The 67,548-nt window shown below is 43.5% G+C and overlaps 2 protein-coding genes across 3 annotated transcripts; one reads left to right on the top strand and one right to left on the bottom strand.

Annotated features, from left to right (window-relative positions):
- The first annotated feature begins 10,901 nt into the window (after window positions 1-10,901).
- On the top strand, window positions 10,902-13,882 carry METTL21A (methyltransferase 21A, HSPA lysine). Of its 2 annotated transcripts, none has more exons than XM_071562203.1 (3): window positions 10,902-11,201; window positions 12,288-12,399; window positions 13,383-13,882. In XM_071562203.1, exons 1-3 carry the CDS (start codon window positions 11,055-11,057, stop codon window positions 13,778-13,780), a joined length of 657 nt encoding a protein of 218 aa, XP_071418304.1. In that variant the 5' UTR covers window positions 10,902-11,054; the 3' UTR covers window positions 13,781-13,882. The 2 variants fall into 2 exon arrangements, with proteins under 2 accessions (XP_071418304.1, XP_071418305.1); XM_071562204.1 differs by having other exon boundaries at window positions 13,319-13,536.
- Window positions 13,883-18,057: 4,175 nt separating this feature from the next.
- Window positions 18,058-57,752, bottom strand: CREB1 (cAMP responsive element binding protein 1). Its single transcript, XM_071562825.1, has 8 exons — window positions 57,552-57,752; window positions 38,966-39,087; window positions 35,470-35,616; window positions 33,471-33,571; window positions 30,439-30,581; window positions 28,906-29,088; window positions 27,373-27,527; window positions 18,058-24,456 (listed from the first exon to the last, which is right to left on the bottom strand). Exons 2-8 carry the CDS (start codon window positions 39,077-39,079, stop codon window positions 24,316-24,318), a joined length of 984 nt encoding a protein of 327 aa, XP_071418926.1. The 5' UTR covers window positions 39,080-39,087; window positions 57,552-57,752; the 3' UTR covers window positions 18,058-24,315.
- Window positions 57,753-67,548: the final 9,796 nt, after the last annotated feature.

Genomic DNA, 67,548 nt, shown 5'->3' with positions numbered 1-67,548 from the left:
GCACGTGCGGTGGGAGCGGCGGGGACAGGGCCGGGACAGGGACAGAGACAGGGACAGGGACAGGGACAGGGACAGGGACAGGGACAGGGACAGGGACAGGGACAGGGACAGGGACGGGAGGGCACGGCAGCGACTGTGCCGTAGAGCGACACGAGTGATCAGGCGCCGGCCCGGCGGTGCCCCCCGTGCCCGCGGGCAGCAGTGCGGGCGGCCCCCGCGGGTCTGAGCAGTGCCCTGCGGGCTCCCTCCTCCCACGGTAAAGGGGAGAAGCGGCTCTGCCCGTTGGGCGGCGCAGCACAGGCGGTGCCGGTCCCGCTGCTCGCTCAGGGCTCACCGGAGCAGCCTGGGTAGGGTTCGCTCCACGTGGCTCCTGAGATTGCCAGCGACTGCACTGAGTCCTCAGAAGCCGCATTTGTGCTTGGTGAGTCTCAGCTACCTGAGAGCTTCTCAAAGGACTGGAATGTTCAAATACACTCCAGGGAAGATGGATTAGATGGATTAGAGGGCGAGATACCCACAGCAGTCAGAGGCCCTGATAAACACAAAACACGCGTCGTTCTACAATGGATCACCTCACTATCGCTACAAAATTTAACTCTGGCCCCTGATAAGAAGAGCGGCTCTGCAGCAGACTTAAGAACACACAAAAGTATTACAAAACGCTGCTATCACGCAGACAGTTTTTCCAAAGACAGGCAGCTTCAGAGTTTTACTCCATTTTGTAGGACAAATCCTAATGTTGGCTCTCCTGTGGGATCACAGATGCAGCGTTTTCAGGAAAACCATACTTAGTTTCTTTGAAGAGAGGAAGTCATAGATGCTGCATTTCCAGAACTTGTACCACTTAATCCCAGCCACAATAAAGGGACGAACCAAATGATTTATTGTCATATGAGGATTAGTCCCTCAGACTGATGAATTACACGTTTTCAGTTGCCATCAGGTTCTCTAAACTGTGTTAGCTAAGCCTCTCTACACGCTACTGACAGTTTGCAAAGCCTCGTTACTCCAAAGAAATCTGACCTCACTGTGGATTATGCAAGGGCCTCGGGGAAGATTTCATTTCAGCACTTTTTGAACCACTTCAGCCCATCCCTCTGCAGCCTTTGCACTCTGCTTGGAAAACCATAGGATGGTGGAGCCTGCTCCCAGTTCTAGGAGTGACCAGGGGCTAAGCATTGGGTGGAACAGGAGACTGACCAGAGACAGGGAGGGAAAAGGGACTTCACACAAAATAGCCATTCAGAAGTAGGTGTTTTCTTCCCTCTGGCATTGCACCCACTGATTTTTGGTGAGGATGGTGGGGAAAGAGAAGAAGCTAGAGGGGTTGGTGTGGTTTACTGAAGTAATTAATTCTCAAGCAAGCATAAGAGCTGGCTTGCATCTGCATATTTAATATGAAAACTGGTGTAATTTACTCTTGCACCAGAAAAGCAATACCTTCATTTGTTTGCACCTGGATGACCATTTTAAAAAGCAGCAATGGCTGAGAAAGCTGCACTCCTGCTGCACTGCTGGGCCCCTTCCTGCGGCTCCACTACCAACAGAGGCAAGCTCTCCATCCAGAGCAGTGATAGGAGTCACAGGCAAACCTGCACGTCTCAGCCAGACAGCTGCCATGCCAAGTGTCCATGTCTAAAACCAAGTCTGTCCTGTTCCTTGCAGCCATACCAGCCCGTGCAGGGGCACTCCCCAAAGTCAGTGGAGGGAGGTTCATAGAATCATAGAATCAGTTGGGTTGGAAGAGACTTCTGAGATCATAAAGTCCAAACCTTAATCCAACCCCACTTTGATTACCAGATCATGGCACTCAGTGCCACATCCAGTCTCACCTTAAAAACCTCCAGGGTCGGAGAATCCACCACCTCCCTGGGCAGGACATTCCAATGCCTCACCACTCTCTCTGTAAAGAACTTCTTCCTGATATTCAGCCTAAACCTCCCCTAGCAGAGCTTAAGCCTGTGCCCTCTTGTCCTACTGTTGGTTGCCTGAGAGAAGAGTCCAATCCCCACCTGGCTACAACATCCTCTCAGGTAGTTGTAGAGAGTGATAAGGGCCCAGTGGGATTCCAGCAGCAAGCTGCGACCTTTGCTAGCCCTTGTCTTTGGAGCAGCCTCAAGGGAGTCTTTTGCCAAAGCTGTGGTTTTGGGCAGTGGAAAATCCTTGTTCAAGGGTGAAGGAGTGAGCAAGAGTGGCTCACCAGGCAGCTGAGCACCACGGCCCAGCCGTCAAGGGCTTCAGCCAAAACCCCATGTACTTACGCCAATAGATGAAAAGTGATGGGAACTTGGAGTGACTGGAGTTTGTGACTTGTCTCACTGCTATTTGGGTGTGAAGGTTGTGATTCCTTTGCCTCCCAGAGGCTGAAGTTTCCCATGGGTCTCATACTTGTTCTTGGTGTGTAATGCTGCAAAGGGGAGGAGATGAAGGCTGCTCTTCCCTCACGCTAGCACTGTTGTAGAGTATCAGGGTTTACACAAACATGCAGAGGGAGGAAAGAAACCAAGTCTCTTTCTTTCCCTGTGTAGCCTTATTCCTGTAGCAAGAGGAAGCTGACGGTAGTCCCCAGAAATCACAGAAACAGCAAACTATCCCACCTCCATGTCATTCCAGGAGAAGTTAAGTTTCCACTTCCACATAGTTAATACATCAGTAAAGAGTAATTTTTCCATATCTGTGCATGTTTTTCTTTAGCTGCAGTAATGAGGAATATCAATTTCCCCCTTCATTTTTGGCAAAGTAACTCTTAAAAATCTTAATACAGATCTGATTTATCAGGCTAATATGGCAAAATGTGTTGCTGTGTGGTTTTTCTGCAGAACCAGGCGATCCTGTTAATAGGTGTAGCCTAAGCAACACCCTGCAGAGATGAAACACATTACCTTTTATTTATGCAGCTTAGCATTCTACTGACTTACTGCTACAGCAATATACTGAATACTGGTCCTGGTTCTCTTCCTATTTTCTGTCTCATCTTTCTACTGTTTTGCTTGGTTTACCCCAGTGAATCATCAGACAGTTTCCATTATTAAAAAAATCAATTTACTTTGATGTACAATGGGCAGCACGTACCTGGTTCCACAGTTTACAGAAGCAGGCATTTTGGATGGTGGATCTTGGCAACAATGAATGCATGAGCTGAAAATAGCTTACTACAGACTGTTGGGATCCAAGCCCTTTTCCTCCTGCTCCAGGAAGAGAGGTGTGTACCATGGGGACCCTCAGGCACTGCCCCTTCTCTCCGAGCAGGACACCCAGTGGGCAGCAACCCCCACCTCGCTCATAAGTGCTATAATTTTCACAAAAGAGAAAGTAACTTTGCAAAATGTGGGAAGCAAATTCTAATTCCCCTCTGGGGAAGTTGCTGTAATCTCCAGGAGAAATCCACACAGCCTTTAAGGAAGGCCAGGCAGGATCCTGAAACAAACCCTAAGTCAGACCGAGATGACAGCTGAAGAAGTAGCAACCTGTATTTGTGATATGCAGAGATGAAAAAGATTCTTTCATCCTCTTAGTCTAATGAGGTCAGAGGAGCAACACCAGCGAGGAACGTGCCCTGCCAACTACCAAATGCAGCTTGTGAGCTATAAACTTAACTATAATTATTTGCAGGATGCATAACAAATGAAGACTGCCAGGCTTGACAGGACTAATACTAGTGTTACCAGCTGTGTTTTGGCTTGTGAGCTTAAAGGGAAGGTAATTCTGTCTCTTCCCTTGGCCCATTTGCCTGTTACATGTGAGCTGCTGTCTGCATGCATTCAAAGGAACTCCACTTCTCAGACAAGTCTTCACATTCCCTGTGATGGTTACTTGTAGGCAGATTTGTGCATGTTTTTATTTAACTCTCTCTCTGAAAGCTCAGCACTGGCATTTACAACCACACAACCCCGTAGCCCTTTGCCTCGTGATGCAAAACCAGGCCTCCCTCCATCTGCAAGTAGCAGTATCCTTGAGAGGACACAACTGAAACCATAGTTACCAGCTTCTATCTGAATAACAACTCCTGAAGAATTCCCAGCTCCAAGGGTATGTTCTTGTCCACACCAACTGCAACAAGATGAGAGTCTCCGAAAACACTCGAAATTCAATTGTAGGATTTTCTGTAAATCATCCAGCTTCACAGTCACCATCATTCCCAGAAACAGAGAATGGCTCCTTGCACATGCTTGGCTGTGCTTCACAGGGCCAAGAATCTTAAATCCAGTAAACTCTGCTATTATCTTCACCCTGACTTAGTAGTGGACATGCCTTTCCAAGGTCATGCGCCTCCTTGCCTGTCTGCAGGGCGACAACACCATCTCTGGGATGTGTTTTTTTCAGTTTCTCCCTTCTTAGAAAGTGTCCCAGCTGTGGGAGAAGGAGTGCTTTCTGATGTTACTTGGATAACTTGGAGAAGAGCCAGGTCTTTGTCTTTTCCTGGAAATGTAGCTGCAGGAAGAATGATTCACCAGGTTGAACCTGTATAACCAACTGAAAACAAAAGGTCAGACTTCTGTATCTCACTGTTGCAAATAATGGGGGGAAAAATAGGCATCCTGTTTTGAAAACACTACCAGTTGACAGGACAAAAATGTTGCATGTGTGATCATCTGAAGCTGACAAGTAACATAAGACCACAGCCATTTAAGGGAAAAAGCCTGGAGTGAAACAGTAGTTAGGGAAATAGAATATTCCAATGTTTGGGGAAAAAACAGTAACTACTGAGGTTGTTCAGAACGCACAAGGTGGATTTTTAGTAGCTCTAAATTTTCACACTTTTAAATCTCCTGTAGTACCTTGACTAGCCATGAATACATGCAAACCAGGGCTGGGAGCCTGTGTTTCACAGCATAAGGACAGACTGCAGTGCTGCTGACATTGATTAAAGCCGTCCTTTTGCCTCTGCCGCAATCTAAGATGTCACTGCAGGCAATGCAGAGGCTGCTTGGCTGGCATGAGTGCATCTGGATCACTGCAGGGATACCGACAGCACAAGCACGTGGGAGTTAACATTTCTTTACCTTAGCTTCTCTTTTCTGCTCCTACCTTTATTTTGTCTTAAGGTGAAATAAAACTAGCTTCACAGTTTTAAAAACTAAAGTAAAGTTCATGGAGACCTAGTACCTGGGAACAAAATTCGAGATGTGCTGGGACCAGGAAGGATGGAGGCCTGCAAAGCTGTACTTTGTGTGCTGTTAGCAGAGGGCTGGCAAAACCATTCTGATGTATCAAGCATTAGAAATACCTGTTACTGCAGGTCATGGATGCAAATTTCCTACAAGGAGAAGGAAAATGCTTTTCAGTATTTTAACACAAACATTAACATGATGGTGATTTTATTCATAAAAGTCTTAACTGTGCATGTGTAAACCCTGCAGCAAGTTTGTTCAGGGTAAACTTCCGCAGGTTTAATTCAAACCCTGGGCCATCAAAGTCCAGAAGGCAGTGCTGAGGGGCCCTTTCTGTTAGCTTTAAGGTACTTGGAATTGCTTAGACTCAACTCCTCCATCTTCTCCATTGTCTGAAGGATTTTCTTTCTAAGAACTTGAGAAGAAAAACACTGAAAATACCATCACAAAGAATACTAACCCTCCATTTTTCATAAACTTGGATTCTTCCTTCTTTTAAAAGGCTAACCTCTGCACTGAGGCAGATGTCTTTGCATCTATATGAATGCTATAACTGCTGACTGTCCATATAATTTTTTAAATGAGTTGCTGTTAACTAGTTCTAAATCAATACATTGCATTACTTGCACTATAATTTCCTCTCCAATTTCCTAACACTGCTATACAACACATCATAAATTTGGCCACCTAATGTTAAGCTCCTAGACCCATACTCAGACCCCACGAAAGGGAGGGTTTTGCAGCATTTTCCCCCACCCCAGTATCCCACATGCCACACATGTGTTACCCTGACCTACAACCATCAGCCAGGTGCAATGGGTACAGAAGCTGCTAGAGAAGGAGGGCAATCACAGCCTTGTCTGGCTGCTTCCCCACCACAGCCCTGCGCTCACAGGAGCACTGCTGGAGCAGCCCTTCCCGGTGTGCACCCACCTCTGCCAGAGCAGCCCTTCCCGGTGTGCACCCATTTCTGCCAGAGCAGCCCTTCCCGGTGTGCACCCACCTCTGCCAGTGCAGCCCTTCCCGGTGTGCACCCACCTCTGCCAGTGCAGCCCTTCCCGGTGTGCACCCACCTCTGCCAGTGCAGCCCTTCCCGGTGTGCACCCACCTCTGCCAGAGCAGCCCTTCCCGGTGTGCACCCACCTCTGCCAGTGCAGCCCTTCCCGGTGTGCACCCACCTCTGCCAGTGCAGCCCTTCCCGGTGTGCACCCACCTCTGCCAGAGCAGCCCTTCCCGGTGTGCACCCACCTCTGCCAGAGCAGCCCTTCCCGGTGTGCACCCACCTCTGCCAGAGCAGCCCTTCCCGGTGTGCACCCACCTCTGCCAGAGCAGCCCTTCCCGGTGTGCACCCATTTCTGCCAGAGCAGCCCTTCCCGGTGTGCACCCACCTCTGCCAGTGCAGCCCTTCCCGGTGTGCACCCACCTCTGCCAGTGCAGCCCTTCCCGGTGTGCACCCACCTCTGCCAGTGCAGCCCTTCCCGGTGTGCACCCATTTCTGCCAGAGCTGCTCTTCCTGGTGTGCACCCACATCTGCTCACGTGTCAGTCTCACTCTGGACTCTCCTGCCAGAAAATCCAACACGCACATCTCGTGGACTGAAAGTCCAGCAGTTGGAGATGTGGGTAAGGCTGTAGGTCTGCAAACACCTGAAAGGGCAGTGGTAAGTGGAGGAGGTTTCTAGCAAATGAAGTGCAGCTGGCAATGCAGTGATTGTTTACAAAGAAGAACTTACTCATTTTGCTTTTTGTTCCTTAATTAAAACTACAGAATAATGTCAGTTTTCAGACCTAAAAGGCCTCTGAAAGCTCAGTCACATAATTCCACTGAAAGCTAAGTGACCTTTCTGTAAGAAGATATTTTAATAAGCATGGTGATTATATTTGACACTTTATCAAGATGCAGAGTTAAAGGAGTGAATGTTACTGATGGGAACAATTCCCTCTTCAGAGGTTCCAGAAACTTCCTGTGCTTCAGCTCAAGTACTTATGAAATCATACATCTTCATATTTTTTATCATTACTTCCATTGTTTAATGTAACTCTGTGTAAAGGAAATTACATGCTAGACCAGATCATACATTTATTTCAATATTTAACACTTTGCAAAGGTCTTGCTGAAGCAGCTAGTTGTAAGTTCTACTGGTAACCCATCAGTTTCTGCAGAAACTTAAATTTTTATTTTTAATTCATCCCATTGGTTTCAAAGATGATCCAAATCAGTTCAAGATGAGGCTGTCTTGACTCTGCAACTGCAAGCTGTCATTTTCCGAATTAATCTCTGCTTATTCCCTTTGTATTTAACAGCAAGTTATTTACCACCCCATCTATCTCATGGGTGTGGAGAATCTGAAAGCTACTAATGAGGATGAAAATGTAAAAACTTTAATCATCTCAGTGCTAGTCATATGGCCACTTAACAGTGATACTTAGGGACAAAGACCACTTTCTTTTCTGGGTTTTCCTCCAAGCTTTGTGTAAGCTCTTTGTTCATTCAAAGCTTTTAGCAAAACAGGTATTTGTCCAAACTTCACTTCAAAGACAACTTTCGTATTTCAGTGGAATGACAACCAGAAGCAGCTGCTATTTATTCAGGGAGGAAAGGATTAAATGTGTATGACCAGAAGTTTCCACACAAATGTAGAACAGAACCATTTGGAGTAAGGAGTTACTGTTAGGGGGTTATCAACAACACAGGTTTCTAGATAGAGTTTTAAAAAAACCCCAGATTGTTTCTATTTATACCTGCCTTTGCCTTGGTAACCAGAGATTGCGTGAGGGATGCAGTAGTTTCCCATCATGGATGTCTCCAATATCCATGCGCAGCCATGTGCCACATCCAGTGTCTGCAGAACTATCACAAGAACTGTCACATTCATTTCTAAGAGAGGGTTTTATATATTAATCAGGAAAGAGATTTCAGAAAGGGAGTTATATTAGTAAAGATTCAAAATAATTTGTGCTCATTTCTATCTTATCTACTTGATTCTTTGATCTTCTACGTATTACAAGGACTATTGTTCTTAAACACTTTTTCTTAATTACCCTGAGTAGCTTACCCAAATCCAAGGTGGCAGGATTTACTTATAATTGGCTACATTATGCCTGCTCTATCAAGTAGTTGAATGAAATAAGAATGGACTTGAATCAGTGTTTCTTTATACTTTAACTCATTCTTTCTTACCTGGAAATCATCTGTTTCCTACTTTGCAAGATTATCTGCAGCTTAGGTGTCTTTATAGCCCTGTGCAGTAAAGCAGAACTAGGCAACGTTCTCACAGCTTTACTGTTGTGCTGAGATTTAGTCCTGCTGGGAGAAAAAGCATTTCAGTTCTGGGCATCTATTTTAACCAGAATTCTGTCTTGTTGAGTTTTCCTTATCCTTTTACTGTCAGGAAAGGTGGAAGAAACCAAGTGTCTTTCTCTGCCACTATAATACCCAGGTACTGTATCTTAGAAAATGGACACCCAAAAGGGAAGAGCAGATAAACACAGGCTTAGAATTAATATGAGGGAATCAGGGCCCAGTCTGAACCTCTAGTGGACTTGCTTCTCTTTTAATAGCTTCACTATCCAGTTATGATCTGGAAAGTAATTTCTGATCTCCTGTCTAAGGCTCATGGAAGTCAGTGCAACTTTATCAGGAAAGAAAGGGAAATACTCCAGAAGCAGGGCAGGATCAGTAGAAAACCTGCTGGGCTCCAAAGACATTCAGGGATATCTGACTAACACAGCCACATTATTGGGATAAAAGCACTTGCTGCATTATCATCTTTGGGAACAAATGCGTAAATTTTCACAATACATCCTTTTTTCACTGCAGTTGCTCTTCAGCCAGACCTTTGATCTTATGAAATACTGCAGGGGAAGAAAACTGATCTGGGGGCAGAAAGGAAGCAGTTGAGAGCACTGGAGCCCTGCCACACTCCTCCACATTTTAAAAGGCTGACATCTGATGCAGGAGGCAGAGGCAAAAGCTTTGAGCCATTTGGGAGTTTCCCTCTATTTGCCTGATCGTGTAGTTTAGGCACAGTGTAAGTGACTCCAAAACTCATTCAAACAGTCCCCATTTCAACAGTAATCACTCTCAATGCTTTTCCCACACTGCCTATATAAATAATTAAAAAAATAATCAGGGTAATAGCACAAACAATTTCAAACTCTCAAAAGCAGTAGTGGCAAGGGACCAGTACTTTAGGCCATAAAACCACAGTAAGCTGAATTATCACACCCGTTCTGGCATGTTTATGAGAAGTCTGAGTTGCCATAAGACAAGTATGAACTGGTTTGGGGCAAGTGAAATTTTCATTTCCATTCTCCTACAGTAGCAGAACCCTAAAGATAAGCTTTACTTCCTGCTACCCCTGTGCAGCTTGTAATGATCCTCCACAAAGATTTTCATGGATCTTGACCCACTCTGATGAAATAGACAGCTTTTAGATGTAACCACATTTCCTTTGCCAGCGAGATTTGCTGCTTCCTGTGGGAAAGAGTGGAGGTGTTTTCTGGAGCTGGTTATGCTCGCCAGCTTGGAGGGGCCAGCCTTGCCCCATCGGTGGTGTCACTGGATGTACCACGCACAGAGCACGGAGATGGGTGCCCGGGAGGTGTGTTTGTTCCCAGGGGCTGGAGGCACCGAGCCCTTCTGGGCAGTACCTGCAGCGAGGCCGACAGGCAGAGAGTGCAGCCGCTGCCAGGACACTTCCCTGGCTCTCCCATGGCCTTCAGCGGTCTTTGGAGCTAGTTCAAGTAACAAAGGAGAGGAGGGCTGTGTTGTTTTGCCAAACTAGAGATTAAATGGAGCCAAAGGTGAAGAGGAGCCCAAGCACAAACAGCGCCGCAGGAGTGTCACGGCCTCAGGGCCATCCCAGAGCAGCTTTGGCTGTGCTGCCTTGGTCAGTGCTCGACTGAGGCGCTGAACTACTGCTGAGTTTCTGCGATGGTTACCCAGTCCCAGGGACTGCGTCCAGGCTGGGGATGAGCACTTACAGAGATAATTAATGTTCAGTAAGGGAGGACGCGGCCGGGTGGGCTGGGCAAATGCTTTCCTTCGCACCGACTTCCTCTGTATGTATGTATGGCCAGACTTTGCAAACCAAGATTTGGGCAGGGCTCTCCCCACGTGCCCTTCCAGTCTGCGCAGTGGATGTTTTAGGTGAGGCACAGCGTGCGCAGAACTGGCCCCACCGTTTAAGTCCTGAGGTCCATTTGCCACGGCCGAGCGAGCTTGGACAGTGACAGTGAAGTCCTGGGGACTGTCACAGCACCCGGTACTAACGGGGGCTGACCCTGCTGAGCATCCGAGATGTGAGGGGATCGGATGTCAGGGAGGCTTGAACTGCGGATGGTCCCCACTGAGACTTGAACTCAGGTCCTTGGGATTCAGAGTCCAGAGTGCTCTCTGCACCACGGGACCGCCTCTGACTTCCTCTGACCCCCGAATCAAAAGCAAGAGGGTGGCACCACAGGGGGGCTGTGGGACACTGACGATGTCCCACAGGGTGTGGGACATTGTCCCCCAAGCCTTTCGGAGGGGCAGTGGGTGTGCGGACACGCAAGGATCCCCCTGGGCCCGGCCCAGCCCGCGTGCACAGCCCGGCCCAGCGCCGCCGTTCCCGCTCCACACGGGCCGCTCCCGGCGAGGCTGAGGGGCCGGAGCCCTTCGGAGACCTCCCAGCCCTCTGTACGCGAGCCGTGACCGTTCCACGCAGGCAGCACGGGCAGGCCCGCCCCGGCTGCGGCGCTGGGGGCCGGGCCGGGCGCGCTGAGGCAGCGCCGGGGCGGTGGCGCGGCGGGGGCGGGTCGCGCCCAGGAGAGGGGCCGGAGCTCTGCCGGGGCCGGCCCCGGGCCTGCCCCTGCCTCTGCCCGCGGCTCGGGGAGCGCCGAGCTCGGGCAGGGCCCGGCCCGCGGCCAGCTGGGAGCTGTGGCTGTGGTGGCCGGCGGCGGGATGGCGCTGGTGCCCTACGAGGAGGGGGCCGGCTGGTCGGCGCGGCAGCTGCACAGCCCCTGGGCCACGTTCCGCTTCGCCAGCAGCACCATCCGCCTGCGGCAGGACTGGCGGCGCCTCGGCGTGGCAGCCGTGGTGTGGGACGCGGTAGGTGCTCACGCCGGGCGGAGCTGCCCTGCGCCCCGAGGTGCTTGGGGCGGCTGCCCAGCTTTCAGCATCACCTTAACGTTAAAATTTAAAGGGAAGGCTTTTCTCGTGTTGGTTTTCCCGGGAAGTAAACATTGAACTCTGTTTTACCGGATTTCCCCACCCCCCCGCAACAGATGCTGAAGAATTGCAGGGAAAAAGGGCCACCTAAACCCTGCACGGCCAGGGCCAAATACAGCAAATATTCTGGATAACTCACAGAACTCTCACCCATTTCTTAACAGTGGCTGGTGATGTTTGCTTGGCGCCCTTCAGAGCACAGCATGGATCCTGCTGCTTCCAGCCCCAAGGACTGCTGATAGACTTTATCTTGTGGATAAGAACTGTCTCAAACAGAGGGGTGTGTGGCAGGCCCGGAGCTGCGGGGCAGTCAGAGCACCACTGTAGAAATCGGGTGTCCCATCCTTCGGGCTTCAGTCCACACACACATTGCACTGCTCATTTAAAAGAACAAGTGTAGCAATTTTAAGCAAACTCCTCCAATAAATTGGTGTCCAGGGCTGTTGGTCTTTCTGGACATCAGCTTTGACACAACTTGCTCTGGAGAGAGCTCCATGTTAGATACAACTAGATAGAAGAGTTTTTACTTTCCTTTCCCTCTATCCTTCCCGATGGCATGCCAGTGTTGTGCAGAACCCTTTTGAAATACCATGCAAGATACTGTGAAACCTTACTGCCTTTTGCAATACTGTGTTCATTCACTAATGTTTTGCACTCCCTCAGCTTTTCCTTTCCAAAGACAACTCAGTCTACCTCCTGTTATGTTTGGTGATTCATGGAGCAGTTACCACATCTGAGTTGTAACCCCTGTGGGTCTTTTTTCCTTTTGCCAGTAAGTCTTCTGTAAAACTCATAAAAAGGCTGCATGTGCACACAGGAGGAAGAGAAGGGCTGAACAACGTCTTGCTGCAGACCTGAAGTGCCTGACCCTTCACATAACCTTCTCTCTCAGGTCATACCAGAAGCCTTGTGTTTAGTATGACTGAAATGAGCACTGTGCTTAATTACCTTTGTCCTTTGGCTTAGGCTGTTGTCCTGTGTGCTTATCTGGAGATGGAAGGCATTAATCTCAGGGATCGGTCTGTGATTGAGCTGGGCGCTGGAACTGGATTGCTGGGAATAGTGGCCACGTTATTAGGTAAGGCTTTTTTGTTCGCTTGTTTAAAACAATTTACAACTGTAGCAAAACTAGCACCTTTACATCTACATGCCTGATGTAGAAGTGAGCACCGAAGCTGCATATGTGAACTGTGGTGGTTCCTCTGAGTCATCTTCCTTTCTTGTTAGACTTGAGAGCCTGCTGCGATATTTGTTGTGGTGATAGTGCCACTGCAGTTTACTTTATGGCAGGACCCTGTTGAGGCTGACGCCTGTTACCATGGCATGCAGCTCAGCAGCAGCCAGCTCTGCATTCTCCCCCAGGGAACAAGTGCTGAGCTTCCCGTCTTCCACTTGTCCTCCTATGCAGATAAAGCTGCAGACAGAAACCACTCTGAGCTTGTGTAAGCCTTGTTAGCCTGTCTTGCAGACAGGGAAGCCAAGGTCTGGAAAAATGAAGTGATTTGCTGGTGATCTGTCTGTGGCTGAAGCAGGGACTGGGTACTTTGTTAAATTTGTGCTACCTGTCCCAGGTTAACTTTGTAATTCAAACTTCTAGTGGCTGTGGAAGGTGCCTATTGAAATAACAGAAAAAAAGCCGTTGACAAAATACAGTCATGCCTTATAAAATTACACAGGCATAACTTTGACCTGTGAAAGAGGCTCTCTTCTACTGAAAAATATGGAATTGAAGCAGGTTAATTGTAACAACCCCTGTAATTCATTCTTTTGTCACCTGTGGAAAGGCAGAAAGTAACTCCTTGACTTTCATGCACTAAGAAAAAGCACCAGAAAACACTTTTTGTTCCCCACCTGACTTAATCTTCACATGAAGTACACTTTATAGTGTTAACTGAATGATGAAGGGTAGGATGTATGTAGATAGTGGGGCTTTTGCTTGTTTTGTTCTTTGTTTGTGTTTAATCAGGCCCTTAAGGGGAGCTGTTAATGTTTAACAGGAACTAAGGAGCCTGCTGTATTTACGGGCTGTTTGTCTGAGCCATGTACTCCTGTACTGCTTAGGTGCTCGTGTTACTATGACAGACAGGGAGGCAGCACTGGAGTTCCTGGAGTCAAACGTACAGGCTAATTTACCCTCTGAACTACGTCCAAGAGCTGTGGTGAAGGAGCTGACTTGGGGAAAAGACCTGGATAACTTCCCTCCAGGAGCCTTTGACTTTGTCCTGGGTGCAGACATCGTTTATCTGGAAGAAACTTTTGCAGAACTGCTTCAGACACTGGAGCACCTGTGCTCAGAGCAAACGGTGATTCTTCTTGCCTGCCGCATCCGCTATGAACGGGATCACAAATTCTTGAAGATGCTGAGAGACCGTTTCTCTGTCTATGAGGTCCACTATGATTCCAGTAAGGATGTTCATATCTACAAAGCACAGAGGGGTATTCTCAAGGATGACTTTTGACTCCATGCTTTGTTAATAAACCACTGCTGCTGTTCAAGTCTTCCCTTTGTTTCTACTCAATACACTCATTCCTAAGCATAAAGTTGCAGTTGTGTTATTTCACTGGCTTCTTGTTCTCATGGTCTTGTCTGGTAACTTGGTCTGACACAGCAAGGATTGTAATTGTGTTCTGCTTCCTGAACGTCTGCTTCTTTTCTGCATAGAGTTATATAGGGTTTTCCACAGGCTTTTTATCAAATGTAGTTTTTGAAAATTATTTAAGTTGCAGAAATCTCCAGCCATCAAAATTGTCATTAAAAGGTCTGCTGGTTAAAATCAAACCACACTTAGTTTCTGTGGGAAACTTATATTACAGTGGGATTTTTTCCCCCTTATCACTTCCTTAACTCTAGAAAAGTATAAGTGGATGAAATAGAAGCTAATTGTCCAGCTCTAAATGCTTTAACTCTTCAGGCCTTTGCATCTTGAAAGTTGTAAAAGAAGCCACTTAAAGGGCAAAAAGAAACAAAGGCAGCTACTATAAAGTTGTCCTGTTGCTGTCACTGCTGAATTGAAGAGGCACAGGAAAACAAAGACCAAGATCTGGAAGGGGGTGGAGGGCTGGGAATCAAGATTGCCAAGAAAGTCATCTTAGAATTCAGTGGTATTTTTACCTGACTTGCAGGCGTGGGAGCTGTGCCTGCAGTACCGAAGCAGTCGTGGTTCATGGGTTGTCCCTAGCAAGTCTCCCCCACACAGATCCAGGCTCCTTGGAGGAGATACCACATGCACGTGGAAAGTGAAACAAGGAGACTCAGTCTGTTCTTAAAATATAAAATCAGTCCTTGACTCTCAAAGCTCTACTTTCTGCCTTTCTTTGTGCTCCCTCTGTCTCTCAGTTGTTATTTAGGGGAGGAGGATGCACTACTTGTATTATGTGGGACCTTGGGGCAGTGTCTAGATTTCAGTGTGCTTTCGGTGCACAGTGGTTGTTAGATGGTGTTCCAAGTAACTGATTTCATACCTTGAGCTTGTAAAACACCTCTGTGTTTATCCCACAAAAGCATATGTGGAAAATGCTGTGGGCCTGGAATCCTGCTCGCACCAGCGGCATGCTTCCTTCTCTTTCTAGTGGTGGAAGAATGAAACTGATGAAAACAGTGGGTTAACAGAAGGATAGCTATGCTTCCAAGCACAGGAATTGCTTTACCTTTTTTTTTTTTGTGGATGTGGAACTTTTTCTGCTTTAAACTCAAACTCACAAAGCCTCATGTCAGGTTCAGGCTTTAAACATATGCTTATCTTTGGCACTGGCAACAGCAAACACCAGCAGCTGCTTTGGGCCTTGGATGTTTGGGAGCTTTTTTCCCACTTCTGCTTCCATCATACTTCCTAACTGAAAAAGATGCAGAGGGTTGCTGGTCCAGAAGTGCTGTGATCTGTAACCTGTGAGTGACAAATTTATCATTACAGCTGTGATGAACGAGGCCTGAAGGTTTGTGCTTCATCCCTGGCACATCTCTGGCATGTTTTCAGCGAAGTTCTGTGCTTGGCTCCTGCCTTGGTCAGAGAGCTGCTGTTCTGAAACTGCCTACAACAGTATCCTCAAAAGCCACATGGTGTCACTAAAACAGTACTTACGCAGCTGGCTGGGAATTTGCAGCCGGAAACTAGAGTTGAAGTCTGTCTGAGAGAAGGAAGACAGCACCTTTAATTGAAAACAGAACATATATGAGCTTTAATGTGTCAGGCATGGCTTTTTCTGTCCTATCACTGGGTGAGCAACGGTGGAAAAGAATTACAGGCTCTCCCCACTCTCCCTGGCTCTAGTTTTTGGAGTATGGCTCTAAATTCTTGCCACTCCTCTTCCTTTTCCTCCTCACTGGTGTTTCATTAGGCTCATCTGTACAGTAGGCTCTCCCCAGGCTGGAGCTGGAAGAAGCTGGTGCTTGGGCTTATGAGTGCCCATGGCTTGGTCCATGGGGAAAGCCTGGCAGTGCTTGGTCCTCAGAAGAGGCTGCAGCTTGCAACACTGAGAGCTGTTGCCATAGCAGGAACACGCTAAAAAGATTGATTAAATAGCACAGAATAAAGCTTAGTGCGGCAAACTACACACTTTTAAGAAGAGGGCTTTGCCTGAGGTCTTGCTTTGATGATAGGAAATTTTGTACTTTTAAAACAATCAGATTAATTCCATCTCTTTCTAATTGTTTAGTTAAGCTTTCAGTGTCAGATTCCTGGTGCTGCTCTTCCCCACAGCCTTCTTGCCAGAGCAGGGAAGTGCCAGTAGAGACCAGGCTTGGTTTCTTTTGCTGTGCTGCTGTTACACAGGAGCTGTATGCAAACCCAAGGGACCATGTTTGAGGGCTGACACAGTGCTCCTGCCCATAAATAAATACTTGTGGTGAAAAGCATGAGATGGCACTGGCAGCTCAGGTGAGTGCCTTGCCCCTGACCTGCAGAGTTGAGCTCTTAGTGGCCCCTCCCCAGCCCAGCAAGTGGCACCCCCTTCCAGGGGACACCTTCTCCTCTGACTGGGTGCTCTGTTAGGAGACCAGATCCAGGAATAGCGCAGTTAGGCCACCCTCACATGCACAACAATTGAAGTTGCTTTCACACCTACAGTGTTTAGGAGGAGGCACCAACCACAGGAACAAAACTCAGCTGAAACCTGCAGTCCATTCCAGCTGGGCAGTGCTAACACCCACCTGCACCAGGCAGCGAGTAGGGCCTTGTCTTGTCCCAGGTTTTCTTCATGGTTTTCTTATGTTCCCATCACACTTGGCTTCAGGAAGGGGCCAGGAGTGAATCACGCTGGGAGTGAATCACACCAGATGTGCAGGACAGAAGCAGCAGAGCTGTAACAGCTGGTGAGTGAGCACACAGACAACAGCCCTCTGCAATGTCACCTGCAAACTCTGGTGTTCCAACCCACTGGGCCCGGGTGAGCTCCTGCTCTAGTATGAGATGATACATGGTAATGATTCAGCAGCTGTTTAGCAATTACACCAACACCTGCCCAAGCACTTTCTGTCACCCTGCTCATCCCAGCGCTCGAGAATCACACTCTCCTTTGGGGGGTTCTCTTGCATTGGTCCTGTTTTGTAGTAGAGCTCATCTGCAGGGAGAATGTGTTTGGGCATGGGGCCCTGAGTAGTGGGGCAACACACAAAGAGTCTCTTGAGAAATTTACTCTGGGGAGTGGATTCAGGCCACAGGGGAGTGACCAGACAGGACATGAATGTGCTATGAGACTGAGAAACCATCCCTAAAACATGCCATTTTGCAAGGAACAAATTTTTCTAAAATGTCATTGCAACTAAAATAATGTTTGATTATGACACATAGTGTGAGATTCAGCTCTGTATCTTATTGATCAAGAGCTTCGAGGTGCAGCAGTGTCAGAAGACTCTGGTTTACCAGCTGACTTACTGACTATGCAGGGACCTTTGTTACCCAGTTCTTTTCAGTGCAAAATTCAAGCCAATCTGCATTTTTATCTCATGGACTAACCCCTGTTTGGGATTCTCCCTCATTAATGAAGTGTAGATTTTTCTGAGCAAGTACATGAATGGCATTATGAAAACGCTCAGTTGTGAAAACCACAAAACCCCAGCTGTAATGAGCTGACCTTACTGCTTTCTCCTTGATTTCACTGGAGGTGTGTTTACCTCAGTGCTGCATTTGCTCTCCTGGCTTTCATCCCAGTGTTTGGATCCAGCCTTGCAGATTACATAATCGGGGTGCAATCCTTGCAGTGTCTGATGCCTTCTGTTTCTGTTCTGTTCTTAACATCAGTAGTATGTGGTTTACAGGAAAGCTTATAAGTGAGAAATGCAGCATATTTAAACGGTGAAAGGCATAAGTCTTTCAGACATTATTAAACAACAGAACTAACTGCCACCAGAATAGATGCTGAAAACCAGGTTTAAAAATATCAGAAGTGGAAGAGAAACATTGTTTTTCAGGACTTAACCTCTTACTAGTCCAATTCAATCAAGACTGAAAAAGCCTTCTCTTTGGGCAGAATACCTCATGAATACTCAGAGCAGGCCAGATCATGAGAGGACACCACAGTTAGCTCAAAATGTGCCTTTTCCCATATCCCTATCTACTTACCACTTGCCACTAAGTTAGCATAAATGGAACACCCTGCTCAAAAAAGAGGCTTTGTAGAGTTTTTTAAAGCATGTTTATGTGACTGCACATAAATGTTTGTGTAAAAAGGGAGTTATGACAGTTTATACCACAAAGGTTACAGTAAGAAAAAGCACTTCTTTATGACAATAATTCACAAATTCACAAGAATCACTTTAATATACAAAGCAATTACTATCATTCTGAAACACAAAGCAGCTAATATGTACATAGTGTTAATAAAATGCATTATAACCCAGTACAATTTTTTTAAACACAGATAAAGCACAAAAAATAAGTAAAAAAAAAAACAACCAGAACACAAGGATGTTCCTAGATTTTTGGGGAGATGTAAAAAAAATTATTTTCCCCCAGTAATGGATTTTTATTTAGTCTTTTAACTTCCACAAGTATGTGGGAGTCAAGCTCAAATACCCTGTTCTGTGCTGACATGGTTTGGGTAAAGAATCAGAAATGCAGATGAGGTGAACTTACACTTTCCAGCTTATATTACAAAGGGAGAATAATAACTCTCACTCTGGAAGCTTCCCTGAAATACATTGTTCCAAAACAATTTCAAATTATAAATCCAGAGTAGAAACAATTCATTTTTGAAGTGAACAACCAATCTGGGGACAAGTCTGTGGAGGGATTGGCTGCCAACTAGCACCTCTTCTTGCCCTGTTCCCCATCCCAAGAAGTGCATATAAGCAGCACAGTTTCAAATCTCATTCAAACTCAAAGTTCTAGACCTTTTAAAATTAATGTTTTAATATAAATAAATGTAATTACACACAAAAAAATGGAGTGGCACCTGGATAAAATACAGCTTGTGGAGAGCATCTGAACATCTTTAGTTCTTAAGAGTGGCCATTTCCAGATAACTCACTGGCTCAAGGCCTTCCTTCCCTGTGCTCTCACTCAGCTATCCCCTAACTTAGAGAAGTACTGCTGAGGCTGAGTGAGCTGCCTGCTCCCAGGTTGTGACTACAGTAAATGCTCAGCTTATGGAGTGTGCCAACTGTGGGCCATCCCAGCCTGTCCCTGCCCATCCCCTTCCCTGCCAGCACACAGCTCCCAAGGAAGCTGCCCGCTCCTGCCTCTCCCTGGCCAAAGCAAGTCCTGAACTCACCACACAGCAAGGGACAAACCTGCACCTGCAGTGCCAGAGAGCAAACTGGTCACTCTTTTCAATTTGTGCTACGCAGACCAGCCCAAGCATGTCTCTGCAGGCCACAGCTTAAATACATTTAAAAAATGCATTCCAAGGCAAAACACTTGACATGCAAACCCTCTTTACCAACTGGATCTGGTCTCTTTTCCCCAAAGATGTCCAGACTTAAGCCATATCCATCCACAGACCTGAATCTGTCACAAGCACACAGTAGGCAGATTTCAGCACCCTCTCTTCATTAGTCTGGCTCCTTCCAGACCAACTGAGCTACATGATACATTCAGGCTTTTGCAAAATCAGTGTCTTTCACAGATAGCAAATTACACAGCTCAGGAAAACGAGTTCCCAGGCAGACTACAGAGAACCATCAATATACTGTATGCTTTTCAAAACCTGCTCACAGCAACAGATTTTAGGGTTATGGCTAAATTATCATTCCTGCAAAAGGAAGGTGGTGCTTCTCTTCTAAAGCAGGGTGACATTTTGTCAATGTACCTTTACTTCTCGGTGTCAAAGAATTGGAAAGCCTTTTGATTTATTTTCTTGGAAGGCAGCTTGTAAAATCTGCAGGCAAATCTCAAATTAAGAAAGGGGGAATAAAGTGGCTGAAAAATAGTTTATCTTTCCTTCCAAATTAACCTCCCCTTCTCACATGGGATCACTGAACTAGTTCTACTCTAAAAATAATTTCACATCCATCCTGTACATACTGCTCAGAGACACCACAGGCTCGATCCTTTCCAGCCCTCAGTGCTGCCCCCTCAGCTCCCCTGCCGTTCTGCAGCTCTGCCTGCTGGGCACCAGGTGCTGATCCACAAGTTAAATTAGCCAAGGAGTCAACTGCTGTGGGGAGAGGAGTCAAGTGCGTGCAGGCAGCAGGATTACAATAATTATGCCAGGAAGCTTCTCAAGCAAACCAAATTGATCTTAATTTTTTTGTTCTCTGTAGGGTTTTTTAATGTTTTTTGTTTGTTTTTTTCTTTTTTTAAAAAGTGCATATTTTAATTAAACATTTACAAAGAACAGAGTGTAACAAAAATAAATACATGACCTTTTGGTTGGATCATTGGCAAATGTTACATCACTAACCAGCTTCAGGGTGAGAAAATGACCATAAAAACAAGGTCTAAGAAAACCAATTAAATACGAATTGTCACAGATTTGCAACCATTGATACTGAACCTGCTTTGATGGGGAGACTTGTCTTTAACCCACAAAAAGCACTGTCTGTCATAAATAAGGAAAAAAAGGGAAAAAAAAAGCAGTGACTAGTTTTTGCTAACAGATGACTACTTGCAGCTGCAGTTTACTGGAAATCCAGATTTAAATAAAAACCCTGTGGTACAAGTTTAGGTCAGAAACTCTCAGGGCTGTTTTTTCTTATTAAATCTATCTTTTCTTTTCCTGAGCCTCTTAATGATTCCAAACACCCCTCTGATTTTCTGACCAATGTACAAGTACCAGAGATGACAATGCAAACGCCAACTACAGAATAGCCAGAACCTACAGGTGTCTGCACAGTCCTGATGAGCATGACAGGCTAAAATTGTGCTTTTGGATACAGGTGATGGTGCTGGCAACTACCTGGTGCTGGTGAAATTGCTGCTTAAGTAACTACCCTGGAGGAAAACAGAAGTCTTACCAGTGGTTCCTTTAGAAAAGAACACCTTAGCAACCTTTCTAAATGTTCTGCCTTTGATCTATAGCTGCCGGAGAGAAAAAGCACAAAAGTGAATTATTCTGGGGGGTGGTGGTTGTTGTAAAACAACTGTTTACAGAATTTCAAAAATCTCCACCAATAAAAAACAAACCTCACAAAAGCCATGAAAGATGAAATAAAATTCTTGAAAATGGGTAACTGAGAAACAGCACAAAACAAATCAGTAATAAGCGCCAGAGTAACGCAGCCCAGAGCTCCTGGGGTGGGGAAGCTTTCACACACACGCACACACCCACACACACCCAGACACACACAGAAAAGTAAAAACTTTTTTCTGACCTCCATATACTATAATACTCAGCATTCCTGACTTAAAAGCTCTCAGAGCTGTAGATTATATACTGTGTGTATATATATATATGTACATATATTATACATATGTATTTTCCAAGAATATCTAAATTAAAAGAGCACCTTTGACAATATCTTAACTGCCTGACTGGTGCTGTTGTTTTGCAAAATAATGACATTACAAAAACTATATTTCAAACCAATTCTTGTTTATTATGAACATAATGGATCTAGCCCTTTCTAACCCTCTCTTCAGGTAAAACAGGCTATCAGTTCTTGAAAACTCACAATTGTGAGATATAAAACAAAGCCTCCCTCCCCCCGCCAGCATAATTTCCATCCTACTTCCAAATAGCCTTAGTTTATAGAAGATTATTACCCCAACCTCAATACTTGGTGTAAATAACATAGGAATGGATTCCTGTGTCATACTCTTTCCCTTTTTGTGTCATTATAAACAGTAAAGCATGTATGGGGTAGCCTAGCCAGCCCTGTACTTGGTCTAATACATTTTTTATTAATGTGATTTGAAATTTCCATTAAATAAATTCGTCCTTAAACCCTCATAAATAAAAATAAAGATTCCTGCAGATCCCTATGTACTTTAAAATAACATCTTTTTCTTAGTGAAACATTATTTGCTAATGAGGTCTAGATTAGTAACTCTACAGGCCACTTGCAGACCACACACAGACAAACTGGTAACACAGTTCTCCCCTCAGTGCTGCACAAACCTGCACCAATCAATGCCATATTAGGAGAACTCTGGGTACTGTTCAAGGCTCCCATGTCCATTCAGCTCCCAGGTTCTGTGCCCAGTGACCATCAGCAAGCACTACAGTGCCCATTACCCACCAGCCACAGCTCTCAGATCACAGCTCGCCTCATTCAGGTTCACAGCAAAACCTCATGTTTTTGCAAACAGATATCCTAAAAACCTCCTGACTTAATGTGGACATGCACAGCCTTTTCCATATTTCTCAAGGCCAGAGGAACCATTCCATGTCATTGTAAATGAGGCCACCATGAGCTTCACGTTTTACCAGAACGATCCCTGCATTATGCACATTTCTACTTTAGCATTATTTCTGGAAACTGTAACCGTTGCATGTATTTCTATTTGTTCACTTTAGGAAACAGATAATTTTTATAAAAGCATTGCTGAGAATTTAGGATCTTCCTTAAATTTGCATTGCTAAACTAATAGATTCATCTTCCATTAAATAAAAACAAGAAAATCAGCTCTCTATGGCAGATAAAAATAGACCATTTATAAAACCCCTCAAAACTTGTGAAAATTAATTCTTTCACATTTCTGATACTTATGTTCTCTTCTTGAAATACAAATGTAATTTGAAATTCTTGATAACTTTAGATTTAACAACAATGCTGTAAGTTTAACCTTGCTCTTTTTAAATTAAGTCTCTTGGAAACTGAATGCCCTCTCAAATGAGAAATCTAGAACTTTTAATACTGCTTAGGTGTTTGAGACTCAACTGCCCAGAGTCTTCCAAATGTTTTTCTTGTAACATCACGCTGATTGCATAACCTTTTAGAAGCTTGGTATGAAATTTTTCTTAAAAACAGAGTGAATGGGGAAAAATATTAACTAATAATCTGCTAGGCAAGGCATTAGTACAGACCAGAGCCTTATTCATGTGTTTCTATACATAACAGTTTGACCAGAAGCCCAGAGTAAACTTACTCCATAACCTATCAGGAGACTTGGCTTCAGAGGGCCAGTGAACAAACCACCCATGATTCTTTCCGACAACTTCTTGATACTCGTTTTTGGTTCTTTTTGATAATTATTCTTTTGAAGTCCTAATGCTTAGTACAGAGTTGTTTTTTAAACATGAACTACCTTTTCTAACATAAATCTGGGAAATACCACAGTTCCTCAGTGTACACAAAAAAATTGATCTTGCAAACATTTGAAGCACATGAGTAATTTTAGTTGCAGGAATTAATTACTCAGTAAATGTGACCCTTTACATGAAAAAATACTCCAAATAAATTAAGAATTTAGCTAACCTGGCCAGGTTCAAATAATCAGTATTGTCCCTTGTGAAGCAGAAGTTGGAGTATTTGTGTCTGAAGTCCTCTTCAGTATTTGAGGTTGTTCTAGTAGCTGTCACACTACAATTTATGTATGGAAGGCAGCCTTCAAGTATGAAAAAGAATTTAGCAAACCAGACTAATGTTTCCATTGAATACAATGATTTCCATTACATAAGACAATGGTAGGGAAATAGAAACAACCTCGTTGCTTGAGAGGACTTGGGACACAGACCATACTATCATCAGAGAGTATTTATGTGGAGATGGCCAAGCTTCAACTGCTTAGTTGTTCTGTGTACAAACAGGTATGCTTTCATGTGTTACCCTTGCTTACTGTTTTCAGAATGTCAATATTGCATCTTTTTTACTCTGAATTCCTTTCCCATCCAAATATCATATTCCAACCTATAACCTATAGGTTTCTGCTTTTTGTGCATTCAGAATGCTGAACACACTTGCACACATAAGCTATGAGAAGCAACAATAGACCAGTGAAGCTCATTTCAATGCATTTGTTTCCGAGTTATGGAGAAGTTTTTACTAGTCCAGGAGGGCTTAACATAGATTACAAATCAACCCCCCTCCTGGGCTAGTTTGAAAAAGGTGTTATCTCCACACCAAGGACGTGCCAGTGAAGCCTTTCATTTGGCATGCTGCTTAGCTGTGTATTTGTACAGTTCATAATGAGTGTGTGAAACCAATTTGGCAAACATTGCTTCTTCATTGTACCATGCATGCTCCACCTAAGTGGCCCAAAGTTTGCTGGACCAGGAGGCTGGGGTGGTTCTGTCTCTAAGGCAATGGGAAGAGCTCAGCACAAATTCTTGACATCACTACAAAAGGACCCTTCCCACAGTAACTTCCCAAGTGACCACTGTTACTTCTTGAAGAGGATGGGGAGAAGAGGATGGGGAGACGAGAATGAAGCCTGTTCTTCTTCACGCTGAGGTTGATGATGAAATTCATCTTGTAAGGGGAGAAGTGGAGGCAAGTACTTGAACATTCACAGTTTGATGCAAAGCACAGATGAAGTATATTCTGCAGTTGCTTCAGGCAGTTTTGCGCATAGAAAAAAAGAAATGTTTAGAAAATAAAAAGTTTACTTTGTCTTTCTGGGTATAGCCAGAACTAGTCTCTATCCCATTCTGGACAAGTGAAAACGAGAATCCAAAATTAATCTGATTTGTGGCAGTAAAGGTCCTTAAGTGCTTTCAACTCCTCAATCAGTGTCTTGTTTTGGTTTTCAAGCACAGCCACTCGATTTTCTAGACATTTCACATACTCCTTTTTCTTCCTGCGACATTCACGTGCTGCCTCTCTGCAAAGCAAAAAAGGCCATTCAAATCCAGAACAATCATTTGCAGACATGGGCTACTTAACTGTTTTCAGGTCAAACCTTTACCTAGTACTGCCATTTTCAGAATATGGAGGTGCTGATAAGAAATGCAAGTGAGGAAAAATCACTGAATTCGTAACAATTGCTCCTCACAAATCATGCACACTCAAGATCTCCACATATCATTCCAAGACAGCACCAATAAAATTCTGTTTCTGTGAGAAAAGGATCCTATACAGTGATAAAATTCTGCTTGCAGAATTTACATTACAGCTTTTAGGCTGAGTCAAATGCTGCTGCAACAATTGAATTGATTTTATTATCATCTATTATTCTTTTTGCAGTCTTTAAGTCTTCCCTTTGCTGAAGTCCAACGTGATGTTTAACTGGTGTAAAAAGGCACTGTATTTAGAACAACCATGTCAAGCAATGCTTTCATTTTAATAATAATGTCTGCATCACTGCAATGCTAATGTAAGAGTCTCAAATAAAAGTACCACAAAACAAACAGGCACTGGGAACTGTATCATTCTTTAGTCCTTGTTGGCTGTGCTAGTGTGGTAATGTGCTAAAGCAGATCTCAAGATAGACAAACTTTTAAGCCTTGCTTGTAAAGACTGAGTTGCCTGTAGGTAACTTCATAACACACTGAGAACACCAGTGAAAAACACCTGAAAGGTATTAATGTGCTGCTGAGCATCCTAAAGGCAGAACAGCAAGGCAGAAGCCACCCTGCACAGCAACAGGGAAGGCACCAATGTGCAAAGAAAGCACAAGGCTAAATGCCACAAGCAGAGGGGAGCCCAGACAGGGCTCTACTCCTGCAGTGCAACTTGTCCAAGCAGCAGACACATGGAAATATACACACTTGTTTGCCTGAGCCTTTAGGTGCAAAGCAGAACAGCGTCAAAAATAGAGTCAGCATATCCCTTCATTGCTAACACTACATAGACTGGTGATACAGTCAATGTTCTGGGAAATGACGGGACAAAACTGAACCCAGTTTTTCTATTTATTGGATAAATATTAACTGTAGTACTAGGTAAAAAAAAAGACAGTGTTCCAGGACCTAACTGATAAGAAACTTCTAAAGTAATTTTTTTAATTCAGCTCCACAAATGAGACAGGATGAAGAAAACATAGTTTGTAAGCCTTGAAAGGACCCAGGTATCCATTTGTCAGTCCTACCAATACAATTTCACATGCTTGAAGTGCTTCAGTAGGTCATGTGAAACATTTAGAATTTAAGTAATTTTGGGCTGTTATCAAAAGATTAAGTACTACTGAATCAGGAAGTGCCTTCCAGTGCAAGCTACTAACATATCTCCTTGGGTGACAACATTTTCTTTCTTTTTGTGATTTTTGTGCCAGCTTAGGCTGCATATTAAGCCACCTCAAGGCTGTGTGCATTAGTTGTTTATTATGAACAGCCAGAGTTATACTGGATTACAAAAGAGCTTTAAAAATGTAAAATTTATACAGAAAATTTGCACAACAATATCTATGAATATTTACACTATAATCCTCCAGTAAGTACCACCTCACCATCTGCCTCTACCCCTTTTCCCAGCTTTGCTATGCACCCTAGATTTGCAAGGATCCATTAAGCAGGCAGGCTAAAAGCACCACATGCAACATGATACTGTGGCAAAAGCTGTCAATTTAACTCAAGTTGGGGTAATTCCCCATTGTTTTTCTTGGCTTTCACAAACACAAAAGCTTTCTTTTACTGGAATAAGACTGTGGCCTAAATGAGAATATTCTGTGATTCTAATTAAATTTTTCTCAAACGCACAGCCTGAAAGGGTGATATCTACTGTTCATTGTTATCAGAAAAATACATAAAAAGGGGAGATAGGTGACATTCTGTACTAAAACCTTCTACAAAAGTGAACTCTGCTATTCAGCATTATTTACTTCATTAAAGCCCCTCATATAAGCACTGGGTCTGCTCATGTAAGTTTCTATTGTGTTCCCAGCACAGCAACCTACAGAAGACAAATGAACCTGTACAACATCAGTTTTGTTCAGACTGACAGATGAAGTGAACAAGGTTTGCAGGGGGCTTCCCCTCCTCAGAAGGGAAGGAAGTATTGTGTTCACAGTGTCACAGTGTAACATTCAGGCTCACATCTGTGCCCTGTGGGTAAGAGTTCAAGCTTGGGTGTGATGGCTCAGCTCAGGCCCACCCCTTCCCTGCCCCATAACAAAGGCTTATCGAGCATCATGCCCACCTGCTCTCTACTGCTCCCTTCCTTTGCTACCTCCACCAGCTCCTACCTTGGCTGTTCCTCCTCACACATTATATCCTACAGGAGCAAGTGCCTCTCTTTCAGCTCCTCTGCTGCCTCTACTGGCTCCAGAAGACTTTAATCAAAAGGCGTAGCTGCTTGTTTAGCCTTTCCTTGAGCCTTTCTGCCCTGGGAGAAGAAAACCCAAGGGGCAAGCAGCTAAAGGAAACAAGTGAGACAATCAAGAAAACAGTCATGAAGAGCACAGATGGGCCAGCAGCAAGGGGAATGCACACAGAGGGCAAAGGGAAAGAATCCAGGAAAGGAAACTACATGAATGTATTAACTAAAAAAAATCAGCTCACCATGGAGTTTGTAAGAACATATATCTGCAGTTGTACAAGTCTCTCACCAATTACTTTTTTCCTTTGTCAACAAACCAATTCATGCACCTCACAGAGTGAGTCTAACACCTTTACTCAAGGTTTCATAACCACAGCACACAGCATCAGCTGCTGGGCATCTTTGCTTTGCAACTTTAAATAAACACAAATTCTTCAGAAATGATTTCATAAAATTACTAAGAAAGATCATGATTCTCAGTGCTTGACACTGTAGTTCTATGCAGAGCTGAGTGGAAAAAAGGAAGTGATCTCAGTCTACTTGCCTGTTCTTCATTAGACGCACTTCCCTCTTGCGCGCGGCCTCCTCTGCCGGCTGCGTGGGGAGCGCGGGGGACGATGCCATCACCACGCCGGGGGCAATGGTGCTGGTCGGGGCCGTGCGGATCTGGTAGGTCTGCACATCTCCTGAGGCAGCTGAAGAGACACAAGGGCACGTGGGGTCAGTGTGGTGACAGCACTGTCACACGTGGTATAACAAACACTGTGTCATCCATCTGACCGAGCACTCCGGGCCACAGGACAGGAGGGATGGCCACCACCTGCCTCATCACTGCTGCCTCATCTTAGATTATTAACATATGCAAGGTTTGGGGCATTCTTGCTCAGAAAGTCTTCACTTGTGCTTGGTAATTTGCTTTTTCTGGCTGTATAGCTGTGCTTCTTTCTCCTTTAGTGTATTTCTTTTTACTTCTCTGGTTTACAGGCAGAACTAGTGAAGGATGGGGCTATCTCTAGCTATGCTCCAAATGTCTCTGCAAAAGGAGAAACTGCCTGTGTAAGTGTTGGGCATAGAAAAAAGGGCGTAGAAATGTAGCATTTACTCTCACAAGAGTTGAGTGCACACTCAACTTCACTACTTCTCTAGAATGAGTAAGGTTTTGGGTTTCTTTTTTTTTTCACTGTAATCTTAGGAGTGTGTAAATTTTGCCTGAGCTCATAAAAGACACAATATCACCTAAAGAAATCACATGTCCTTCAGAACACAAAACCCAGAACATCAATGCAACAATAGTATTTTTCTCTGATACTTTCACTGATGCCTGGAAAACTCTTCACTGGGTAACTTTCAAATCAACTGCTTTACAATCATAAAAGCTGAGGTAAACTTTCTCTGTTATTTTCAATTTTAAAAAAATTAAATAATAACTCTCCATTTTTAATAAACCAAAACATGTATTTTAATACAATAAAAATCCACAACTTATTCTAAGTTAAAGTAGCCATGCCACGTGGAGGGCCAGACCAAATGATGACTTAAGGCACTATTGTAAATTGTTCTATGATTCCAAGACTCACTGATTAACTACTTGGTGACTAATTACAAAAGTCACAATAGGAAGGAATTAAGGCTTGTATTTGAAAAGGGAAAAAATCACTAATAAATTAAAGTTTAGAATCAAACAACCTTCTTTCCTATCTTTTTTTAATGCTTTAAATTTCATATTGTTGCGGATATGGGAGAACTCGGAACTCTGAAGTGGTATCAGCTTTTGCAGAATATAAAGAAAATTGTGTGGACAAAACCCAGGAAATACAGCATGGAAAATCAAAACCAAATATATTGTTTTAAAAAAGTAACCCCAAAATATCTACAATTTTATCAATCTAAAGGGGAAAGCTCCAAGAAAATGTGACAAATAGCTTTGTCCAGAATTTCCTTTACTAATTTTGGAGACTTATCCTGCCAAAGCTGTTAATTCTGTTTCCTGACACATTTGAGGGAGTTAGTTTGGCAACTTGTATCTGCATGGAGAAAATGTTATCCAGAATGACTGACTGTGAAGTTTCTCACCTTGTACAACAACTTGGTTGCTGGGTACAAGTATCTGTTGTCCATCTGTGGTCTGTGCATACTGTAAAATGGTGGTGCCAGGCTGGGTTGCAGCTGCATTTGTCATTGTCAGTGTCTGGAGACCTTGTACTCCATCTGTGCCATTGTTAGACAACTGTATTGCTCCTCCTTGGGTAATAGCAACTGCAGCCAAAAAATCAACACAGCATTTAAGATACTATTTTACTCTTTAACTTACAGTATTAAACCTAGATATGGAAGAACATTTATCTGAGTGAAATCCCTCGAACCCTTATACACCCTGAAATCACACACATGGCTTTAATATTCATTAAAGAAATCATGTTTTGAAGGTAAGTTTTCAATTTTTTATGAGCTACGAACCTCCCCCAGGGAATAATTTTTGTTAGTTAAGATATTCTTCTTGGTTGGTTTATGTCTATTTCTCAGTCCTTATTTTTTCTTCTCATCTGAAATACATCTCCTCTTCCATGCTTTATGCCCTTCTGTCTCCTCTGCTGCTATTGCTATCCATCTTGTGTTTCACTTTCCTCTTGCTTTGGCATTTCTTTTCTTCTGATTCTATCTCCCCTTCTCTACAAGTTCCTCAGACCCTCCCTACCAGGGTTTTTCATTCATAAAGCTCCAGTTTCCTTCAAGCAGTCTCACTATGCTGCGGGTTTTTTTCCTTTCTTTCCCTCAATCCTATTATGCAGGTACACTGGGACATCACCCCTCAGTTGTGATTCCACAGAATTTCACTGTGTTCCTATATACAGACACACCAGAATCTCAAGTGTCTGCACAATTAACTGTAACTATTATAACAGGAAGCAGAATTAGCCACATCCATTTCAGTAAAATTAAGCAGGGTACTAAGCAAAGTAGCTAGGGAGTAAACACAGATAGAAAAATTTGAAGAGATTAAAAGAAAGATGTAAACAAGTAGTTCTTCCTCCTTTTTGTATATTTAATACTGCATATGTTTGTGTGAGACAGCATGTGACTTCTATCTTTACTGATGTATCCTCAATCCTTTAAGTCAAAGCACTGTATCTATAAAATTGAGGGAATTAAGAAAATGCAGAAATGTATGTTTATTGCATATTTCAAATGAGGTTGTTGAAATTCTTATTTTTTCAGGACTTTCTAAAAATGTAATTGTAGACTGTAATGCTTTTTTCTATTAATGAGGTTACAGTTTTGTGAACAAGCATTAACCATCTGCAATGACAAAAAAGAAACTTCTGAATTACCTCATCTAGTTTCTGAAGAAGTTTATAATTGCATTGTGGTTCCTATTTTGCCTCAGGATGCATTAGCTGCACCAAGTGGCAAACAGTCCCAGAAGGTGAAATGAACCTTTCAAATACTTACAATAGGAATGTGTTTAAAAGGCATGGTTATCAGTCAAAATAAAGTCATCTCTTTTTCACCTCTTGCTTTGTCCTAGTCCAAACAGTTATAGAAATAATAGCTCTTCATCTTCTCATCCCCACTTACTAGCACCACTGAGAAATTCAGACTACATACTGTACTGCCCACTGCTGGTTTGGTAAATGGGAGTTGGCACCGTAACAGTGGCGATGGCAGGTGCTGCTGTTTCCTCTTCAGACTTTTCTTCTTCAATCCTTGGCACTCCTGGGGCGTCTGAGGACAAGTCATTCAAAATTTTTCTGGCAAAGACAGTGTGTTGTAGAGATTTTAATAAAAATTTGGGGAAAATGATATTCTATTTGATACACAATGCTGGAGAAAACTGTAAAGTGCAGTAAGCCAGCAAAGAAAAGATGGGTGCAGAACGACAAACATGTACTATCTTCAAACTCTTATTGGAGAGGACTGTTCAAAGTGCTAAGCACAGATGGGCAAGGGAGCCAACACAAAACAGCTGTGCTTCTCAAAACCCAAGACAGAGATATCACAACCTTCCCTTTTTCTTAAAAATGTTTCTCTCATCCATTTTTACTTGTTTCCTGATTTTAGCTAGATAAAAATTTGAAGAAAGCAAAAATATGTAAAAACCTGTCTCCTCACTTATATTAGAGGAGCTGCTCCATTTCAGAGACCATAAATGCCTCAGCCAGTGAGCTGAGTAAAAAGGAAGGCAGCAAAGTGCTTGTAGAGAGCAGGCAGGTCATAATGTAACACCTGCCTGAGAGACAATACCCACTCACACAGTTATGTGTACAGGTGCCCTGCCTGAAAAAGTCCTGAGAGTAGCACGGGAGAAGGAAAGAACATGCTGTCTAACTACTTCCATGGGTTAATTATTCAAAGCCAAAACTGCTAAAACATCACTTCTACAGGCCCCACTGAACATGACTGACCATGGCAGTTACTGCAATTTGTATCACTGAGATCAAACACTGTCCCTCCTCAGGACTGCCAAGCCCTCATCACTGCTGGCATATTCTGTTATGTTATGGCAAAATGCTGCTTAGGTAAAAGACAATATATTTTGTAATTCTCATATGTTTTCCAGGGGTTTGTCACTAGAACTCACTGTGGGATGAAGCAAACACAGCTTAGACCCCTGTTCCAAGACAACACTAATTTCTTATATAAGGCTCCTAAAGCTGTGGGAGCCAGAACACCTGTATGGAGCCATTCAGGGAGTGCAGTCATTCTGCTAAGCAGGTTGACAAACAGAGTTTTGCTGTTGCTGCTTTGATTCTGTGCATGCAAGAACACCAGCACTGCACAAGGACTCCACTGTGCCAAGCACCACTCAGACAAACAAAACATTTCCATCCAGAGAGTTTGCAATCTAGGTGTTAGACCAGAAACAGATGAAAAAATATGGAGAAAGCAGGGATGACAAAGAACAAAACCCAAAAAGATAAAAAAACACTTTTAAGCTCATGTCAGTATGACCTGGTGATTAAAACTTACCTTTGCCATCATAAAGATGGATTTAAGATAAATGATAAGGTGGCAGCTTTACAAATATAGCAGCTGTGAACTGACATGGGGAACACAATCATAGAATCATAGAATCGATTGGGTTGGAAAAGACCTCCAAGATCATCGAGTCCAACCCTTGGTCCAACTCTAGTCCATTTACCAGATCATGGCACTCAGCGCCACGTCCAATGATGTAACTTCAGTAGCAAAATCACAGTGGATTTTCTGAGGAAGAGGTATACAGAGCTTTCAATTCTGTGAGCACATCTGCACCTATCTTGTCTCTGGGGCCAGCTACAGCAGCTTGGACAGTGCCAGCTGGGAAGTCACTGAACACAGCAGTGGTCTGGCTCAGCCTTTCTGACACGACCTGCAGCAGCCCAGAGTCTGAGCTGTGCATACAAGTATTACAGTTACAAAGTTTTGCTGAGTCACCAGGATCTGGTTGGAAAACAAAGCCTGTGCTGTGGTATCAGTGCGTGCAAAGGAGTCCATCCCAATGAAAAGTCAGCATGCACAAGTACCCTCATTTCAGTTTTGCTGCTTGTTTACTTGCCTCTGTTCTCTCCCCATATACAGCCATTCTTCCATATATAGTAAAAACAAGTGTCTCCCTGCAGAAGCAGACTGCAAGGAGTCTGTGGCAGCCTTGAAGTTAGCAACACTGCTCCTCACAAATAAAAATATTTTCCCAAATCTATCATAGCTAGGGATCTTCAGCAACAATTTTTACTATCTTCAGCATAACAGCCTTGAAGGCTGCTGGAGAAGGTAGAAAATAATCTTCAAGTGCTAAAAAAATACCATGGTTGAGATATCCTCAGGCCTAGAGTCTAGATTCTACTTCTAAGGCTAGGCTCATAAAGAAAAAAGGAGCATCTGAATTTTCTGTAGCAGCAAGAATCCACAGGTCCCTTAAAACCTACTGAACTCCAGAGCTGTTCCTTACTGCTATTTAGCATATTTTAAGAACGAAAATGGGATTTAGTACACACACAAAAAGCTGCACAAAGTCTTAATTTTAATAAAGTAACATGACTAACACCATGTGAAGGAGCACCTCAGTTGGTTTTGTCACTGAGGTATTTACCATGACAACTAAAGACACAAGATGCCTATCACTACCTTCAACTCATACCCTGACTTCTTAAACTTTAAACACAACAAATTTGACTCAAATAGAAATTCTCTCTGAGCCATAGAAGATCACATGTTCATTGAAAGTCTCATAGGAGAAAGGAATCAAGTTGGATTGCTGTTAGCACTTCAACAATAATGAAAACCAGTAGAGCTGATTTTTTGCACACTACAGATTATACAGAAATCACTTCTGCAAAGCTTTGGTGTATTTCATGTATTAAGTACTCATTGAAGCTGTCTCTAAGGCAGGTAGCATAATGATACAAATGTGGCAATTGGCATATTCTCAGCTCACTTCTGTCTTAACTGAGTGTAACAGCTCAAGTTTCTTCCTCCTCCTATTTGCTTATCTCTTTCCATCCTATTCCATGATCATTTTTCATGTTCTAATTCCAAGACGTTGCAGAAGAGAGATTTCAGTTAAATGGTAAATCCAAAAATAATCATACAATCACACTGTTTGTTCCCCCATATGACCAGACCCATCAAGCAAAATGCTTCTGCTTTAACCTCTGTACCTGTAGGAGGGTCGTCTGGAAAGGATTTCTCTTCGTTTCTGTGAATCTGTGACACTGTCTACTGATTCCTGTGAATCTTCACTTTCTGCTATGGTGGAGATCTGTAATTAAAAACAGCAATCAAATTTAACAAGACACTTCCAATATCTTTATTTTAAGGAAATCTTGACATCCTGTGAAAAACACTACAATGCAAGCATTCTTCAGTGCTATCTAGGGAATGAACATAAAGGACATACTGCTTAGCAACAGATCCAGTAAACTATGACCACAGTCAGTTATCTGCTCATAAGGATGTCCTTGGTAATTTAAATACTCCACTAAGAAAAGATAAACAGTAACACTACACATTTTTTGCCTTCCGTGACACTGTTTCTATCCATTTTAAGAAAACAAAGATTTTTTAGTAAAATTTAGGCAGATAGTAACTAAAATAAAAATAAGATAGCAGAAATGTTTGGAAACAAATACTGAAGTTGATAAACATCCATTTATAAATAATGGGGTAGATCATGTTAGAGAGAGACTGCCTTTCTGGGGGGAAATTGTCAGCAAAATGTCATACATGAAGATACTAAAAAATAATGTAGTGCTGCAGTTCTGAATATCTGTGCTAAAAAAAAAGAGAAATGTTTATGTAGGAAAGCTAAAATGTCTGTACCAATCATATTTAAATAATTTTAAATTCGAAGTATGCCAGAAGTATAAGACACCTACAACCAGATACATTTTTCTAAAAGACCATGGTCACATGACAAAGCTCATGATGCCTGTGCAAGAAACAGAGTTCACAGCCTGACATTTTATGCACTGAAGAGAAGATTCCTAGAGACTCAGAAATCTTGCTGGCACCCACATCTCACAGTTATCAGAGAGAGGCCCTGAACAGGTCCAAGGCTGACTGTGACCTACTGGGCTCTGGATATCAAAGCATGCTTAGACTTGCATTGAACCAGGTGAATTCCAAGCATGGTTTCATTGTCAGTCTCTTATCTTCCATCTCTGGGCTAGTGTGCACTTATCTGAAAACTGCTCACCTCTGACAGATTAAAACTCAACTTTTGACTGCAATGGCTGAGGAGGCCAGAGCCTGCCACAAACTCAGCACTGAAGCTGATAGGGAAAAACAAAGATTATTATTAGCATGGGCTAGCTTTAAATTATGCATGCCTTATTTTTTAAAATAATACCCAGCCAAATATCTGTATCAAAAAGTCTTAATGTCTACTTTTTCAAAATAAACATTTTTGAGCTCAGTGTACTGACAGCAGATTAATAAGGTACAGTCCTTGCCCTGTGTAGCTGCTGCAAATCAAACAATTTCTGCATTAAGTAACACTGAGCTTTGAGGGGTTAAAAAGAAAGTTAGAGGTTTTAAAGATTTCAGACTACTTGTCTCCTTCAAGCTACCTCATCATATTGCATTACCTGTCCTACTTTACAGAAGAGAAAAGCTTTACAAAGCACAAAACACTCAATAGGCACATTTTAAAACCATTTCTATGTAAGGATTGATAGGTGTATTTTAAGCACCATTAACATACAGACATCTGTTTTGTAAACCAATGCAAGTATTTTCTGTGTAGTAAAGACTCTCAATCCAGAATACCAGCCTCATTAATGATTAAAGATTATGAAAAAAGCCATCCTTTTGTTCACTTCAGAGTAGTATGAACTCTTACTCAATAAAGGTGTATGAAAACAAAACAGAGAGAAAAAGTAGAGTAATATTGTAGGAAAAAACATGAAGTTGTTAAACTCACCAAACAAATTCAAGAGGGAAATGAAACTCAGCAATGTCTGACAGTGAAAAGTGGTTAAACCAAAACAGGAAAAAAATCACAGAGTAGCAAAAACTGTACAATTTTGCCTTCAACATACTCTTAAATTTTATATAAGCAAAACCACAATCCAGGACACAAACACATTAGAAATCAGTGCAAAGACAGGACTATTCCAAATGCCCAATTCACACAGTAGGAATTTCTTCAGTCAGTACCTGAACTGTCTGGACCTGTGGAGACTGAATAACTGATGGCTGGGCAGCCTGAATTACTCCATGCACTTGAACTGTCTGCCCATTGGGCAGCTGAACTAAGGTCACCGTGGGTGCAGAAGACGTTGCGTGAGCTGCTGGCATAGATACCTGCAAAGAGGAGACAGTCAGCACAAATTAGGTTATTGCAAAATCTCCTTATTTCAGTACATGTTCTGGTGAAAAACTGTGTCTCTTCTAGACCCCAGTTAGATGACCCAAATGTTTCAGCAGAATTTAAAACCTCCTGAACTGCTTAAGCCCAACACCTGACCTACTTTACAAATTAATCTAATGCAGAATTTCAGCAGGCTCAAAATATCATTTGGAAAATCACTCTCAAGAAGGAAAAGCACAACTGCCTCTATTTTCAGGTAACCTGATACCAACACATTATTACCTTTCACTTACTTCAGTTGGATACTGCTAGGACTTGGGTGTGCTCCTACAGACACTGCTGAGTCAAAGGCAGAAACATATGGGATTTGAGCTATTTTAATTCTCACTGAAGAAAATGAGAAGTGTTTGCCACATATAAGAAATTAAAATTTTTAGGGAATCATACCTTTCAGACTTTCTACAGACTGAAGTCCATTTAAATGAAGAAAACCGACCACGTGTTCAGACAGAAACAGTGAGTTTGCAGGGGAAGTCTTTCGTAGGCAGTTATTGTGATTTGGTGTAACAGATCAACACAAACTAATCTTGGAGTTTGAGGAAAAATGGCCCACATTTTAAACCCTCAGTTCTTGAACACAACTGTGTTATTCCAGCACAGAGCTGTAGGCACAGCAGCTCTGCCAATGGGGACACACCGGTGACTTCAGCACGGTGGGTGAGCACATCCTGTGCCGGGGCTCAGGCTCCAAACACAGTGGTGCCCACACAAAGACAGTCATGTCTCGCAGGGAAGCCCCACTCTGGGAGGTCACAAGAACCATCATGGGCACGTGGAGTGCCATGCCCCAAGGCTGCTGCACATCTGGGCCAATGCTCCGTGCACACCCAGTGCTGAGCAACTGTCTGCTACCGCAGCACACACATTCAGGGCTGGGGCCTCCTGAAGGACAGGAGCGTGCCAGGGCTGCTGGACCAGCGCACACCACCCTCAGTCTGTGCCCCCTCACATGGCACAGCCCCCAGGGAAGGATGCAGGCAAGGCAGAGCTGCTCTGGCAGACTCCAGCCAAGTTGCGGGTCACTGACTAGCCAGCCTTCTTCTAGACACCCAAGTTTGGAAAATTTAACAATCCTCCAGGGTTCAACAGCATTTTAAACACATTCAATCCATGTAGCTCCAGGGCGAGAAGGAGCTGCACTGCTGCCCTACCTAATCTCAAAGGGCTGCTGTGTACTGGATGCCAAAAGAAATCCCCTGCTGGCCCCATCGTTCTCAAAAACCTGCAATAGCTGATCTCTGAATTTCCATAAACACCCACCACTTACAATGAAATCTTGTTTAACAACAAAATTAAAGGGAATTACATGTAGACCTCTCTCCTCCACAGATGTCTCTCCCTAATCCACCAATTTTCATTTGCTTTTACCTTCCTTTTTCAGGAAAGCAGCTGCAGCATTACATAGTGGTACTTAACTCGCATCTGAGAGAAACTGGGGCTGAGATTAACAAGACCACTTTCCTCTGGCAAATTATATTCCTTTACTAAGTGACCTGTTCTAATAATGCATGTCTGACTAAACAGTCCTTGGCAAAGCTGACCAACTGGAGGCCACTGCGGTTGGATTAAGCCCACAGCAGAGTGTAACTTCCGCAGATGTCTCTGACTCATACCTTGTGGAACTGGGACGAGTTTCCTTTTGACTCTGAAAACTACCCTGAACTCACTAAAATGCAGCAATTAAACTAAGTTGTGATAGGGGTGACTTTACAAAAGATAATGAAGGAATTAAATTGACATAATTAGTTATTTAGATTTGGCTAAGCCTCTGAGGGCACTCCCTTATGCCAAACACTTCCACTTCCCATATTAAAAATATAATAATGTAACACTGATGTGAACAACACAAGGAATTATGTTTAGATTGCTTTATCACCTTCACAACTACATACAGGCTGGGGAGCAGCTAAGGTGTAAATGATACAGTGAATGACATTGTGGTGGTTTCACGTGGGTTTTAACCATACTTGTATAGCTTTTTCTTACTTGGAAAAAATTTTCATTCAAGTACTGGGGTAATTTTTTCCAAGTAAAGTGCATTCAACTCACTACATACTTGTAAGTTCAGCTCCCTCGAGGTTAGTATGTTAGCACATAAATTTAAAACATTCTTGCTTCTCTGGACTAAATCTTAACGAATATCAAGTGAGAAGCAGATTACTGGTTTTGCAAGAGAAATAAACTACTTCCACTCAGTTCACACTGAAGTGTTATTCACACCACCTACATCCTGTGCCTAAGTTAGACAGTGAGAAAGCTGCCCAAAGAGGCAAGCTGGTGCAGGGCAGCTGGTGGCTTGTAAATTCACACATCAACTTCACCCAACAAAATCACCCTGTGCATTTTAACAGCTCTAATCCCTTTACTATCACCTGAATGGAAGTGTACTATCTCTGGATTACCAAAAGGGGTAATGATTTTAAAAAGACACTAATAATTTATAAAATGGTAAGTGATTTAATGCTTGTGCCATTTAAAGGACACTGAATTCCACAAACTATGAGATCTAAAACACCCATTTTTATTTTGCAGACTACAAATAGTTTTAAATTAAATGGTTACAGAAAGGAGCCAAACAATTCTGTACTCATTTATACAGTGGAGGTCCTTCTGCCAACCATCAGTGTATCCACAATTGAAACCAGATTCCAAATCAGAGATGTAGCTTTGATTGCATTTCTTGTCTCTCCAAAATAATTTGAGGATAACGAGTTATCTACTTCTGTCTCTCTAAACAACCAACAATTCTGTGAAATTCCAGAGACAACAGGATAACATGAGCTGTCAAATGCTAGGTTGTTCCACTTGGTTATAATACTTATAATATTAATCCCATCTGATGAGATGTTGCATTTGTTACATTATTTATCTGTATTTTCAGTTTGTTTTCTTCAGAATTAAACTGACTACTATAAACAAGCTTTTTAACAGAAAACATACCAGCGAGACAATCCAGTCAATATAAAAAAGACAGTAAATTACACAAATTAAAAAAAAAAATACGATTCAGTGGAATGGTCGAGGTAAAGAACTCTAGAAATATTTTCCTTCATTACTGTGTTAAATTGCACAATTTACACACATACAGTTCTTTAGAACTAACACAGCCTAGTGTGATGGGAAGTTTAAAATCCCGTGAAAACAAATATTAAAGGAACTACACATTGCACCTGTTTCAAAATGGTATCAATGGAATCTTTTGTCAGGCCCATGAGCAGGCAATATTCCTCTTAAAAATATTATCCAATAGGTAAAACTATTACACCATTATGATTTTTATACCTGGGCTAACGTTGCAATCTGTGGTTGTGCCTGTACTGTCATCTGTTGGGTTTCTGCCTCTGTACCGGCTGCATCTCCACTCTGCTGGTTCTCTGCTCCAGATTCCATGGTCATTTAGTTACCTACAATCACAACATTTGTCGTAAGTCTGGGTTGGTATGCAAGTCCATTATTCTTGGTGGATCTGGTAGCAATCACTGCAGCTGAATTCCCATTACTATACGCTGTTTTAATTTCCTTATTAAATGTTGCCAAACTATTAGGACTGAGGCAAATTTTTTTCATGCCAGGTGTCTGCCCCGGGTTAATTTTTCTGTATGTAATGTTTCTGAAAAACAGGTTCAGTGTCCTCCAACAATGAGATCAGAAAAAATGCATTTTGCTCATCCTAAAAAACCTGCTTGAGCAATGGCACTATGATGACGTAGCACCTCTGCAATTTGGAGTAACGACAGGCAGTGTGTCAGGACGGGCACTCCCTCAGTGCCCAGGTAAGAATATGCCCTGCTACAGCCCTCCCTCTCCCCCCAGCTGCAGTCTGCAGGTAACCAGTTGCTGCTGTGTTGGGCACTCAGTTTTCAGTGGTCCTTCAGCCTGAACTAAATTCACGACACCTCCATGCAAGTTCTTTCCACAGCCCAACTGTGTGCGGTTCCACTCACAGCAACTCAGCCTCCTCTACCTACCAGTTTTAAAGTCAGTATACACACAGATGGAAGCTGTATCTGCTTGAACCTTACTGAAAATGCTTTTATATTTAGAGGAACACAGTAGATTGCCGTGACTTAAGTTCTGTATCATACATAGCTCCTAATACACTTATATTTCTAAGCAGTAACTTAGCAAGCCTAGATCACCAGAACACAAAACTCTATAAAAAGAGGTTGCATAACTTCAAAACCCATGCACGTAGGCAGAGTGCAAAGACTGTTAAATTCTGCACTGATCTGTGAAATCACTTTTCAGTTCTTCTTTAACTACTGATATGGAAGTATTTGATACAAAAAAGACTTTCAAAATACCAGGAAATGTTCCCAGTGGTGATATAGCAATACCACGTTATTATACATAACTCCAAATATTAAATATTAACAACGAGTATTATCTCCACAGCCACAACACTAATTCTGTGTACAACCCTGTGCTGCCCAACCTCTGCCTACCCTAAGGCAGCACAGTCTCTTCAGAGCTGAGGCAAAACAACCAGTAAACCATTTCTGCTCTGGCAAAGTGTCTGGAGGCAGAGGACGCTCGGATCAGGAATAAGATGTAAAGAAGCAGAAATACCCCTGTCCTTCCTCAGCTTTACTGGCCCCCCTGAGGAAAAAGGAAGTGTCAATACAGGTGGTGGCACCGTGTGCACACTTAAAACATTTTAAACACAAAATCGGAGAACTTGCATTTCAATGCAAACTACACTTCACCATTGCAGGAAAGAGAACACCATTTATATTGCCTAAAGCAGTAGAGTCACACTTCAACCCTGAGTATAATATGAAATATCTGTCTTAGAGCAAATGATTCCTAATCAATAAAGACAAAACAGCATTTCAAAGCAGTAGCTGCATCCTACATCAAAAGAAAGTTCAATGTATATAAATCAAAATCTCTGCATTTAGTATCGAAAGTGACCGTTCAAATGAGCTCTTTGTGTATGTGTGTGTGTGAACACTGAAATGTTTCAGTATCAAATATTTAGTTCCAACATCAGCTTAGAAACTCTTGAGAAATGAAAAGGAGGAAAAGAATGAAACCTGATTTTTCTTGAAAACAAACAATGAAAGAAAACATAAGATTTTTAAAAAAAGCAAGTTAAATTATTCTAAGCACTGGAATTTTGTTAGGCCTTTTCCTGTTGCCATGATTTCTGTGCCACATAAACCAAGTATCAGTCTGACAAATGCTCACAAATACATAATACTCTATATCTATACATATTTACTAGTCAACTGTTTATGAAAGAAATTAATTGCAAACTCACTGTATTTTAAGTAGCCTAGCTAGTATAATTTTTATAAGAATTTCAAGAATATCCTGTGTCCATGCAAGTACAATAATCTCATTCTTTCCTACAGTACTAAGCCTTCCCCATGTTGCATTTTATCTTCCAAAAAGCACAATAAAACCCATGCACTACTACTATTTGTAATATACATTACCAAACAGTTCTTAAAGACTTAATGACAAGTGGTCTATCCCAGCTTTAACACGTGTTACATTTTAACAGACTTAGTCCTCCACCTTATATGCCTTTTTTTTTGTATTCTCCATTTTCAAAACTACAAACTACCGTAGGTTTCCCTTTGGTTTTTACCATTCAGACAGTCTGTCTGAGACAAAAAAATCAACTTTTCCCCAGTTCTATGCGTATACCATGGTGGGTCCAACCAAAAGCCTCCCTCATCAGAACCATTTCAGGGGCAGATCTTTTACATCAGAAACAGCTCCCAACCAACTATCTGAAAAGAATTTTAGAAAACAACTTTCCAGCTACAGATTCCAGTATGTTGCAAAACCAATAATGCTTTTGTTAGCTGAGACTGTGACTCCAGCATGGAGACAATTGCTATACAAATGGGATTAGAAAAAGACGAAATGCGCAAGTGAGGAGTCGCTTCAATCAGGTATTTAGCAATATTCACAAAGGTAGATGTGTTGCCAAATTCCTGCTGATAAATACAATATTTTCCTATGAAGAACTTCCAATCGTCTCACACTCTAGTCAGCAAAGGACCTCTAGTTTCACAAGCTTGGCTTCTACACTTGCACCATCTTTTTTATACATAATGAGTGAAAGGATTAACTGTTCGAGACATGCCCTCCTCTAACACCAACATTTTGGAAATCAAATTCATCGGCATCTTACTTTTTAGAGTAATTTGTAAGAAAAAGGAGGAATCAGATTTTTGAGCATCATATTCCAGATACACTGGTGACTACATTGTTTTATGTTTGGGTACAGTCAAGATTGCCAAGATGTACAGGACACGTACCTACAACATAAACCACTTACTAAGTGTTGTGTATTTATGGGTAAGGACATGATGGCTGAAATTAAGGTTGTTAATTCCTCTTAGTTCTTGCAATTTACAGTGTACCAGATGAAAACATGTTGGTTTGAAACCTTAATCTCCCCACACATACAACTGGATGCCAATCTTCACACCTCCTTTCAAAGCTCCCGTACCCCCAGCCAAGACAAGCTTTGCTGACAGGAACCCCAGTGTCTTTCTGGTCCTGTGGGTGCTCAGGTCTATCCTGCCACCCCATCCTTTTACTCCTCCTGACCTGCCTGCAGTGTCCCAACCTGGCACTGATTTCCCTGCCAGACACCACACTGAGACTTCTGAGTTGGAGATGGGGTCTGAAAGTGTCCTGGTGGGGAACAAGTATCCAGCGCATTGAGTGAGAGCACATGGGAGCAAGGGGAACACACCTCTCATTTCTCCTGGCCTCCCCATTACTTTGCATCTTGGCAGGAGAGGACACCTCCTGCACACACACCTTGAGAAAAGATTAGTAATTGCTGTAGTTGCAACAAGTATTCTAAATGAAACTAACTGAAAAAACAGTTAGCTATTAACAACCACAGCTGGAGACCCAGAGACTGCTTGCCTAAAACATCCTGGCTATGAACTTCTGAACACCAGCCAAGAAAGCTGGTGAGACTACCTGGTTAGAGATGGTTGAACTCGTGACCTACACAATACAGAGTTTTCTTTACTAGTTCAAAAGAGGCAGTATTATACTTACTAATGATTTGAAACTCTGGAGGTGAAGAGACAAATAGCGTAACATTCAGCTGACACTTGGTAATTTATTTTAGCTAAATCAGGACTGGGAGAAAGAAGTTCAGAAGTAGGTAAGTAACTGTACCAGCCGAATTTATACTATGACAGCAGAAGACAGAATAAACCCAGGCAGTCGCAGAATGCAGGGAAACTGAACTACACACACTGCAGAAAAATCCAAATAAGCCTGTCTCCTTAGCTGCATAAACCAGAAAAGGTGCCTAAGGACTACTGCAGATAGATCACTTCAGGTATCTGCTTACTGGGCATCTGTGACAAGAAAAGCTAAAGTGTTAGACTGCAAAAATAATGAGAGACGGGGTAATCTTTAACTACTAAATTTGTATAGCTGGACCATGTACACCAGCTGGATTACAATGCAGAGGTTGGGAACTCATCTTAAAAACGGGTTCTGTGAAATTTGGCTGTTTAGAGAAAGGCAGTATTCAGGGCAATGAAAATATGTTGTAAGAAGAGACTAGATAGACTTTTATTATTTACCACAGAAAGCAGAGAAATACTTCAAACACTAGAAAATATATTTAAATTATTAACAGGGTAAGTAAAGCAGAAATGTGCACTGTCTGTTTACAAAACTAGCAAAGCTTAAAGATACCAAATTTTAAAGTATATAAATATCTATTAAAATTATGAAAATTGATACTTAATGTACTGGATAAATACAGCAATGATGCTACAGATGATAAGAAATTTATTAGGATTCACCAGGGGTTAGACATGCACTAGGATAACAAGAATATCCAAGCATGTCCTGAATTAGTACAGTTATTTCATACCAAAAAAAGTGCAGAACAGAAAGGAAGATAAAATCCTCAAGAGTTAGGAATTAAATTGATCTCTAATCTTTAAAAATTCAAATAGATTTTCATGAAGAGTGATGTGATTATGCCACAAGTAATTTTTGCAGGTTCCAGTAGTCTTTTGAGGTACCTACTGATCTTCATTATCTTAAAGACAGGACTTTGAACAAGGTGCTATAGCTCATGGTAAGGCCTTGCAATCCCTGTTAACTTCAGTGAGTGTCAATGCTGTGCATTCAGAGCATGAGCAGTAAGTAACCTCCCCTCCCACCTGCTTACAGAGCCAGGATTAATATAATTCTGTCTTCCCACAGCTTTCATCTCATCTCCTTCACTCTTTAGCACCCACCCATTGATATGTCTGTGGTCTCCCTGCTCTGTCTTGCTTTCTTACTTCTTTTTCTATCTCCTGCATGAAATACCCCCATGAATTCCAGCATAACTCCTAAAAGTTAAGACTCTGCTCCTTGGTTTCTCCTTGCTCACACAAGCCATGGAGCTTTCCTGCTCTGTGGACAGGCTGCTTTTCATCTCCCAAGGCAGACTGGAGGCAAAAAAAGGTGAAGGTACTTTCCCAAACATGATTACATCCAAGAACCAAAATACCACATTGTGGCTGTCAAAGCAGACAAAACTTCCCACCCACTTTCATACATGAAGGTCCTGAATGCCCCAAAGCTTTCTATTTTTCAGTTGTACAGCTGGCACATTAAAACACACCAGCTCTCCCTGCAAGCCTTTCTTTTCTGTCTCTAGTAACATTATGGTGACAATTCCCTGTCAGAAGTTAATGCTTACACTGACAGTTACTGGCCATACCATATAACTACACCTTCAGGCACCACAGTTCCCTTTAGGCCTCAGACATGCTATTATCATACCTGGTTGCAAGCAAGCACAGCTTTACCATGTGACATGCTTGAAAGTCTCCTCCTCTGATTTTTGGATTTAATATATTGAAGTGTACACACAGATCTTGAAAAAAACTAGGATATCTTCCAAAACCAGTGCAGAGGAGAGACCCAGCAAACCCATGCCCCTTTTGAGCCTGACTTATATCACATCCAGTCAGATGTTTCCCCAGCCAAGACCTGCAGAGGCCATCGCTACTGCCACACTGGGTTCCTGATCTCCAATTCAGTATCCAGTCACCCAGATGCTCATGGCAGCAAAGGATCAGGGCAGCTGAAAGGGGAATTGAGGCAATGCCTGTCTGTTTCTCAGTCTCTGTATCTCAACTTATTCACAGTAGGTGTTCCAGCACAATTGTTCAAGAAGGAAATAGATCTCCACTCTCCAAAGCTGTTCCAGGAATTTGACTCATTCTGTATTTACTGCATGTGGCTTTAATAAAGCCACAGATCCACCACGAAAGCACTGAGGTGGTCATCAAACACCATTCTGGTACACTATTGTTTCTGCCTTTCCCTCCTAAGTCCTGAGTGCATTCATATGCAATCTGTAAACACTTCCACTGTCACCTTGCACCGTGGCAGCTCTTCCAGCCACAGCTCAACAGCCACTTTATGAACTCCATTCAGTGCCTGCCAGAATGAAAATGTTCAGAGAAAAATAATTTTATTTACAGCTTACACAGGGGACTTCAAATAACCAGTAATAAATGCTTAACAGGACAAGACAGGCCCATAATTACCTCTCTCTGTCACTAATGACTACAGTGGGTTGGCACAGGAATTGCAATTTACACCACAGTGTCTTTGTCATCCCAAGCTGGCACTGCCCCTGCTGCTGCTCCAGGGTATTTGCTCCTCCTGTTCTCTCCCTCGTGTGACAAGACTCTGCGTCATACTGTGAACACAACCCATGTTTGCTGCTTCATCTTAAATCTGGCTTTCACCACTTCACTGAACAGGTTCACCACAAAGCCATTCGAAGATCACTCCAACTTCTGGGTCAGGGCAGCCCAAGGGCTGGGCAAACAGAGTGGAAGTGCAAGTAAGAGAATGTCCTCAACAACCAACTCCGCTAAAAATGCCAAAAGTGGAGAAGAGTCTTCAGATTACTTGTGTTCACACAGAGCAATCTGTCAGGCAAACTGAAGAATAAAAAGCTGGAAAATTCTTCTTGTCACTGAAGTATTTGATCCTGAATGTACAAGGAACATTTAATCTTACTGTAAAAATATCTTGCACAAAGCAGAATCATTCCATCAGCTGAATGTAGTATCTGTAGTCTCACTTCTGTCTCCTTCAATCTGACACTTGGGGTGGTGTCTGAAAACTCTTCGCTGACTGAATATGTGCTGTAACAGCCACTGCAGGAGAGGTGAACAAGGCAATATTTTCATATAGATCACAGAAGAAATGTAACCAGAAGCCTCAATTAAATGTAACAAACTTTCTGGGCTTATGACTTCTCCAACAAACCTTGTAGTGCACTTCCAAAGTCGGTGAAAATTTTGTACTTCACAGACTTGGATATGTGAATGGTGGAAGTATTGGAAATTACTTGTGTTTCATGCTCAGCCTCCCTTTTACTAAAGAAAAAGCAGTGGCAGATTTTAAAACAAGGGCAGAAGACCAAAAATGTAATCTCACAGCTACAGTGGTGAGCACCCAAATCAGGACTCTTCTCTAGATTTGGTTTTCTGTTAGCACAACCCAAGCAAGCTGACATTTACCAGGCAGATGGTGAATCAGTGGGCCCAGGTAAGGTGTGAGTGAAGCTGTTTAAATGCTCTTCCCTGCTAGATCTTCCCAATTTGACTCCACACTCTTGGCATTGTGCTATAGTATCTAGTGCTTCTGCCTTCAAGCTTTTTAAAAGGAAAAGATTCTGACAGCAATTAACTGCAATTAATTTCTTATATCACAGATTATATGAATAAATACAACAGCATCCAGCAAGCACTCAGTACACACACATAATTTAATTCAAATTTAATCTACACTACCTTTTCTTGTTCAATATAGAATCAGAGGACCTAACTGAATTGCAACTTCTCCTTCAGAGACTGTGAATTGGGCACTAAAACTAGGGGTGAACCCTCCTGCACAGCTTGGAAAGCCCCAAACTACATATTTTATTTCTACTGATAACACATGTATTTAAAAAAATCCCCGACCTTTTTCCTAACCTTATCAAATATTTGGGATAGGTCTTATGTGAATACCTGAGTTCTGCACAAAGGCAGAGACCAGAGCAAGCATTTCCTAAGGCATTAACAATCAAAACCAAACAAATGCCTCTCTACTGTCTTATCCCCTTCTCATTCAGAAAGGCCCCTAAATTACTGTCAAACTTCACTTAAAAACCTAAAAAAAAGTCAAAATAAGTCCCAGAAAGTTTACAAAGTCATTAGGTAATATTATGGTTACTGAAAACATAATCTATAATCATGTTCTATTATAAATGCTCTGTGCTCCTATTAAAGGCACTCAGGGTATTAAAATACTATTCACATGCTTGAAGTCTGTGATCCTTAGCATGCAGAACAGAATTGTGGTAACTACTTATAAACAGCTTTAGTGAATATGTGTAGTAAAAAACCAAACAAACCAAACCCCACCAAAAGGTATTTGCAAACTGAATTGTAGAGAAATAAGACAGGATGTCCTGGGCAATATATACAATCTATTCAGAAAGACTTCTGAGAATTCAGACCATTTTGTAGTTCTTAACACATTTGGTGCCAAGATCACATTTATGCAGCGGAATTATCTGCAAACTGACCATGCTTTATTACAGCTTACCATCTGTTCTCTGACTTTACTTTTAGAACACAAAAAGCACATAATTTTCAACCTATGCTGATTTCCTGCAACTCCTAATTGTAAAAGCTTTCCTTTCACAAAAATGAAACCAGGTGAAATTGTCAAAATACATTCCTCTCTGTGTGTCTGCTGAAGGTACTGTCACTCACCTCACCGTGTGTAGCTGCTGCTTACTTAATACAACCCATCACAACTGTGTATCTGACAGCATCACCTGTATATAGACATCTTTGACACAGCAAAAAATATGGGCATCAAATGAATGATGCCATTTGGGAGCTAATGCTCCTGCTGAATACAATGCACACTCCAGAAACAAGCTCTCTGCAACTGGTACAGGCCTAGCAAGTCAGTAATCAGCAGAGCCACTCAATGATGAGCTCTTCATTTCATAGAATCATAGAATCAATTGGGTTGGAAAAGACCTCTGCGATCATCAAGTCCAACCCTTGGTCCAACTCCAGTCCCTTTACCAGATCATGGCACTCAGTGCCACAACCAATCTCAGTTTAAAAACCTCCAGGGATGGGGAATCCACCACGTCTCTGGGCAGGCCATTCCAATGCCTGATTGCTCTCTCTGGAAAGAATTTTTTTCTGACATCCAACTTAAATTTCCCCTGGCAGAGCTTGAGCCCGTGCCCCCTTGTCCTATTGCTGAGTGCCTGGGAGAAGAGACCAACCCCCACCTGGCTAGAACTTCCCTTCAGGTAGTTATTTCAAATTCTTGTTTTACCTGTGACTGGAGCAGCAGTGGGTGAAGTGAGGAATCCGTGACTCCATGGGATGTGAAGCCCAGCTGACAGCAGCAATCTGCAGTCAGCCACTTCTCGTATCTGCCCTTCTAAGTTCACTGCTAAGCTGTGACTGCACACCAGTCTGATGGCAGTAGTTATTTTAAAAATGATGTGATTACTTCTGTACTATGACAAGAGAGGGGGTCCTGCTCTGCCTGTGGTGAAAGCTTGCGGGATATGAACCAGCACCCATGTGAAAGCCTGGCAATGCAGCCTGAATGCAGGTAACAGGAGTACAGGGATGGGTACCATAAACTAACACCCTTTCTGCTAAGGAGGCCCCGAGCCCGAGCTGGTACAGCCCATTCCTAGCACGGGTTGTTGGCTCAGGCTCAGGGCCACACTAAAGCAGCTGTGTGACCTTGCACAGTGAGCTTTTTAGGAAGTTCTCTGGTACCACCCAGCTATCTAGATATGCCAAATGAATAATTTATCCTGCTGTACTGGCCAACAAGCAGAACATTTTGAGCTACTTTCTTTCACATTGCCATGTGAAGGTGTTCCAGCAGAAGAGCTAAGGCAGCCCAGAGTGACAGAAAGGAGAGAGAATTCTGCAAGTAATCAGAGACCTTCTCCTTCCCCACTGACAGGGAGAAGAGAGGACTGTGTCACTACAATAACTAAAGGAGTACTTGAAGCAGAAAATTATGCCAAGTTAGTAAGGTTAAGATCCATCTAAGAAGGTGCATGTGTTACTTTTTCCCACTGGGTAGAACCGTCAGAACTTGAGATTTCCACTTGACCTGCCAGAGTCATTCAGATGGATCATATTTGTTCTACTCCATATGCACTTCTGTGTTTTATGGTCCTTTACTACCCCATCATTCATTCTGGCAGCATATGGACCACCTAAATATTTGATAACCTTTTGACATGTTACAAAGATATTTGTCCACTTGCCAAGAGACTTTTAAACATCCCAGCTCTGTGGCATCAGCAGGAGGAACTGCTGCAAACCCAAACCTAGGGCAGCCTGAAACTCTGTAGGGAGAGTCTGCATGTTTATATTAAATAAAGGGTTATCTCTGAGGTGGGGAAACTACTGAAAAGGGTTCTCAGCAAACAACTGAGATAAGAAAAAACAACGGAAAAGAAAAAGATACCCCCACCCCCAGAAAAAAACAACCCAGAGAAAGGAACCACCTCCATACAGGTGTTTCCCGAACTGTATTAATTTAAATGACATACCAGGTATGATTTAATGAAAGCATATACAGGAACGTGACAAAGACAGACAACCACAAAAACATGTTTATTATTACCCCAAATCCTCCTATTCCAAAGCAATTTATCAGAAAAGGGTACTGTAAGACTGGACTGAAGGTTCTTAGAGATTACACAGATTAAAGATGACATTCTTAAGTAGTATGAATGTAAATTTATATTCTAAAACTCAATCTTCTGGGAAGTCCCAGATGCTCAGGGGACTTTCCCATGAATAAAGTAAATGTTTCCTTTTCCACCCTATAATGAGGGAGAAGCAACTGTCAATATTTAAAGTTCTCTCTATGGTCTAAAATGTTAAATTAGATATCTGAATTTCATCATCCATTTGTTTTGTTCATGCAAAAATAATCCAAAAAAGCCTGAGGTTTACATGCTGTAAGTCACCTCAGCAAAATACTGCACCCTGAAAAGGGTCAGATGCTGGAAACCCAAACTGACACAGACCACACAGGTTTTCATATCATTCTTCTGCTTTAGAGAACTATCAGATCAGTTAAGGAATTCAGGGCAAGCATGGAGTTTTAGGTGTTTATCCCCTGCACAATTAAACTTGACATGAGAATTTTCAGTAGACTTTGTGTCTGTGCTGAGATTTTTTCTGTTGGTGAGCATGGACAGTGCCATTGCTGTTTCTAACCCACTTCTGATGTCAGAAGCATTAATTCATAAAAAATGTCACTTCATATATTTATGCTGCAAGCTTTATAGGCATAAACCGTTCAAACACACCCTTCTCATTCTGTTCGATGCTTGGAACATACGTGGTATTTCTACAGTTCAACCCATAGTATAAGAGCACGAAGTTATGCAACTGGGCAAATATTGGAAAGTCTTGTTTAAAAAACCAGAATGCTTCTAATGAGTTCAGAAAGAAAACACAACAAAATGGATGTTTCAGACCAATGCTTTCACTGCTTTATTACAGAGTATCTTTAGAAATGGTCACCTGAAAGTAAGATAGACTGAGTTATTCATACAATACTGACAATAAACAGACACCAAGTCAAATGTCTGAAAAAAACGCAAAATAACCTGTATCTGTACAAGGAACATACTTTTTGTTATGTTTTAATAGCTTTTTTAACAAGCAGCACAGACTGCTTTTTGCTCCAACACTCTCAAGGAAGTGAAGACCTTTGAATTCTTTTTGAAGTGCTACATTACAGTGTGCCCGGGTATACACAAGAAAAACAGCACTTCCTTCCAAACCTTGCCCTTGCCCCATTTCTGAAAGCATCTTATTCACAAAATTGATTGCACCATTAAAACCAAAAGATTTGGGTCTTAAACCACAGCCCAGATGTGGAAATACTTTTAAATCCTAAAATTGCTCTGCCCTTACTTGTTATATTGAAAACATCCTTGCTTGGTCAATTAGCACTAGTCTTGAAGAAACAGCAGACATTATCTTGCTTAATGCACCAAAATTAAATCTATGACCCACCCTCTCCCTAAAAACTGAAATGAAACAGTGACCAAACTTTGTAGTAAAGCAATTTTGACTAATTTTATCAACTGAGTGGATTCTGGTTTATTTTTCATGTATTTTTTTATTTTCCTGGATGGTGCAGGAGAGGCAATTAAAGGAGAAAGATCTCTCATATGCCTGTGAGGCAGATCTACTCTTCAAAAGCATCATCTTCAAACAGAGAATAATCTGTTTCTCAAATCCTTAACTGGAGTTTAAGACCTGCTTTACCTGTGGGCAACACATCTGTCTCCACAGAACAGGGATGTGCCTCACTGGTAATGTTGAAGGTCAGCAATGACCCTGAGTAAGCAACAGGAGCCACTGATGCACTAGAAAGGGCCAGAGAAAGAAGGAGAATCCAAGTTTACCATCAGTGTGCTGCACGGAAAAGAAAATCTCCATTTTGCTTTCTGCAACTACAGCCTTGCAGGCAAGTCTGTTGGCAGCACTGCCAGCTCAGGCTCTGCTTTCCTCTAAATTCTTTCTTTACAGCTGTCTGTGAGGCTGCCTAGTAAATGGGACTGGGCAACCAATTTGCACTACAGACAAGGAAACACAACAAATCTCTAGCCTGGACCAGCTCTCTGAACCAACTCACAGACAGCTGCTCTGGTACTGCTGGCTCAGGAGCAGAGTCTACACCGCTGCAGTCAAAGCAAAGTAGACCAAATCGTGGGCATATGTCTCACAAGACTGACAGAAGACGCTGAAGAAAACACCTATATTCTGTAATTTGATTATTATTGTTGTACTGATGACTATGCTGGAATCAAGATGATTATTTTTTTATATAGTCAACATTAGCTTTCTGAGGACTGGGCTGAGATGCTTTTTAAACAGCCACAATGCTGACAAAGCAGCTGTTTGCAGCAGGTAACACACGTCTTCCTCCACTCAGCCCAGGATACTGTGTGCTGGTTATACACGCCACATTAAGCTTACGCTACAACTTTCCCTTCATAGTTTCAGCCACCACTATCATTTTAAAATTCAGAAGACAGGCCAAGGCATTTGTCAGTTTGTACTAACAGTGAAACTACAGTGAACTCACCGCCCAGGTGCCTTGGGCCAACTGGAAGGATTTACACCAAAGTGTTGGACCTGAACCCCTTCTGGATCTTCCATGTTTAACTTGGGCTTGGTGAAGATATGTTATATAATCCTCCCCAGCTGACTGGGCTCCTCATAACAAAAAGGATCCAAGAGATACACTGATCCACCCCCCTGAGAAGACTGAAACCTGCCTCTAATAAGGATTAGTTAGTTCAACCACACAGATATCACCAGGCTTTGAAAACAAGGAAACTTTCTTTTTTTTCCTTTGTTTTTTACTTCAACTGAGACACTGTGTTCTAGCTTTCCTAGCTGAAAAGACAAACTGATGTGGCTCTGATCACCATGGACAGAGCCCAACTCTTCCTTCTTTCAGTCCCAATCATGGATGTGCTGCAGTTCCCCCAAATGGGTCTCTTGATCCCGCTCTCTGCTGCTGAAGGGAGAAAGTTGTGTCCCACTCCTTCCTTTTCCTACAGTCCCTCTGTGAATTTGCACTGGTGTTGGTGCTGACAGCAACTCAATCACCAACCAATTCAGCTCACTCACACAGAAGAAAACTAACCTAATAAAAAAGCACCATTTTCTCCTGGGTTAGTGATTTGAACTGGCTCATTAGATTTTACAACACTACAGCCAGTTTGAGGGATGGTCAAACACTGCACAACCAGGAGCAAAGAGAAGGAGGGAGCAACATGTCTGTCTCTTGAGACCTATGTACAGTTGTACCAGCTGGGATGAAACCCCAGCAACAGATCCCTCTGTTGTTATTATGCTGTGGCTTTAGTACACAGTGCCCTTTTTCACATCTTCCCTCCCTTTGTATCTGCCAGCATTTTCCTTTCAGCACAAGAGGAAAATTTGGATGAGTGTCACAAAGAGGGCAGGGGTCCTCCAGCTACAGTAATGCCCTAAGCGTTTTTCCAAGAAAAAACTCTTTATAACCTACAAAAGCATAAATTTACAAATCCCGCTCATATTGCAGGCCACTTGGAGGAATGGACAGGGCCCAGTGAGTTTGAGGCCAGGCCAGCTACACAGAGACAGACAAAGTGTCATCAGAAAAAAAGCAGGAAAATAATGCTTCCCATCCATTGTTATAAAAGACAAGCCTGATGAGAAGAGATTTTACATTCAAGCCCTAGGAAAGGTGCAAGGGAAAGCAAACTCCAATTGATATTAGGACAGCAGTAGAGAATGGAAGATTTAGGGTAGCATCTATCAATAAAGTGCATGTAATACTGGAGCCAAAATGTCACAGGAGGTTGTAGAGTTTCTGGAGAGATGATTAAACTATTGCAGCCGAGAGCTGCAGAGAACAGCAGCTGGAGAAGTTAGAAAAAAACATGTGAGGAATAAAAAAAGGAAGTTCACACAGTAGTTGTTAAAAAAGCCCCAAATACAAAAGAGGCGTTTAAGCCAAGTAAATAAGTAGCACAATGAACAGTATGAGTACATGATATTAAAGTTTGGGAAAAGCTGTTGCTCATGTTTAGCACACGTGAAAACGGCTGAATGATCCAGCTCTGCAGCAAGAACCACCACAGAGGATCTGCTGCCATCCAGCTTAGTTATTAACACAGGGATAATTTAAAATTTTTTATGTAGACTACACTTTCATTTTGCAGCACAGCTGTCTGAGCTGCCCTCATCTCCCTGCTGATTGCAGCCCCATTCCTTCCCCTGGTTATGCTGGTACAGGTTCTGTGCAGCCACACAGCAGTGAGAGGGAATGATCCAGGTGAAAGAGAACCAGGTCCTGTACCCCTCAGCCAGCTGGATCATTTCTCCATGCAGCAGTCCAAGCATTTCTGTCAGTGCAATGGAAGTGACACAGACAGTGCCTTCAGCCCATATTACTGCCAAAAAATCCTGTGTGGAACTATGGTGTCAGTTCCTCAGGCAGTAGACAAGCACCAAAAAATCCTGGATATCTCAGACTACCTGCTCTTTTCTAAGTTTAGAAATCTATCTGGAAAAGTTTCTGACAAAAGAGAAAAATACAAGCCAGCTTTTAGTTCTTCCAAATGCAGGGGGGAAAAAGGTTTCCTGATAATGTCATTGACCAAACAAGCTATCACTGAACAACACACAGAGGAGCAGAGATTTTTACACATCACCAGAACTTTCCCTCCAAAAAACTGTAAAATCAAGGGTAGACATTTTTGTTTCAGTTTCCTGCCTTAAAGTAGCTTCAAAACGTTTATTATGAAGCTTCCTGCAACTGTGTCTAAAGTAGCTACTGTAATCTCTGCCAGAGAACAACTAAAAAGTAACAAAATCCAGAACAGTAATCGGCAGGACTCTCCTATCTTTCACCTAATGGCCTTAATTTACGAAAAATATCAAATCTTACAATATTCTCAGGAGAAAAATAGTAATGCTAGTTATCCTAAGATAATGTCCTGTACCCCTCTGCATTTTTCTCAAAATCCCTGTGAGTACCTAACAAGCATCAGTGCTGCTTTAAACTTGTATGTATATGTTTCTGTGTTAGGTAAACCATATAGATGCATTCAAACAGGAACAGACTTCCTCTGAATTCTTTACCTTCTCTCTTTTAAGTAGTTCTTACACTACTTAATTTTCTGTTCTTTCGAATTCACACATAATACTCTAAATCCGGCACTGCCATAAAAAAAAAAGAGAATATCCTTGGCTGTTTTCAAGTGCTTTTACCAACTGGAGCCTGGCACATCTTTACCTCCTGCACAGCTGAGGTTTTAGGAACATGGGAAAATGGAAGGTGCTGTATTTGTTCTCACTCACCTTGTATACTCTGGTACACTCAAGCAGTTCAAAAGTTTTGAAGAACAAAAAATAGGTATCAATGCCTTAATGCTGGGATATGTACACAGGCCACTAATGTCAGGCTGCTCAGGTTTCGTAATGACCATGAAATATGAACCTCACAGATTACAGATGAATCAACACAATTTTTGATTCAAAAAAAAAATCACTGCCTTGTCCTGAAAACTTTGACTGTATGCAGGTAGGGTACCAGAGAGCTCAAGCCAAATTCAGCAGGGTTGTTTCTGTAAATGGAGATTGCTGTCACATCCCATGAAACTAACTTTAGTGATCTTAGTGGCAGAAAGCTAGCACGGCCTTCTCATGCACAAAAGCCTTGAGAAGTGTGGGAGGAGTAACTGATCTCCACTTGCTTCCAGAGATCCAAAAATAGAGGCGAAGTGTGAATATCCCATTTGTTTCAAAAGGGTGCCAACAGAAATTCCTAGTCAGGGCCTTGTCTGCTCTCAAAATCTGCACCTACAGAGCTGTAACTGCACTTAGGCAAGAAGAGGCTGTTTGCTTCTTATTGCAGCAGAACAGTTACTTCGCAGAATAAGATCTACAGAATATTTTGTACTTGACATCAGTACCAACAGTAGCCACTCTTGTGCAGGTTTCTAAGAAACAGACAGTTCGATGACTTGACAGTCTAAATGAGATGTTTCTAAATGTTCTACACCAGCAAACCCCCCTACCCTTTTTTGGTTTTTTTTTTTGTTTTAACTTTTCTTTTTGTTGCTTTTGTTTGTTTCCTTCTTTTTTTTTTACCCAGGGTAGCAGACACGCTTATCCCCCAAAGTATGGCAATTAAAAACCCCCAGATGCAGACCATTTATTGCAAATCCAGACATCATGCTGAGAGCACTAATCTGAATACTGGTGTTCTATCAGTTAAATGAAAGCATTAAAAATTATTACATTCTTCTATCCTACATGCTACTATTTCATTTTAGGTCACCTGTAAGCCATACTTAGCACATACACAACCAACTCTGTTCCCTTTTCTATCTGAGCTGTGAGGTTACAAAGCTGGTGAGGAAATGTAGAGATCTGTGTTAGAAACAGGGACCTGAGTCTTCCACTCTACTATGGAACAGAATAAAATGTTGGGTTTCTAAAACTACAGAAAAGCAACAAGGATTTTCTGTCCCAATTTTGTATTTAAGATGTAGTGCTTATTTCATCGAACCAAGAATGAATGAAATACATCAATGCTTATACTTTCTTTAATCACTATAAATAGCTACATTGCTTACTAAAGTCCTTAGATGTCTATTAATCAATTACAACTTCACAAACCCTCTTCTCATGTTGGTATTACTTAAAGTGAAGTGATGTAGAGCACCTTTGGCCTTCATTTCACAAGAAGTGGTGAAAGTGACAGAAAACAGAAATTTACATACAAAGAAAACGGGTCTATCTACACATGTGAATCACAAATATCCATATCCAAAAACCTATTTCAGTGACTCTATATTTAAGTGTATAAATCCACATTTGTTGATACGGGGAAAGGATGCTAGTAAAGTCTCAAAATTCCTGTATTCTGAAATAGTGTTTAGTGGTCACAATGCGAATAAACAGCACTATGTGATATTCCTAAATAAGTCTCTGGTCCTTTATTTAAGAAATAGGAAACTCGCTTCTAACCCCAGGAACAAAAAAAGACAGGTGTTATTCCAGTAGCAGATTACGTGCAGGCATTTCAGTATTTACAAGGAAGAAACAAAAATTTAAAACATATTTTGAGAAGAAAAGTCATGTGATCAATAAAAATTTGTTATCCATGTATACAATTAAGAAGTGTAACAGTCTTGGCTTAAAAAGTTTTTTAAGACTGGCACGTCGTTTTTACTTACTACTGTACACAAAAATGCAGATATCCAGGATATGAAAGAATAAATAAAGTCAAAACACTGTCTTCTACTCTGGGCAAGAAACTGGGGAAAAAAGCCCCACAGCTGCAGCAAGGCAATGCTGGTGGAAGGTGGAAAAAGGCAGCTGAGCTGACTTTGCTATTAAGGCTGGGATAGGTCAAATCCTGCTCGCTGTGCAGCACCCAAGTCTGTGGAAAACTGGCAAAACCAAATCCCACACTGAGATTTACCAGCCGCGGCCAGGCTCAAGTTCACTTTGGGTTAAAAATACTGCCCGGGGAGCAGCAGCGCGGCCAGAGGGAACCGTATCGCTGCTACGTGCCGGGCGCGGGCTGTGCCCGCGGGTCCCGCCCGGAGCGCGGTGTTGGGTGACCGAGCCCCGCCGCCCGGCGCGGCCTCCCGGAGACGGAGGAACAGCGAGCCACCAGCCCCAGCGCTGCCCCAGCTTCCGAGCACAGATTTTATTAAAGGCTTCTCGTCACAGCGCCGGGGAGCGCCCCGCGCACTCGTGTCCATCGCGGCGGGAGTCTGTGTGTTTATCCGGGCGAGCGGAGCAGCGGCGGCCCCGCGGGAGGTGCCGGAGCCCGGCGGGGCCGGGGGGCGGCCGCGGGGGAGCGGGAGCCGGAGCGCCGCTGGCGGGGCAGGGAGGGGCGCGGGCGGGAGCGCGGCCCCCCCCGCCGCTCCCCCTCGTCGTGGTCCTCCGCCGCCTCCTCGGGGGCCGGGGGGCGCGGCGCCCCTTCCCCGCCGCGCTGAGCGCCGCCGCTGGCTGCCGGCAGAGCCGCCGCCCGGCCGTGGCGGCCGCCGCCGGGCCGGCTCCCATCCGCCATTATCCTTTGTTCGCGGCGCGGCGGCGGCGGGGATGTTGCAGGGCTCGGCTCCATCTTTAAGGCGGGCGCCCCTCCCGCGGGCGGTGCGCGGCCGGGCCCCCGCGTCCTGCGGCCCGGCGGCTCCCCTGGTCCCCGCCGGGCTGCATTTCCTTCCCTCCCCCCCGCCCCTGTTTGCTGGGCGCCGTCCTCCTCTTACCGGTTACCAGGCTGCTCCGTCACTGCTTTCGTTCGCGCCTGGGATCTCGCCGCAGTTTTATTCTCTCCCCCACGTAACACACCGCGTCAAACTACACCTCCGCCGCGTCACTCACACACACAGGCGCTCCCAGCCCGGCGACAGGCAGGCAGCGGCCGACTGAGGAGCGCCAGCCAGGGAGCAAGCGCCGAGCGCGCCCGGCCCCGCACGGAAAGCGCCGAGCGGTCACGGAAAGCGCCGAGCGCCGGCAGGCGGCGGGAAGGGCCGAGCGCGCCGCGGCCCGCGCGGAAACAGCCGAGCGGTCGCGGAAACCAACGAAGCGCCCCGGAGGGGGAGGCGGAAGGAGCCGAGCGGGCGGCGGGAAGGCGCGAGCGGCGCTTCCGCCCCGGGGCGGCCGTGGAGGAGGCTCCGGCCGGCTCTGAGCGCTCACGGACCTGCCCGGCACCCCTGGGAACTCCCCCTCACCCCCACCGGGGTGTCGCGAGCGCTCACGGACCCGCCTGGCACCCCCAGTAACCCCCCCTCACCACCAGCGGGGTGTCCCGAGTGCTCACAGACCCGCCTGGCACCCCCGGTAACCCCCCCAACCCCCGGAGGTGTCCCGAGCGCTCACGGATCCACCCGGTAACCCCCCCCCCCCCAACCCCCGGAGGTGTCCCGAGCGCTCACGGACCCCCCGGCAGCCCCTCCCCGCCCCGGCTTACCGCAGAAACACGGAATCCATCAGGTTGGAAAAGACCTCTGAGATCACCGAGCCCGACCTGTGACCGAACGTGACCGTGCCAACTAAAGTGCCGTGTCCAGTGTTGCTTTCAACACATCCAGGGCTGGTGGCTGCACCACCTCCCTGGGTAGTCTCTTCCAATGTCTGATCTTTTTGTGAAGAATTTCTTTCTAATGGCCAATCTAAACTTCACCTGGCACAGGTTGGGGCTGTGTCCTTTTGTCCTGTCAGTCGTTTCCTTGGAGAAGAGCCCGACCGCCACCTGGCTACAACCTCCTGCCAGGGAGTTTTAGAGGGTGATAAGGTCGCCCCTGAGCCTCCTCCAGGCTGAACACCTCAACTCCCTCAGCTGCTCCTCATAGGACTTACCCTAAAGACCCTTCAGCAGGTTCACTGTTCTCTGGACTCACTCGAGCACCTCAATGTCCTTCCAGAAGTGAGGGGCCCAGAACTGGACACAGCACTCAAGGTGTAGCCTCACTGATGCCGTGTACAGTGTGACAATCACTGCCCCTGTCCTGCTGGCCACACTATTCTTAATACAGGCCAGGATGCCCTTGGCCACCTGGGCACTCTGCTGGCTCATGTTCAGCCACTGTCTCAACCAACATCCCTGGGTCTGTTTCTCTCAGGCCAGTCTCAAGCCACTCTGCCCCCAGCCTGTAGCACTTCTGAGTTACTGTGACCCAAGTGCAGGACCTGACACTTGGTGGTGTCAAACCTCATGCCTTTAGTCTCAGCCCACCAATCCAGCCTGTCCAGATCCTTCTGCAGAGCCTTCCTGCCTCCAGCAGAGTGGCATTCCCACCCAACTGGGTGCTGTCTGTGAATTTGCTAATCCCATCATCCAGCCCACCAGTAAAGATATTGAACAGGATGGGGCCCAACACTGATCCTGAGGGACATCTCTAGTGCATGGATGCCAACTGGATGCAGCATTATTCACCACCACTCTCTGGACTGGGCCAGTCAGCCAGTTCTTAACGCAGTGAAGAGTGCATGTCCAAGCTGTGGGCTGCCAGCTTGTCCAGGAGCATGCTGTGGGAGATGATGTCAGAGAAGACCCCCTTCCTTGGTCCCTGGTGTCATCCCAAGACCCAACCATTCCTTCACTGTCGCCGAGGTGGCAGTTTGCACCCCTCACACCAGCCCCCTGCTTTGTCACCTCTCAGGAGGGACAGATGTTGTCACTGCAGGGCAGGGGACAAGGTATGGGTTTTGTCTTGTCAGAGAAGAGGAGCAGCTATGTGCTGTGGTCTTCAGTCTCATCTGCAATGCCAGTGTGATATCTGTTGCCAGATTTTACACACTGGGTAGGTGAACTGTTTCTAGGAAAGGTTTTTCAAATAGTTGAGGCCGCCAGGGAGCAGGGAAAGAGCCAGTGGTGCTCCAGCTGGGTGATTCCATCTCTGTCTTCTCCAGTTCACAAACACAGCTGAACACACTTGATCATAAAGCCTGAAGAATGGATGACCCTAGCTACAATAAAAACTCACCATACCCAAAGAAACTGTTTTCATTTCCCAAGACCTCAAGATGGCACTACATAACAAGATTTGAAGCTCCAAATCTGGTTCATTTTTGCAGCTGGCCTGGCACAGCTCCACTGCTGATAGTTATGCGGCATTGCGTGTCACTGGTGTGCTGCTAGTTCAGTTCATGTCAAGTCTTGTTTTCTCAAGAATGTGGATCTAATTTCACTTATGCTGTTTCATCTGTCTCCACCAGAAATTACAAGAGATGACTCAGAGAGTGATAACAATTTTGCTTCACCTTTGATTTTGTTGATTACAATTATTCTAAAATAAACTGTAAAAATTCTCCTTTTAATATAAAAAAAGGGTAGCCCAAATTAAACATCCTAAACATTGTTTCATTGACAACATATACTATGGCTTGGGCCACAGCTCATTTTTTTGCTTCTACTGTGCCTTTTCCCTCAACTCTGGCTGCAGACAGGAGCTCCAAGGCTGCAGTGTGGCACAGCCTTGGCTGCCATCCACTTCTCCCCATGGGTGTTGTGGACCTATGCCTTGCCTTTGGGTCAAACCAATACTGTCTTCAATGTATATATAATTTTTGGAAATTGATTTTTGATACAATTTTTGGAAATTAATTTCCTTCTTTAGACTCTGCTAGGATATGAAAATCTCCATCCACTACATAAGCCTTTCACAACTGCTATTGGGAGCAGAATGTTTCTGCCATTTCAAGCTTTTGAGACAGGTGAAAAATCTAAAATCAGTGTTCCTAACTCAGTCTGTTCATTGACAGTGAATGGAAATGATTCTCATATCAGATCACCAGTAGAGGTGCAAAGGTTTGTCTCACTGTTTTGTCCTTCTCATTTCACCAGATACTGAGGTAGAGGGTTGGTTTTGATAATGCTTTGACATTTGAACTCTAGTCACATTGTACAGAATTTTAATATTCTAATGTGTGCTTAATAAAGTATCTTCTATGCATTTTGCTAACATGTACAGATGTAAATCAGACTAGATAATTAAAAATATGTTCTAATTAATTTAAAATATGGACATTTTGCTAAGACTTCTGTGTTTCAAGAAGTGATTCCAAGACCAGTGTAATGATTCAGCCTTTGTTCTTCTTTTAGGAGGAGTAAAGCACTTTCTCTGAGAAAATATCTGTAGTAAGCAGAACAAGTGTAGCCATCTGAGTGTCTTTGACTCATGGATTTCTTTGTTTTCCCACCCTTCTCCTTGCCCTTGTGTTAATGCATCAGCTCCTTTTGCTCTCATAAGTGGGCAAAATTGCATACATTCTCCACCCATGCATGTTTCCTAGAACTGGATTGCTTGCTTTTGTGCAAGAATCACAGCAATAAAGCATTAAAGGAATAAACTGAAGTGCACTAACCAGATTTTGGCAAATGGCTGCCATCAGAAACCTGGGCAACACTCTTGACCTGAGTGATGAGTGGTGCTGATGGTCCCCCCAAACAACCAGGACTGCTTTTGTGTAGCTACACAGCTCCTTGTGTGCCTCGGATCCTGCTGCCTGTTTAGGGGTGATGCCCTGGTGCCCTGCTGACTCTTGCCAGCCCTGCTCTCACTCACAGCCAGCTCTCACTCACAGCTCCCTGGCCAGGTCCTCAGCACCTCTCTGAGAGTCTGTCAGCTCCTTGATGAGTTTGCAAAGGGCATCCTGAGCAGTGGCTACTTTTCTGCTAGCCACGGTAGGCTCCCCATATAACAGACAAGAAAGAAATTTATCTCAAACTAAAACAGATGCCATGGATAGGCCAGATGTCTGAAGGGATTTGAGATTACTCCCAATGTTGTGTCTCTTTAGTATCTCCATCTCTTGTGCCATCGCTGAGGCTTGGACCATAGTTTGATGGGAACTGGATTCATTCTTGACTCATACCAGCTCAGTGGTTGGGCTGGACGAACACAACTGCTGTGAAACCTTCTGACAGCTGTTCTGCATATTTTTACTTCCCTTGTGTGCAGAACTGGGGCTCTAAGCAAACCTGGAACTTTTTTGGGAGTAGAAGTGAAAGGCTGAGCTACCAAACCCCCTTCCCTCCTTTTGTGTTGTGACTTGGGGAATCTAGAAAATGGGATCGTAATGGTGTGCTCAGCAGTTTTCTTCTTTGTCAGTGAAAGTTTGCTTGATGATGAGTGAAACCCAGCAAGACCAATTACTTCTCTTACAATTAAGCCTCAGAGGAAAATTCATTAGCTTTGCAGCCTCCAGGTTGGTTACCCTGGGTAGTGGGGATGCATACAGCACTGCAGCTGCTTGCCCATGGCCCAGAATTGTAGAGACTAATGAGTGACATGTAGATCAAGAAAGGTTTGTGCTTGGCTGTGTGGTGTGGCAGAGCCACTGTGTACATAAGTTAGTCTGGAACAGTCAAAGCTGCTGGCACTGGTAGCATGCAAGATAATATTTACTGTGGAATTACAGACATTTTCAGTCAACATATAGCTGTAAAGGCAGAACCACAAAAGTATTTTTTACAGGCCACAGCCATCTTTAAGAATGATTTATAACAAAATAGTCTTTCAGCATCAAACACTCACTGACAATTTCTAGAGGACCAGTGGGGTCTGGCAGTGCAGGGACACAGAGAATATGTTTCATACAAATATGACATTAAGCACAAGTATTGCTGGGGAGAAAAGGCAGGATGTGCTCTGGTATTTCACAACTGCATTCACAAATGGATATTCTCCCAAGGAAAGGGAGAGTATTTGCACCAAAATTAATATGGAGGGGGACAGATGTTACATTAGACAGTAAAGCATCCAGAATTTTTCAGCGTGCAGAGTATTGCATTGCAATTTCCATCCTATACAAACTGAGCAACTGATTTTAAAGCAGATGTAGGAGAAGGCAGGGGGTGCTTCCATACCCCTGTGATGGATGTGGCCATTCAGTAACACAGACAAAGCTCTGAACTAGTGATGACTTTCTGAGGACAATGACGGTAATAAAGAGGTGTTCTTCTGAAACCCAATGACAAAGGCATGTCAGTCCTCTATTTCGGTCTCTGCTTCTGAGATAGATGGAGGTTTAACTTCGAACCCCCATACAAAGCAGTCTTCTCTCATTTCATAGCCTCTCAGGACCAGCTAGAACTGCTTACTCATCAAGATATGGACAGAACCCTACAGGTTTAGTATCCGCCACAGAGAACAAGATTCACTGGACTCCCTGAGCACTTTATTACAGAAGTAGGTCTAAAATTCATGGTTAACTCAGAACAAAGTAACTGAAAATAGAAATGGTTTTTCAACATCATCCCCTTAATGTTAATGATCTGCAGCTCAGGTCTGCCCTCAGTGCTCTTGGACATTCATCATTGCTAAAAGTAATAAATCTTCCTGGCCAAATACAGGCTTTACAGGCAGACAGATTGCATGCTCAATTAGCCCAAGGAAATTGGTCACTTTGCTCAACCCCTGCCGTTTGAAATATGGAGCCCTGCTGCTGCACCATCCTGCTGGAGCAGCATCACGTTTCTTCCACTGATGGAGCAGCCGGAGAGGGGAAATCCTCTGTCCGGAGCCAGGGACTCAATCGGTCCCCACCACACCTCTCCTGGTGAAGAGCAGAGGAGATTCCCCAACTTGCAGGCTGCTCCAGCAGGATTTGCCCGTTCTGGGCAGTGTAGCAATTAATTTCTGAGCTCTGAATGATTTTGGTTATGTTCTGCACTAAATAACAGCCCATTCCTGAATTATCAAATATCACCCCTCCTAGAAGCAGGGGGGATGTTTCAAGGACAAGAGCGTAGGAACAGATGAGCACAAGCAGCTTTTTGACACTTTGAAAATGTGCTGTGTTTTCTAAGGATAGCCAGTAAAATAAATCTTCTGGCTCCTTGAGCACACTGCAGCAAGCCCAGCATAGCTGACTGTCTGAACAACTCCATGCAGACTAGGAAAAATCTAGGCTTTCCCTTTTATGCTTGAGAGATGCCTCCTGGAAGTAATAGTTTTCTTTACACTTAGCTTCACTTTTCTTTGCTGACCTCATTAAGGTGAATTCCTTCTCACTTTGCTTGAGCCTTGCTCATTTTGGTTACTTTTTTCTGAGAATTTAGACCAAATTCTTCACATAGTGTCTTCTCATTGCAGGGACATCCTGGCTCATGTAATTCCAGGCTTCTGGGGCCCCACCTCCTTACCCAAAGATAAATGATGAATTTTGTTCTTACTAAATCTTCCCATCAGGCTGCCTCCTTTGCCCCTATCTCCATCCCGTCTGTGACTTAGTGGAGGTGTGACTTAGCCCTAGCTCTGCAGTGCCAGCTCAATCAAGCACCGCTTGTCTGCCTCCCGCCTCTGTGCTGTTTTCCCTGCCTTCGGATCGACAGCTGCTGGCCCCGAAAAAGCGTGGTTATTGTTGCTATCCCATCTCATGGCAAGTCTCTCATGTGCCAGATGTCAGGAAAACTGCTTTGGGCTGAACCTTTAAAGGTCATATAAGCTTTGAAGAGCATCTTGTGTTTTCATGTGGCAGACTGTCACACAGGAGGGAGAACTGAAATGAATTTGTGACCGGGGGGAGCTTAGACATGCTGTAACTACCTGGTAATGCTCCAAACAATGGTGACTGTTTTCTTGTCTGTTAAGCCCTTTTATCACATACTTCCTGGCCTGTGGGCCCAGGTACACTCTAAAACTTTCAGTTGTTTCGTTGAGTGCTATAATTAGCATTCAATAAAGCATCAGACATAGCAAATATAATATGAACGGAATACTGACCTGGTGCTGTGATATGCCTGATCATTGGCCCTACCTGAGGCAGAAGGAGTTGGGGATTCCCAGCAACGCACCAGTTGGAGATCTTTTCCTTTCAAAAGGGAACGGGTTTTTCATCTGCTGCATATAGAGGAAAAAGCTGTTGGATGAGGGACAGCAGAAATCAAAGCTGAAATGAAAAACCAAACCAAACGCAGTTAGAGTGAAAAGGGAGGACAAGGGGTAATTGTCAGGGAATAACTCCTGGAAATACTCTCAGCTTTGATCCTGAATGCCTATATTTCACCTCAAAGGTGGCTGTTGAGAGTAGTACCTTCTACATCACTCTGCTGGTAAATACCCCGTTTCTATCAGCATGGCAGTTCCTATCATGTGAAAATATTATTTAGACTCACTTGCACACTTTGAAAAAATAAGTCTTACACTTCAAGAACCTAGCAAGCACTAATTTGGTGAATAATTTTGGTGGTGGCAGAAAGAGAAGATCCTGTGTGTGGTGCTTGGTTTCAGGATCACTATCTCATGGTCTTGGTTTAACAAATGTCTGGGTACATTCAGCAGCTCCATTTCCTAGCATGTCAGCTTACTGTAAACTCAGGCTGCAGGAGTTATGGGAAGGAAGGAGAGGTTGTTCAGAAAAGGAAAAACCAGTAAAAACATTTAAAGATAGTGCAGGTTGATCTGAAGCAAAATGCGAGCTAAAAAGACAGTGGGCGGAAGAGAAGAACGATTACCATTAGCCCTCTTCGGTTTCCCTCCCAGGCATGTGCTATCTATTACTAATTTAGCTGCATGAGGGAGCCACAATTTCTTTAAAACATGCCAGGACTCCAGTCTGTCTCTCAGCCTGTAATATCCAAACAACAAATTGGGTCCCAGCTGGGCTGTGTTTATCAGCTTAAAAAGAACTGATTTTCTCTTCCACAGTCAGGAGAAAAGCGTTGTCTGGCAACATGAACCGAGATCAATCCTCTCTCCCAAACTTTTTTGCCATTTGATTGTCCGGGTACTGATTTTGGCTCTGCAGCTTTAATTGTACCCTGTTTCTGGTGGCATATTGTCTTTGTCCATCCCTATCTTCATCATCCATTCCACCAGCAGGGTCCACCACCACCTTTTATCCACCTCCTGCCATCTTCTGCACAACTAATTACGCTTTGACCTCTCTGCCCAGAGGCACTGGCTTAAGTGAAAATGAGTCTAAGCTGCTTTGAATAAGAGATAAACCAGCAAGCAGGAAGTCTTGGTGCAGTCAACTTAGGGTTAGCTTTTTCTCTGTGTGTGCTTTTTCTTGCCTATTGTCTTTCGAGTTGATTTTCATGGACTGCTAACTATTAAAGCACAGTGATTTGTACAATACTTCCAATAGCCTTGCTATTATGTGTTAGGTAAGAATGAGATACTGTATCTGATCACAAGTATTTATTTAGCCAATGATATAACATATTTACTTGTGTGGCTATATAACATATAATTTAATTTGTTCTACGAAAATAGTGAGCCTTCCTTACTAGATTTGTGTCAAACCATCTGAACATAAATTGGAATTCAAATAAAAAATCACATTACTTTAAAGTATTCTTATTTAACTATTGATAAAATAGCTCAGATGGGCACAGTGTAAGTGACAGTAAAATTGGCGTTTACAACAGACCTATTAGACAGAAGGGAATTGGACTGAGAAAAACAAATCGATTTTTTTCTACACTATGCTTGAAGAAAAAACTGTGTGTGGAGAAGGGATCTACTACTTTAAAAAATCTCTGTCAGTTAATTGGGGTACAAATGTTTGCTTTGTCCCTCTGTCTCTCCCCCTGGGGGTGATTCCCAGGGGGTAGGTGAGGGCTGAGGTGGGAAGTGGCCTCCAGCCAGTCCCCTGCCTGACCTGGTGTCCCCTGCTCTGGGATGATGACCCGCAGTCCCACTGAAGAGACCCTCACATGCCACTGCTGGGAACATGCTCAGCAGCATTTTCAGCGTTGCCTGAGCACTCCTGATGCTGCAAAATGCATCTGCCTTGTTGCCTGCTCCCAGCCAGCCCCAGTGAGCTGCTGAGGGCTAGGGAAATGGCCCCGCGACCATGGAAATCTGCATGAGAAATTAGTATCTGAAGAACAGCTTTTCACTTCAGTTTAAATACAGAGCATCCTTTTTTTTTTCTTTCTTTGAAAGTCCCTGTTCACAAAGGTGTGGAAATGCACATTTCCCTCCCCTTCTGCAGTTCCCCCTAACCCTGAGGGTACAAAGGTTTTGTGTTTCCACACCCCCAGCCGTGACCAGCAGCCCTGTGATGCTGGAGGTGCCCAGAGAGCCAAGCTGGCTGTGAGGTGCTCCGCTGGTGTTGCCCATGTGCCCTCACCATGGGCTGTCCCTGCTGAGAGACTGTGGGTGCAGAGCCATGGGCTCCACAGCAGTGCCCTGGCTGGGCAGCAGGCAGAGCTGTGAGCTGGCCCTGAGAGCAGCAAACCCGGAGGCTACTGACTGCAGATCTCCTTGGCAAGATAACTATTGATTGTTCCCCTTTCCCCTCTCCCTTAACTGGTATAATTTGATATAAATGAGTTGCCATGCAGAGCTATATACAAAAGGATATTATGTGATGGGGAAAAGGCAAAGCCAAGCATTTGGCTGAGTTTAGGCTGTTCTGTGCCTTTCCAAGTACAATAAAATTAACAGAATTATCTCTGTGTGCTAGACTTGTGGAAGGCTAATGGTGTCAAAATGGCAAAAGAAAATGAGAACAGGTTTGGGAAGGCAGCAGAATGTTATCCCTAGAAGTGAAGATTTGTGGTTTAATTTGAATAGCATCACCTTGGAAAGACTCTGCTCTGAATGGGGAGTAAGTTATTCCAGGAGAACTCTGCTGCCCATTTCTCTCTGCAGGAAGAGATTAAGTGGAACAGCAGCAAGAATGCTGCTGCATTTGGATGCACCATGTGGGCACCTGAGGGTGCTTAGTGGAGACTATTTCCTCACTTTTATTTAGCTCTGGGGCATGGGTGATCTCTAGCCCTATGCCTACCACACCTGTCTTGGT

Source organism: Pithys albifrons, chromosome 8 (genome assembly GCF_047495875.1).
Source record: "Pithys albifrons albifrons isolate INPA30051 chromosome 8, PitAlb_v1, whole genome shotgun sequence".
In the NCBI taxonomy this organism is placed as follows: Eukaryota; Metazoa; Chordata; class Aves; order Passeriformes; family Thamnophilidae; genus Pithys; species Pithys albifrons.
The sequence above is the reverse complement of the archived record's forward strand: the minus strand, read 5'-3'. Positions and strand labels throughout refer to the sequence as shown.

Bases quoted from the DNA above. Each gene is read 5' to 3' on its own strand.
- METTL21A (XM_071562203.1), top strand. From the start codon at position 11,055: ATGGCGCTGGTGCCCTACGAGGAGGGGGCCGGCTGGTCGGCGCGGCAG. The intron at 11,202-12,287 runs GTAGGTGCTCAC...CCTTTGGCTTAG, and splicing joins CAGCCGTGGTGTGGGACGCG to GCTGTTGTCCTGTGTGCTTA. The intron at 12,400-13,382 runs GTAAGGCTTTTT...TGTACTGCTTAG, and splicing joins AATAGTGGCCACGTTATTAG to GTGCTCGTGTTACTATGACA.
- CREB1 (XM_071562825.1), bottom strand. From the start codon at position 39,079: ATGACCATGGAATCTGGAGCAGAGAACCAGCAGAGTGGAGATGCAGCC. The intron at 29,089-30,438 runs GTATGTAGTCTG...TTTTGGCTGCAG, and splicing joins AACCAGCAGTGGGCAGTACA to TTGCTATTACCCAAGGAGGA. The intron at 27,528-28,905 runs GTGAGAAACTTC...GTGTCTCTTCAG, and splicing joins CAACCAAGTTGTTGTACAAG to CTGCCTCAGGAGATGTGCAG.